At 51.9% G+C, this 70,317-nt stretch overlaps 1 protein-coding gene across 1 annotated transcript; it reads left to right on the top strand.

Annotated features, from left to right (window-relative positions):
* Nucleotides 1-17,918: 17,918 nt before the first annotated feature.
* PGBD5 (piggyBac transposable element derived 5) lies at nucleotides 17,919-51,343 on the top strand. Its single transcript, XM_077751654.1, has 6 exons — nucleotides 17,919-18,341; nucleotides 25,325-25,459; nucleotides 39,711-39,891; nucleotides 43,390-43,587; nucleotides 49,605-49,710; nucleotides 51,071-51,343. Exons 1-6 carry the CDS (start codon nucleotides 17,928-17,930, stop codon nucleotides 51,264-51,266), a joined length of 1,230 nt encoding a protein of 409 aa, XP_077607780.1. The 5' UTR covers nucleotides 17,919-17,927; the 3' UTR covers nucleotides 51,267-51,343.
* Nucleotides 51,344-70,317: the final 18,974 nt, after the last annotated feature.

Raw genomic sequence — 70,317 nt, 5'->3', positions numbered from 1 at the left:
CCCCTGGGACCGGACTGCACAGAAAGGAAGGAATGTGCGCGTTCCGGGTTGGACATCTCCTGGTGCTCTGCCCATGCCCTTCTCTGTTGATCATGTCAAACCACGAGGCCCTGGGTGACAAAAGCAACAACGGCAATAATAATAGCACCGTCAGGAGCAGGCGTAGCCTGTAGTTCCCGAACGCTTCCTGATGCATCCTGGCTCATGTAGGTAGGTAGCCTGAGGCTCCAGGTCCCATAGCTAACAAGCCTGAGGCTCAAGGTCACATGGCGAACGAGCAGCAGATTGACACTCAGTCTGTTGGGCTGGGATCTGCACTGTCCACACGAGCTGCCCTGGGAGGGTGGCAGGATTTAAACAAACACAGCATCTGACGTGGAAGTGCCCACAGCAACTCCCGACACTGGTTTGCGGAGGGAAGAGGGATGCTCTTTCTTGCTGTCTCCCCAGGTCCTCCTGGGTATTTCCCTACCTCATTGTGAGGTTCTTCCATCTACTGAGAGAGAGAGAGCGAGAGAGACAGCTCAGATGAGCTTGTGTCTTTGAAACTCAAAGTCTGGCCTGGCCATCTATTTATCTCCGACGTAAGGGATTAGGAAGATGGCGGATTATTTTCCTTGGCAACTCTCAAGCATCCGGGAGGAAATTTCAGCCTGCCTATCTGCTTTTTGGGTTCAGGACCAACTCGAGGTGGGAACATCGTGTGGGAGGAGCTTCCTTGCCTCTTTAGCATTTAGCTGCTCCCTCCCCTCTTCTGCTAGCTCATTAGTACCCGCACTCCTCCAGGCAGGGCTCTTGCATTTTGTCAACAGCTGCTAACAACTGTTTTTCCTTCCCAGAGCCTTGACAAACAATACCCTGGTCACCAAGAGGAATATTTATAACTGATGGAAAGCACAAACAAGTATAGGACTGCCATATTCCCATTTTGGGTATTCTTTTATTTTTTTCTGCAGCCTCATTAAAAATTCATCCCCTGAGATCTATACTGTTTTCAGTCTCCCTAAGTTGAGGGTGTGTTTGTCTGCTCTTATTCCTTCTTAGAAATTTAGGAAGGGGGAGGAAGAAATCCCAAAGAAGAGAAGGGAGCTGGAAGCCTCTGGAATTGTCTGGAGAGATTTCATTGCAGGCCCCTCATCACCGGGGTATGGACAGGGGGCACTCCAGGCATGGGGTTGGGGCTGCAGGTTCTGGAAGGGTGACCTGGGATTCGAGGTCCCTTCTGTTTCTCATGGACTCTTGTGGCCTCCTGTGTAAGGAATAGAGGCTGCTGCTTGACATAGACACAGTGCGCAGGGTATCACTGCTGGGTACGGATCTGGAAATCTCCTAATCCCTCTCTGGTTTTGCAAATGAAAATGACCCTTTACATTAAAGGGAAGGTTAGAAGAACATCAGGACCTCAAGTGCCCTCTTCTTTAAAATATCATCTGCTTTTCTTTTCTGCTTCTAAAGGCCATTCGTTTGGCTGTATCATTTATTTCCAGAAACCATATTCAGAAAAACATAACAAAAATGCAAATCACTTGTAATCCTGCCACTTAAAGATGATCATGGTGAACCCTTTGACTTAAATCTTTTCCATTGTTTCAGGTTTACAGGCACACTTTTTTAAATTTATATTTGTACTAAACCACTTGTACTGCTTTCTAGTCTTTTTAAAGATGGTCTCATGAATGTTTTCTTAGGCTCATCAAGAACATTTCCTTTTTAACGTATAGGGAATCCCACATCCTGAATGTTTCCTAGATGGGGACTTGTAGTTTATTTGGACTGTTTTTCTTCTACAAAATACATGGGCATCTCTGAATATTTCCTTAGAATAACATCAAAGCAGGGCACCTGGGTGGCTTAGTCAGTTAAGCATCCGACTTGGGCTCACGTCATGATCTCGTGGTTCATGAGTTCAAGCCCCATGTCAGGCTCTGTGCTGACAGCTCAGAGCCTGGAGCCTGCTTCCGATTCTGTGTGTGTCTCTCTCTCTGCCCCTCCCCTACTCACGCTGTCTCTCTCCCTCTCTCTCTCTCTCAAAAATAACATTAAAAAAAAGAAAAAACATGAAAGCTTGTGAACAATTTGTAAAGGCAAATTTCCCCTTAGAAATGTTATGTCCTTTTATACTTTGATAAACAGAGAGTATGTTTCTGTGAGCTCTAACTAATACTGGGAGCTGATCTTTTAAGTGTGCTCAAATGTCTGAGAGAGAGTACTGACTTGTTTCTCTCTTCCCCACTAAGTGTGGCAAATATGTGGCTCCTTGGTGCACCCTGGCCACCCTCACCCCCAGTAGCTGCCACTCATCAGTCACGGCGCCACCCTTCCCCCGGCCACAGACTTCAGACTTCTCCTTAACACGGGTATAGGCAGCGACTAGCTATGCGAATTGATATAAGAGCCCAAACCTATTTGTCATCTCTGGATCAAGGATTGACACCTATTCTGAAGAGGTGTGCAAAGACCTTCGCTTTATTTATTCTTGGAGAGAGGAGTGTGTGTGTATGGGCTGGGGGTGTAAAGCATCTGCACAGATTGGTTTCGGAAGCACCGTGTGCCTTGTTTCGATAGGCATCTGAGCAAGACCAAGATCTACAAATCTCGGGGCAGCTGGGTGGCTCGGTTGGTTGCACATCCAACTTTGGATCTAACGGTTTGTGAGTCTGAGCCCTGAATTGGGATCATGGCTGTCAGCACTGAGCCAACTTCAGATCCTCTGATCCCCTCTCTCTCTGCCCCTCCCCTGCTTGCTCTCTCCCTCCCTCTCTCTCTCTCCCTCAAAAATAAATAAAAACATAAAATCTACAAATCTTAGCCCCAGTTGCTATCATCCTCCGTTACCTGGCAGCCATTCTGTTCTCTACCACTGGAGTGATTTCGGGATTTGAAGCCTCTGATAGTCATTGAAGCCTTTATTAAAATGAAAACTCCCTTGGGATGGGTCATACCTGAAGGCATTACCTGCTGGTACTTAAGTTCTCAATCAAGAGCCTGGCAGTGCAGCAGGGTTTGGGTAAGAGGAGGTAGGGGGGGTGCCCCATGGAGAAATCCTGGGCCCACGGGAGGCTCCAGGGCCCTGAAACCTCCTTGCCTGCGCCTCTGTTCATACCTTGGTTGGCCACCGTGAAGCTTTCTGGAAGGGACCCACACATCATATATGGCGAATGGCATCCATCCAGCAAATGTGGTCTGCTGTCACAGCAGGAAGGAGTGGGGCAGTCATTTCCATCTCTGTCTCCATTACCACGTAGCTAGTAGTCTGTTGCAGAGACATCTCTCTTTAAAGAAGATGTGAAGGGCACCTGGGTGGCTCAGTGGGTTGAGCATCCGACTCCTTGATTTCAGCTCAGGTCATGATCTCACAGTTTGTGAGTTCGAGCCCCACATGGGACTCTGCACTGACAGCATGGAGCCTGCTTGGGATTCTGTCTCCTCCTCCTCCTCTTCCTGCTCCTCCTCATTCTCAAAATAAACTTAAAAAACAAAGGAAGATGTGAAACAATTAGGGTTTATATGGAAGTATGCCAGCCTTTCCATATCCACCCCGCTTTGAAGGATGTCAGTTGAGAGGTGCACTCTGTTCTTAGCGTTTCCATGGGTTACTCTCCAGAAGCAAGCTCTTTATCAAAGAAGAGAACATTCGTGGGCTGATGGTGGGCAAGACGTTTATGGCATTTGCCAGGTACGGTGTAGTGTTCTGTGTCCCCTTACAGCGTAAACTTTCGCTCACTCATGCCAGTTTCTTTGTCTTCACGCGTGGAGATTAGGAGTGGTCGTGTATGCGCTTTGCAATTGACCTTTCTAGCATGGCATCACCTGGCCCAGGAAAGAGAGCTAGAAAAAACCTGAGAGCTACAAAACTGCTGTCTGAACGTGGTCACAGAGCAATCTAGTGTGGGTAATTTGATTTGTTCAGAAGATGAGTGCTGAGCAGCAGAGGACCCTGCTTTTCCCTGGACTTACAGCACTTGCTATGAGACACCTAGACATGTACCTTGGTCACTGTGCTTTGGCTGTCTAGGGTTGCCTCCCAGTGGGAAGCGTTTATTCCCCCTCCTCACTCCCCCACCCGGTCCCCCTCCTCCTCGGTGCTTAGGTAGCCATTCCATGGCTTTGATTAGCCTTTAGGGCACTGCCCTTGGTCCTGTGCTTCCTTCCACAGTAAGGCAGCCACCTGGGGGATGGAAGCAGCTTGGGCTCCTTCTCAAGCTCTGACCTCGAACGGTTGGTCCAAGCTCTATGCCTCTGTTTACACATCTGGAAAGCTTCCCTTAGAAATGTGGTGTCTGCACTGTTGGTGGGAATGCAAACTGGTGCAGCCGCTCTGGAAAACAGTGTTAATTAAAAACAGAATCACCCTATGACCCAGCAATAGCACTACTGGGAATTTATCCAAAGGATGCAGGAGACATGCACCCCAAAGTTTATAGCAGCACTCTCAACAATAGCCAGATTATGGAAAGAGCCCAAATGTCCATCAACTGAAGAATGGATGAAAATGTGGCTTATATATACAATGGAATACTACTACTTGGTAACGAGAAAGAATGAAATCCTGCCATTTGCAGCAACGTGGATGGAACTGGATGGTATTATGCTGAGTGAAATGAGTCAGTCAGAGAAAGACATACCATGTTTTCACTCATCTGTGGAACTTGAGAAACTTAACAGAAGACCACGGGGGAAGGGAAGGGGAAAAATAGTTACAAACAGAGAGGGAGGGAGCAAACCATAAGAAAACTCTTAAATACAGAGAACAAACTGAGGGTGGATGGCGGGGTGTGGGGGAGAGAGGGGAAAATGGGTGATGGGCATTGAGGAGGGCACTTGTTGGGAGGAGCACTGGGTGTACATAAGTGATGAATCACAAGAATCTACCCCCCAAACCAAGAGCACAGTGTACACACTGTATGTTAGCCAACTTGGCAATAAATTATATTAAAGAAAAGAAAAGAAAGAGAAAGGAAGAAAGAAAAGGAAAAGAAAGGAAAAAAGAAAGAAGAAAAGGAAAGGAAAGGACAAGAAAGAAAGAAAGGAAAAAAGGAAAGGAAACAAGAAAGAAAGGAAAGAAAGAAGGAAAGGAAAGGAAAAAAGAAAGAAAGGAAAAAAGAAAAGGAAAAGAAAAAAAGAAGAAAAGGAAAGGAAAGAAAGAAGGAAAGAAAAAAAGGAAAGGAAAGGAAAAAAAGAAAGGAAAGGAAAGGAAAAGAAAGAAAAGAAAAGAAAGGTGGTTCCTGCCTGCCTAGGTACATCAGGATTCACCTCTGAATCAAGCTTAGTATCGCCTCCCCCACCAGATGCCCCAAACTTAGGTACCTCGTGAAATTAAAGAATGGACCTCAGAGGCTCCCTTCCTGAAGGAGTTAATCTGGCTTTTGTCCAAATTGAATGGATCTGTCCATGCTGTGGGTTTCCACTCTCAGGCTCTTTGATGTGGTGGCCAGGGGCTATGTGGCTGTCACCCCTGTGTCTTCCTCAAAGAGCAGATGTTTCTTAAACATCCCTGAATTCTTTGGAAATCAAGTCTCAGCTGCTTCTTTCCACTGGCCAGGAGCTGGCCCCCCAGGACTGATTCAGGGGGCAGCCTGAGTCTCCCAAATGAAAACTGCCTCTCTGGAGCTTGGTCCCATTCAAGGGTATTTTGTCTGATGACGACTGCATTTTCGTAAAAGCCTCATCCTGAAGTTGCGTAACTTGACGTTTAGGAAAAAATAATACTGCCATGAGATAGGGCAATTAGCACGGCTTTTGTGTTAGCAAGTCTAAATCCAGAGTAGAAATTGCACAGGCAAGTGTCAGAGTTTGCAGATAGCCGGGGGTTGGGGGGAGGGGGGGTCTCACTGATCTGAGCTGGGCTGTGACTCTGGACTGTGTCCGTGAGTGCCTGGCCCCATCCAAACTCAGAAGGGAAAAGGAGGTCCCGGCGACACCTCAGCAAATATTATTCAGCCACCCAGCTGTCACTGGGATCCAGTAACGGGATTCTGGAAATAAGCCAAATGAGCCCCTGCACCTGTGAGGCTTGTGGCCTAGCTAAATGCAGGGGGTCAGATCCCAGATGGGCAGTTGTGGGGAGGCTGCTGGCTTCCTCTCCCTCATCTCTGTAGAGGCTCCGCTGTTGTTAGCCATGTGTGTTGGGGCCATGAGGTTGTGTTGTTGTGGCGGGGGGGTGGGGNAGGGAGTGGAACTGGGAGACTCTTTCAGCCAGATTTACCACAGTGCGGTGGTCACGGGCGTGGCCTCAGGCTGGGCCATCAGGTGCAGATTCTGGTTCTGCCCTTTGCTAATTGTGTGACCTCAGGCAGGTCCCTTAACCTGTCTGTGACTCCGTTTCCTCATTGGACAAATGGAGGTTGATCGTGGTACAGATGTTGCAGAGTTACCATCAAGGAGTAAGTGAATCAAGTTATCATTTAGAAAGCAGAACACATATATAACATACGGAACACATATATAACATACATGATGTGTACATGGATGCTACACAAAATAAATAAATGTCCCTTTATGTTTATTGGGAAATAAATAAAAGACTCCCCTCAGCAATACTTGTGGAGCTGGGCTCCAGATGAGCGACCCTGAGAAAGGAAAGGCTCCAAGAAGAAGGGGATAGGAGCCTGGAGGCCAGAACTGCTCCAGCTCAGTAACCATGACATTGACCTTCTCTGGTCCTCGTTTCTTCTTGGGAAGGGGAGGCTGCAGGGTGGCTGATGGGACGGGGCCAGCCTCTCCCCACAGTCCACTGAACACGGAGGCCAGTGGCTCCCCCCACCGGCTTGACTCAGTGAGTCGTAGCACAAATGCGGACCCGCTCATGCTTCCCGGCCAGCTCTGTCCTTGACCTTGGCCCTGCCTGGCATCGGCCTCGCCTTCTTTTTCGGGTGAGGATGCCAAGGCCTGCTGCTGCTTCTGGCTTCCTCTCCTGGGGGCGGTCATTGCCAGGGGGCGCTTCTTCCCTGCCTTCACCCTGGTACCTTCTTCTGTACCCCAGCCCCGCTTTGTCTCCCTTCTCCTCTCATTTTGCATACCTTCCGCTGGGGCCTGGAGGGCTGTGCAGGGCATTGGAGGGTGTAGTTAGGGTGCAGGGATAAAGCTCCCCCAGCTTGCCTTCGTTCTTAGACCAGCTGTGCTGAGACAGCGCCTGATCCCCTCTTCCATGCACAGGGTGCTGTGGGTGTCCCAGAGGACTAGAAAGGGGGATGACAACTGCACGGAGGGGGGGGAGGGGTGTGGCCACCACCTGTGTCCTAATAGGTTTGTCTGGGGAGGGAGTCAGCCCACTTCCGTGCAGTCGCCTCTGATGTCCGTCGTTGACCTAACCACCATCATGTCAACACAGACACTGTCATTGCCACACGGGAGCTGCTTCTTGGGCAGGGCTCCTGAGCCCCAGAACAGAGGTCCGGGACCCCCTTCTGATGCCACCAGCGGGGTTCAGGCTGCAGTGTGACCTTCACCTCTCCTGGGTTGGAAAGGGCTGGACCCTTTCTGGGGCCTCACAGAGGCTTCTGGCCTCTCCACAGACTCTCTCATTCCCTCTGGCCTGTGGCGAAGGTATTGCAGAGGTCACGATGGGCCAGTGCCTGTTGCTTTTTGTCTGCTTCCTTGGGCTCATGGTACTTTTTAAATTGCTAAGACTGGATTGTACACATGGCACATTTCATGTGCCCAGCCCAGTCTGTGCATCTCTGTAACTCCGTGTTTAATCTCACTTGTAGATAGGCACAAAGGTCTAAATCCAGGGTCTTGAGGAACGTGAGGTGTAGACAAGTGGGTCCCACTCAAATCCCTACCCACTCTTCAGACACGCATGCGCATGCGTGCGCGCATGGGCTGTTTCTGCCCGTACCTCGGGCTGCCTGCACGGGGTCCCTGGCCCTACCTCCAGCGCAGACATTGTGGGCCCGACCCTTTGTTTTGTCTTCCCTCCCTCATCATATTCTAGTGAGCACCTCAGTGCCCTTGACCTTCTCTGTGAGCCGCAGGTGCTGCTGGTTACCCTGAAACCTGCAGGGTCATTAGCCTTTGAATACATTCCCTTTTCCTGCACTCACTCTAGCACCTCGATGGCCCAGACACTTCTCAGCGGCTAAGATCCAACAGGGAACCCAACAAACAAAATTCCCATCCACATGGACCTCCCACGCACCCCTTCTGGGCCTCTCCCGAGGGATTCTCCACTGTGATAAAATCCCTATGACTTCTTCCCAAATTATCCAGGATTTCCTGTTTGCGCTCCAGCAGCCGGACTCATTGGTGGTGCGTGTGCTCCGCTGGGCCCCCATTGTCCCCATCACTGCTCGTTTTGGGGGTGGGGGTGTTGTGCCTCAGCTCAGAGTTCTTTCTAAGACTTTAGTGCAGTCAGGGAAAGAAACTCCCAAGTCCAGTCCCAAGTTCAGCTCCTGTCCTGTCTGCCACAGCCATTGTCCTCCTTCCTGAGCTGGTCCTCTGCCCCCCCCCACCCTCTCCAGATCAGAACGTCATCACACGCATGGGAAATCAGAAGCAGTAACAAAGCTAGGAAGACTCAGCCACCTGGGGGGGGGGGGCGGTCCATGCCCGGGTGTGTGGAGTGTGCATCACAGGGGGAAGAGACCGTCAGCTCCATCATTCACCAGCTGGTGTGACCTGGTGCAGGATCTTGCTTCTGTGGCTGCAGAGCGGCCGTCCAGTGCCTCTGGGGTCGACCCTCGCAAGAATCAAGTGTGGTCAGGTAACTGTTCATTGTAGTGCTTGATGCAAAGAAGACCTTCCGTGAGGCACACCAGAGTTTTCTGTGCCAGCAGGTACATACTTGGAAGACACTTCTTGAAGCCCAGGGTGACTGCCCATCCTTTTTTTCGTTCGACTCGTCCAAAGTGCCTGGGACTTGGTCCCTTTCTCTGTTGCTCTCCTTGGAAGAGTGTGTACTGTGATGCCACGTGGGCCTGGCCAGGGCTGGCAGCAGGTTGGGGACACCAGTGGGCTTAGCTAATGCCCACTGCGCAAGAGGAAGAAGGTCTGGAGAAGGAGCCTGAGGAAGAAACAGCACCCAGGCGGGTGGAAATGGGCCATGAGCCTGGTCTGGTTAGGCATGAAGAATTGCAGTGCGTGTGCTTGGTGCAGCGAGAAGGGAAGCAAGAGAAAGTTGTGAGGTCATGGAGGAAATGAGCAAATTCTCCAGGTGGCCCCTCCCCACTTGTCACTGCGCATGAAACAGGGCCTTTGCAGTGGGCTGGTCCCAGACAGGCCTGATAGCTCCTCAGCTCCACGTCCCCTCCCCATCGTGTTCTTCCCGAGTAGGAAACACAGTCCTGCTGCCCTTTCTGGCTCTAAGCAGAGGCTTTAAAAATACAGCCTCCTGTGAAAACCAGACATGGCGTCTAAATGAAATATAAACTGTGGTTGCTAAGGCGTCTGCTCTGTAATAGCCATCTGGTAAGTCCACCCCAGGAAGTAGGACAGAAGCCTGGGGTAGGGGACTGGCGGGCGCTGTCAGGCATGTGATCTGATCCCACCACTGGAAGCCTCAGGCTCTTGCCGTGAATCGTCCTGCATCATCTGCACCCTGACTGTGAATCTCCTGGTGTTCTTTTCTTCGTTTTCACTCTACCAACGTGGAGACTGTGGGGCACCAAGCACTATAGACTGAACGTTTCTATGCCCCCCGGTATTCACATGCTCACACCTCATCCCCAAGGTGAGGGTCTTAGGAGGTGGGCCTTTGGGAGGTGCTTAGGTCTTGAGGGTGGGGTCTCATGATAGATTAGCATCTTAGAAAAGAGACCCCAGAGGGGCGCCTGGGTAGCTCAGTCGGTTGGGTGTCTGACTTCGGCTCAGATCCTGATCTCATGGTTCGTGGGTTCGAGCCCCACATCGGGCTCTGTGCTGGCAGCTCAGAGCCTGGAGCCTGCTTCAGATTCTGTGTCTCCCTCTCTCTCTGTCCCTCTCCCACTCATGCTCTGTCTCTCTCTGTCTCAAAAATAAATAAACATTAAAAAAAGTTTTTTTTAAAAAAAAAGAGACCCCAGAGATCTCCCTGGACCTTCCGGAACCTGCACAGAAACACAGTGAGAAGATGGCCCTTTGAGAAGCAGAGATTGGCCTTCACCAGACACCAAGTCTGTCAACACCCTGATCTTGGACTTCACCTCCAGAACCGTGGGAAAGAAATTTCTGCATTCAAGGCACCCAGCCTATAGCATTCCACAGGTGCTAAGGTGAAGAGATGAAGTGACTCGGCCAAGGTCACTTGCCTCGTGAGCCACAGAGCTGGAGATCAGTGCAGGTCTTCGACTCTGTTTCAGAATCATGATAGGAGACTTTTCAATAATTATTTACATTCCTCAGAATACTTCCATCGTTGTCTTTACCGTGTCGTCAGTCTTGGAAGGGAGGGGAGGAAATCTGCCAACGAGGAACTGAACCCCAGAGAAACTGCAGTTTCACAGTGAAAGAGCAGCGCACAGAAGCAGCTCCCACCCTCCCCCCCATCCCCAGCTGCAGGTAGCTCCGCCTCTCAGCCTCCTCAGGCCCGTCTCCCCACTGTGGTTTAGCTCAGCACTAAGGAAGAGTGAAATCTGTGGGTTTGGTGGGGAAGTGTCCTCGTGGATATACCTGGTCCAGGGCACAGGGGATGAGTGTGGTCCTGGGCGTGGGGCCTGAGCCCAGACCAGTCGTTCTCATGAGCCGCACAGACTGCTGAAGTCTATAGCACTCCTAGCCACGGGAGGACCCACAGACTCACGGATGCCACGGAATAGCCCTGTCACTTGGCCTGTAGGTGACTGCCACTAAGGGAGTCAGAGTCCCAATGAAGCTTCGTACCTGGTAGTGTCCATTCGTTCCTTTGACACCTGAGCTATTCATCTGTAGCCACGTCTATGCTGGGCACACAGCTCCTACCCCCCCTACCCTGTGTTGTCCCCTCACCACTTACACCGAAACCAGATCTGGTGGGAGGGATAGCAGTTCCCTGTTCTGTCCATACGTGCCTGTGTGACCTGATCTGTGTTTGCCAACCAAGTCCAGAGAATGGTTTGTGTGCATGACCTGGAATGTAGACCACCAGTGCCCCAGAGAGAGATGACGCCAAAGTGGGGGGGAGGTCATCAGGCCCAGGTGTGCGGCAGTGAGAGCTGATCCTTGCTGCTCCAGCTGCTCCCCACTAGCTGGGTGCATGTGGAGATGGTCGGGGCCCCCCCTGCCCAGCAGAACCCCACCCTCACTGCAGGTGGCAGGTACTTGAGCTGGCTGTCACCTATTGATGAAATTTCGTGTTTCGTGTAAGATTATTATCGGTGCCCTGTTTTTGAAGGTGCGCTGTCTTGAAAAGCCTTTATATGTCAGGCGTGGGTGCGTGCCACCCCTTCTCTGAAAAGCATCCCTTTGTCACGTGACATCCAGTTGGGGGTGTAGATTTAATGTCTGGAGTAGCCAGCACATGAGCCCTCCTCTGCCAGAACTATGTACCACTGTTCCGTGGCCCGTGTTTCCTGTGAACGGTGTCACCTCAGGTGTCACGTTCCAGAATCGTCATTGTACTGCCGGTTCTTTGCCCATCACATGCTGTGTCAGCTTGAGGGAGGCCACACACGCGCACACGCACAGTTTACTCTTACTGTTCCTGACAAGGAAGACTTGCAACCGATAAATTACGTGACTGAGGCTATACTTGGGTTTCCTGGCCAGGTTCCTGCACGTTCTCTAACGGCCTGGCGAGTGGCTGGAAGGTGGCTAGGAGCTTCACGTGTCCTCCAGTGGGAAAGCGCCATGTCAAGGACTGAGTTAATCTGAGCCCGTGTTGGTACGTCGTGGGTCAGCGTTGCAGGTCAGACCCAAGCAGAAAGGGGAGCTGGACGCAGCCCCAGCTGCCCAGTGAGACAGGTGCACGTGACCCCATTGGGCCACCCAGATGGGGAGGCTGAGCCCTGGGGAGGTCAGGAACACGGCCTGGACTCCTACCCGAGGCTCCCACCGCTGCATGGACGTTCCTTGGTCTGGCTACAAATGACATTTGTTACCAGTCATGTAGCCATGAGCCACGAGGTTGAACAAGGAACGAAGCCTTGTGGCTGGAATCTGCGGCTGAGACCTGGGCCCTCAGCAGCTCGTCAGATAGACAGCTTGTCCTGCACGTCAGCCATGGGCGGGGGGAGGAAAGAAACAAGTGGAGAGATGGACACAAGGATTAGTTTAGCCCAAGATAAAGGCCCAGCTGCAGCCGGCACTGAGCACAATGGCTCGGCTATTTCCTACGTTACCCTTTTACAGAATGTAATATCTCGATTGTTTTTTTTTTTTCACATCTCAGCTGAGAGGAATATTTTGGTGATAATGCAGGATGTTCTATTATATTTTTATATCTGCTTGATTTTGCCTGGAGATAATTATTTCGGTATTTTAAACCCTTAATTCAGAATATGAAGGGCCCCTTCTCTGTGGCACAGAGCTGCCGACAGTCGATGCCTCCCAAATGCCAGCTTATGCAAAATGCCCTTCTCATCTCGAATGCTTTTGTCTCTAGAAGGTTGGACTTTAGAAAACCTCACTTTTTGGGGCACCTGGGTGGCTCAAGTCAGTTAAGCGTCCGACTTCAGCTCAGGTCATGATCTCACGGTCTGTGGGTTCAAGCGTCAGGCCTGTGCTGACAGCTCAGAGCCTGGAGCTTACTTTGGATTCTCTGTCTCCCTCTCTCTGCCCCTCCCCTGTTCATGCACTATCTATTTCTCTCTCTCTCTCTCTCTCAAAAATAAACAAACATTAAAAAGAAATTAGAAAAAAAAAAACACACTTTTCTTCCAGAGTGTGAAGGAGGGGATCAGGGCCACATGCAGCTGTGGTCGTGAAGTGGGCACCGTGAAAGCTGATAGGGGTTGCTCCTACGGGACCCTCACAGCCAGTGGGGGTCATGGTGGACTGGCCGGGATGAGCCGTGGCCTGTGTGCAAAGTCCTGTGGCTTTCATTCACTCAATGCTGCTTCTTACCCCCACCGGATAGGTAAGGAAACCAGGGTGCAGAGATGTTATGTGGCCTGGACATGGTCATCTAACCAGCAGCCGTAGACAGGGAGGGCCGAGAAGAGTTCCGAGGTGTTTCCACCAGCTCAGAGAGGGAGGAAATTGAACAAAACAAGACAGGGAGCCAGCCCACGCCAGCTGGGGACGGGTAGCCATCAGTGATGCACCCCGACCCACGTTCTGCTCAGTGATCAAATGTTCCAAATTCCCAGGTGGTCTCCCATGCCAGGACTTAAGGCTGACCCTTCTTCTTAAACCTCACGGAGGTCCTCAGGGAGGCGTGTGCAGAGCTGTGCCCAGCCCCGGGCCCCCTGCCCAGCTAGTCGAGTTGAGCCCTGCTGACCTATATTGTACTCCTCGCTCCAACCAATCTGGCCATATAGCCTTCCTCCTGCACGCCGATGTGTCTGGCACTCCTTCCCTTTTTCTTTTTTAATTTCTTTTAATGTTTATTTATTTTTGAGAGACAGAGCACAAGCAGGGGAGGGGCAGACACACACACACACAGAATCCGAAGCAGGCTCCAGGCTCCGAGTTGTCAGCACAGAGCCGGACGCAGGGCTTGAACCCACGGACCGTGAGATCATGACCTGAGCTGAAGTTGGTTGCTTAAGCGACTGAGCCTCCCCCAGGCACCCCTCTCTTTCCCTTTTTATCAGACATCAACATGGGCTGTTGTCCAGGAAACTAGATCCTTTCCATGGGGCTCAGCAAAGATGCCCTTCCTCCTGAGTGGGCCGTGGCATCTGCCCTCCCCATCACCCACTCTATCCACCTTGTCAACAGGTGTGTCCAGCATACTATGGGCGGGGCTTAGAGCACCGCGACAGTCAGCCTTCACGTTGGCCGTCACACTGCAGCCAGGTCAGAGGGGGACAGCAGAGGCAGACCAAAACAGGTGTGTAAGCCCCTGACCAAACAACCGTAGGCTCTGATACATGCAGAAAGGAGGCATAGTCGGGCTGGACATGGACAGGACTGGCTCTCTGCTTGTGGCTGGGGCGCTTTGTCTGTCACAAGGAAGGCCTGCTTCCTGCAGATGGGCCTGCGTGGGGGCAGGCCGGGTGGTGGGAGGAGCTTGCCAGAGCCGGGGCCTGCCCCCAGCTCCATCTGCACACCTTGTGGTCGCCAGGACTTGGAGCGCAGCCTAAGATGGGGGTGGGTAGCTGTGACCAGGCCATGCAGGGCCCTGAGCACTTGGTAAGGAACGTGGATTTGCTTGAACGCAGTGGGGGCTCCCAGGGGTGTTCAAATGAAGCAGGGGACTGTAGTGACCTGGTTTATGTTCTTTTAGCAATTGTTCTCGTTGCTGTGAACCATTTGGGGGAGGCCATTTTTGTCTTCCGGGCCAGAGGTGGTGGCAGCCCAGGCTCGAGCAGGGGTTGGTGGATGACACACAGTAGTCCTGCGTGGAAGCAGCAGCACAGGACCCCACGGTGGTTTTGGTGTCTGAGGGACTGGCGGGGAGGGGCACCCAGGGAGAGGACAGTGAGGATCTGGAGTTTCAGCCTGGACACACGTGTTGTAAGATAACAGCATGTTGTAAGATAGTGTGTGTTCTGGTTCAAGTGGAAACGAGAAATTGATGAGGCCCCAGGGTTTGGGTCCCCTGCAGTACCCCGGCTCACTCGCAGCCTGCTCCCCCTGCCCAGCTTACCTGTATGGAGATTGAGCACCGTGCAGTGTGCAGAGCTGAGGGAGCCGGGAGAGGAAGCTGTGTGACCACCCCTCTGGTCCCCCCCAGGGCTCACTGGCCCTGGGAACAGCCTGAGGCCCTCCCCACACACCGCCTGCAGCAGCGCTTCCTCCTGAAGCTGGAGCGTGATCCGCGGAGCTCACAGTCCTTCTGGCCTTGCTTGGGCGGGGAGGGGGGCCGGTCCAGGCCCCTGCACCTCAGTGCTTGCAGCCAGTCTTCTCTCTTGCACAGTCTGCTAAATGCAGGGCCTTTGCGGGAGATGTTCTCACTGCCTGAGATCCTCTGTAACCTCCCTGCCCCCACCCCTTTGCAGCTGCCAGTCTTTAGAGCCGTCTCACCTGGCTCTTCCACCCCCTCTCCCCAGGATCTGAACTCAGCGTCCCTCCTGTGAGCACCGGCCTCTCCCCAGCCTGACATCACTGGATCACTGTCTGCTCCCTGCCCTTATCCCTGCACCGAGAACTCCTGGGGACAGCGCATTGGGTCTTACTCCTTTCTATTCCCAGGATCAATAAGACACTCACGAGTGTTCTCTCAATAAGCGGTTCCGCTAACTGCCCTTGCGTTGCAATCCACCCGCTGAACAGGACATGTGCTTTTGCAGATGCTGCTCCTGGAAAGAGGGGGTCGGTTTCTACCTTGGGGGAGTGGGGGAATCTCTTTGGGGGATCTGAGCATCACTGAACTGTTCTTGATGCTACGCTGTGGGCCTGCTGTGGCATGCTGGGATTGAGGGAGCAGGCGACCCCTGGGGGCCGAGGGAGCCAGCTGGGCAATGGTGGATGGGCCCTGGAGAGTGACATGGTGGGGTGTAGAGGGGAGAGAAGGGAGGCGATGGTATGAGTCTCTAGCCTGGCAATGCATCCTCAACACGCAGAGCCCCATCCCTGCTCTGCAGACATGAAGGTAAACCCAGGTACACTTGCTCTTCCTGCTGCAGCTCCTTCCTACCACCCGCCCCCATCCCCACCCCCAATTCCATGCTCCCTTGGCATTTTTCTCCCTTCAGAAGTCTTTCTGGCTGTGCACTGTAACCCTGCCTTGCCCGCTGTGAAATGTGTGCATGCCGGATGTAGATGGAGCTTGCGGGGTTTGGAGGCCGCACACCTGCTTAAGCTGTGTGTATGCACTGTGTATCAGACAGCCACATTCCTCTTGTCCACTCGCGAGAGCAGAAGTGGCGTGTCCCTGATGACAGCAGGCAAAGGTGCTCTCAGACCGGCTCTGGGCCAGGTGGGAAGAAGGTTGCCCCAAGTATAAGGCACGTATGAGTGAGTGACCTTGGGTGGGATCCCTGTACTTCCGGCCTTCTACTTCCGTACCTGCAGAAAGGGGTGATACTTCACAAGGATGCTGTGAGGATCACGTGGGGTAATATCTGGAAAAGCTCCTGTGAATGAGGCAAATGTAAGAGAGTCTTGTCTTGGCGGGCAGTGCTGCCCACCCCCAGGGCCATATTATTAAATAGGTTGGTGTGGTGATACGGGTTGAATCTACTGAATCGCGCTTTCTGCCTTCCGCCTTTCCCCCATTCCTTCCCAGTCTGTGCCTGCACTTTTGCATACGAGGAATCAGAACAGCTCAAACAGGCCGCAGGGGATGCCTGTAAATCCAAACTGAACAGATACGAGGGAGCCTGCAACTTGCCGGTTTCTTCATTAAACAGTTGGCCAGGTCCAAGTCTGCTGTGAGAATCCATTTTGAAATAGCCTGGGAGGCAAAATTACTTGAAAGGTAACTTTTGGAAGCGAAAATGTCATTCTGCTGACTCAGCATGATGTAGCAATTAAAATGCTGGTTTTCCTCCTCTTTGAGCGCTATCCCTGAATAATTTATGGCCTCACCCACCGGAGGCTGCAAGGCTTCGCTGAAATAAAATGATTTCCACTAAGAGCATGTGTGGGGCTGTGGGCCGCAGGCCGTGCTTGCTCACCAGGGCCCCTCAGCCAGGGCCGCCGCCTCCGAAAGCAGCTAGGCGCCAGCGGCACCAGGACCGCCTGGTGCCCTTCCAAAACCTGGTTGGTGACAGTGAATATAATGGTCACTTCACTCTCTAGGCTTCAGTTTTCTCTTCTGTAAAATGAGGGCAATGAGAGCATTCGAAAGCCCGGAGCCCAAGGCAGTGGATTTCTGCTGATCACATCTCAGTAAAGGTTTCCAAGTTTTCGTAAAATCCTTGCAAAGCAGGTGTTCCGCTTTCCACGTGGGAAAGAGGAAATTTATCTAAGACTGTGCATTTAGCTAGAAGTAAATTCAGGGTTTCACCTTCCCAATCGATCTGATCTGAAACCTGGGCTGTCGGGTGTACATGGCCAGGCTTATTTTGCTGTGGAAAAAACTTGTTTTTCAGAGACTGCCTAGCTCAGTAGTAGAGAAAGGTTGGGGGTGGTGGTGGTTAAAAATCTGAAACACGTGCATGGCTTTGATTAGAAATTGCAAAGCCGGTCTCCTCAAGGGGTACCTGGCTGGCCCGGTTGGTGCAGGTGTGACCCTCCGGTTGTGAGTTCAAGCCCCGAAGTTGGGTGTAAAGATTACTTTAAAAAGAAATTTTTTTTTTTTTAATAAAAAAAGCTGGTCTACAAACCTCTTCATCCTGTTAGCCTGGCTTAAGACACTATATATGGGACTGAAAGCCATATCTCTTAATGGTGGATGTGTGTGTGTTTATGTATTTCAAAAGGTTGTCCCTGCATTAGTCAGAAATGTGAGCTTTTTATTACATTGGTGAAATTATCTAAACAAGCCCCTTTAGATTCTTCTCCAGTAAATTCCAAATCGCCACGTGGAGAATACCAGGAAATAAACATTGCAGTCTCTCCCGGGTGGAAATTTTCAGGGCCCGAGGGGTGAAAGCATTCTTACTTACAGAAGTCAACTTACCAGAAAGCGAAAGCCAGAAAGTCACAGTGAAGCCGCTGTGTTAGGTTCAGTGTGTCCTTGCGTGCGTCTCCTCCCACCGCTGCGTCCCTGTGTCTGAATTTGCTGGACAGGGAAGAAGGCGGGGCCGGGATGCCCGGTGGAGGGAGGGCCTGCAGGTGCGGGGTCCGGGCTGCAGGGGGCGCGCGTGCCGCCGTCCAGGGTGGGGGACGGACGCTCCGTGGTGGGGGGAGGCGGGGGCGCGCAGGCCAGCCAGCTGCTCCGCAGAAGGGGGCGGGGGAAGGGTGCACCCCGCGGAGCCCCCTGCGGTGGTTGTCGCAGCCGTGAACCCCCTGCCTGCTGTGTTTTAGGTCCAACCCGAAAGATGCCCCCCAGCGCAAGTGCCATGGACTTCTTCCAGCTCTTTGTCCCCGACAACGTGCTCAAGAACATGGTGGTGCAGACGAACATGTACGCCAAGAAGTTCCAGGAGCGCTTCGGCAGCGACGGCGCCTGGGCCGAGGTGACGCTGACGGAGATGAAGGCGTTCCTGGGCTACATGATCTCCACCAGCATCTCCCACTGCGAGTCGGTCCTCAGCATCTGGAGCGGCGGCTTCTACAGCAACAGGAGCCTCGCCCTGGTCATGAGCCAGGCCCGCTTCGAGAAGATCCTCAAGTACTTCCACGTGGTGGCCTTCCGCTCCAGCCAGACCACGCACGGCCTCTACAAGGTCCAGCCCTTCCTTGACTCCCTGCAGAACGGCTTCGACGCTGCCTTCAGGCCTTCCCAAACCCAGGTGAGGCCTGTGGGGGGTGCCCCAGGCTCTCCCCTATCCTGCCTCTCCGGCCCACCTCGGAGTGCAGGGGGTGATGGACTCACGGGCCCATGCCACAGAGACCTCAGAAGGCGGGCTTCTGCAGCTGCCTCCCCCTTTCCTCCCCCCTCCCTCCCCTAAATGGCATTTTCTTTCCAAATGATCTGCTTTCCAGGCCTGTAAGTTTCTTATATATATATGTTTAAGTTTATTCATTTATTTTGCAAGAAAGAAAGCATGAGTTGGGGAAGAGCAGAGAGAGCGAGAGAGAGAGAGAGAGAGAGAGAGAGAGAGAGAGAGAGAGAATCCCAAGCAGGCTCCACACTGTCAGCACAGAGCCCCAGGCAGGGCTTGAACCTGCCAACTGTGAGATCATGGCCTGAGCAGTAATTGGATGTTTAACACCTGAGCCACCTGAGTGCCCAATTTTCTTAGATTGAGAAGAACCTTTGATGATAGCTTTCCCGTGTTTTCTGAGTATGTACGTACTCCTGGGCTGGTGGGAGGGGCTGAAGCCTTGTGGGTGACAGAGGGAAAGAAGCTAGATCTCAGCCGCCCTGCAGGTAACTGGGAGTTACTCGTCACTCAGGTCCAGGGGTGGGGAGATCCACCTGGCACGCTGTCACTGGCAGGGCCTTTGTACCAGGGTTCCATAGAGCCCCAGACCTAACTGTTAGGGCCCCCCCAACACCTCCCCAACTCCCTAACTGGTCCTAGAAGGCTCTGTGGGCCCTCGGCTCCTGAGTCGCTGCCTTCTGGTATTGACCTGTGGCAAGTACGCTTGGCTGTGGTGAGAGAGGGGTTCCAGAATCATCCCCCAAAGTGCTCTGCTGCTCTCGCAAACCAGCTTCTTTCCAAGATGCCCCTACCCAAAACTTTTGGAGGTTTTTGGCCCACGTGAGTCCGGTTCCTTTTGGCCTGTTCAGTGTGGAAACTGAAGTTCACATCATTTTTATTCATGCGTTTAAATAGCCATCCATCTACCCACTCTTCCTCGTGCCTTTCCTTTAAGGGCCTTCTTCATAACCTCAAATTCTTTTTGATATTTTTCTCTTTCCCTGACTCTGTATCTTGCCTTTTTTCTCTGCACAGCTGAAAATCACAGGACTTTTGTGGGGGAAGATCTCGCCCTATTTCAGGTCTGTGGGAGCCTTAAAACAATCTCTGGAAGCGCTTCCCCTGCTGTGCTGTGAATGTGCTGGGCTCATTATGATTTCCAGGTGTTTGCAGTGCTCTTTCTGGCGCCCAGAAAGCTTTTCCCTCTTCTCTCTGCCTTAGCCGACAAACGGAGTCTCCGGGGCCCAGTGCGGGGCCCGCAGGCCCGTGGCGGTTCCCCCTTCCCTGCATCTCCCTACTACTAATAGGGCAGCCACGTGCCATTCTTTCTTGTCCCCAGTTGTGTCTCTTACCTTCCAAATAGGAGGTGGGCTCTTTTGGGGACACAGGCCCCGCCTTCAGGCCCTGCAGGACCAAATAACAGGGCCAGGCACATTCGTTTTTGTTACCCTGAATATGTGCCTGGTTGAACATGAACCAAACCAGAGCCCTTCCGGCTGCGTGCAAGGGGTAGAATACAATATTCTGACCATCGTTGGGGCCAGACCTTTGAAGAGCCACTGGAGGAGGCTGCGGCCTGAGTAGCTCTAGAGAATATACCAACCAGCTGCTTGGATGATTGGTATTTAACAGCCTAAAGATAAGGTTGCCGAGGATCCTTCTAGCCCCAGGACCAGGCCAGCCTTATCCAGGGTTATAGTCATGTGTGTTGTGTGCTGCTGTGAGCCAGCCTCGTGCTGTCTCCCTTCTGAAACTGCAGTGTCCGATACCCTGAGACCTGTACCCAGGGCAGTTAGCATGTGTGCATGTGTCCCTGGAGCCCGGAGTAGCTTGTGGGGACGCTGGGGTGCCCACCAGCCAGTGCTGAGATCACAGGCCTGTCCCTTCCTGGCCCGGCCCATTCCCGAGCCAATAGTATCTGGACTGCGGCTTGCGTGGGCAGCTCTTCCCTCCTCCCCCTGCATGGCTCAGGTGCGCAGCGAGGAGCCCAGGACCCCTGAGAGCCCGGAGATGCGCTCATGTTCTCCTTGCCCCCACGCCCATTCTTTGTTTCCAGGTTGTCGAGGCTGAGAGGAAGAAGAGGGTCCTATGAGAAGTCTTTGTTTGGGGTCATGTTGGGGCTTTTTTCTTCTTTCCTTTTTTAAAAAATATACTCTGTATTTGATTTTTATGTTTACTGTGGTGTCTGTGAAGTTGTGTCTGCGGTTTGCTACTGTTCTGTATCCAGCGCCCTATGTGTTGGTCAGGATCCCAGCAGGAAGCGAATCCTGTGTTCTAGAAGGGCAGCTGAAGAGGACTGGAGGCGGGGACTGGATGGCGTGTGGTCAGGGTGAAGGGACATGGCTATGCTCGTGGCAACAGTGGGAAACTGGTCTCGGCCATGGGCCCAGGAGAGGGCGTGCGCCTTGAAGCCCGGAGGTGAGGGCGCGGGCAGGCGGGGGGCTGCCTCCTTCTCCTGCTCAGGCCTCCGAGTTGGCCTTGGGAACCCATGCTGGGAACAGAGGCCTGGATGGTGTGGTTTACAAGGCCACAGTGCAGGGCAGGAGGGGTGGAGAGTGGGTCTTGAGGGCAAACAGAATACCCACTGTGCTCCGCCCAACAGACAGGAACCCGAGGCAGAGGGAAAGTCCGAGTCCCTTGGACCGGTTTTCCAGCTGGCTGGTCATCAGATGCCATTGTTCTCTCTCGTCTTCTTCCATCTTCCTCCTGACTGTGGGCACCATTGAGCCAGCTCTGTGTCCGTAGGCGCCAGAGGGTCAGCCAAGGGAGATGAAATCATGAACCGCAGTGTGTGATTGATTTTGACCAGGGTCAGGTCTTGCCGCCAGCTGGGGGCTGCTACGCGTCCTTCTACCCTTCCTTTGCAGAGAGGCAGCCTGACCCCGCGTGCACTGGAGAGCACTGGGCTTTCTGTGCAGAGCCGGACCTTCCGTCCTTCGGGCCCGCGCCGGGGTGAGGGGCATCAGCCTCTGGCCTCCAGCATCAGCACATATGCTCCATTCCTGCCCTGCTTCTCTTCTCAGCGATGCGTCTGCCCCCTAGAAAGACTTCCTGTTCTGCTCCTTGACTAAAGAATCTAGAAGTTCTTTCTTTTGTAAAAACTTTTATTTAAATCCCGGTTAGTTAACATCTAGTGTAATAATGGTTTCAGGAGTAGATTTGGTGATTCATCCCTTACATGTAACACCCAGTGCGCATCCCTACAAGTGCCCTCCCTAGTGCCCATCCCCCATCTAGTCCATGCCCCCACCTCCCCCCCCAGCAGCCCTCGGTTTGTTCCCTGTATTTAAGAGTCTTTTATGGTTTGTCTCCCTCTCTGTTTTTATCTTATTTTTCCTTCTATTTCCCTATGTCCATCTGTCTGTTTCTTAAATTCCACATATGAGTGAAATCATATGGTTATTTGTCTTTCTCTTTATTGACTTATTTCACTTAGCATAATACCCTCTACGTCCATCCACGTTGCTGCAAATGGCCAGATTTCATTCGTTTTGATTGCCAAGTAATATTCCATCATTATGTCTACCACATCTTTTTCTTTTTTATGTTTATTCATTTTTGAGACACACACACAGAGAGAGAGAGAGACAGAGCATGAGTGGGGGAGGGGCAGAAAGAGAGGGAGACACAGAATCCAAAGCAGGCTCCAGGCTCTGAGCTGATAGCACAGAGCCCGATGCGGGGCTCGAACTTACAGACCGCAAGATCATGACCTGAGCCAAGTCGGATGCTTAACTGACTGAGCCACTCAGGTGCCCCTACCACATCTTCTTTATCCATTCATCAGTCGAAGGACATCTGGGCTCTTTCCGTACTTTGGCTGTTGTTGATAACACTGCTCTAAGGATTGGGGTGAGTGCCTGTGTCCCTTTGAATCAGCATTTTTTTACCCTTTGGGTAAACCTAGTAGTGTAATTGCTGGGTCATAGGGTAGTTTTGGAGGGACATCCATCCTGTTTTCTAGAGTGGCTGCACCAGTTTGCACTCCCACAAGCAGTGCAAGAGAGATCCTTTCTCTGCACCCTCGCCAACATCTGTTGTCGCCCGAGTTGTTGATGTTATCCATTCTGACAGGTGTGAGGTGGCATCTCACTGTGGTTTTTATTTGTATTTCCCCGATGATGAGTGACGTTGAGCATCTTTTCATGTGCCGTTAGCCATCAGGAGGTTTGAAGAAGCTAGGAATTGTAAAGGTTTCCTGGTTCTCCAGCTTTTCTGCTCGATGAAAGGTCCCCCCTTGGGCTCTGGAGCCATCGTCAGGGTAGAACGTGACAGAACAGTGAGTTTGGTTGAGTTCCCACCTGCCACCCCAGAGCCTCGGGGCCCCTCTGACGGGTCTACACTCTGCCTGCTGCGGGCAGTTGGAAGAGTTCTCTGGCATGTGGGGGTGGAAATGCTTGTGGCTCCCAGGCATCACCCTGCACTCTGCTCCCACACATGCCCCCAGCCCTGCCTTCCATGGAGCCTTTCCCTTCCATCAAACGTGACCCTCTCGGATGAGTTGGAGCTTTTGCAGAGCCTTCAGAAATCTGACGGTTCTCAGTCTAACAGCCACCCATGCAGCCACGTGTCACGCACATGTGGCCACACAGGGCTGTGCACACAAGTGCAAAACAGAGAGATGCTTCATTTCCTCAGAACCAGGGAGGGGTTCCATAGAATATTTTCAGGGAGGGAGCATACAAGTAACAAGTGGTTGCTTTGTCTTTCCACTCCCATAACCTCCCGCCGCACCCCGAAATGAGCTTGTCATCCACAGAAGGGGACTCGGGAAATATGTTTGGGGAGCAGAGGGATGCTGGCCAGTGGGGAGTGTGGAGGAGGGAGACGCGGTTTTCCCTGGGTAGTTTTCACGCAGAGTTTGCGTGGGCGAGGCACGTGATGAAATATAAATGCGTCCTGATTTTATGAAAATGCACATGGACTAGAGGTAAGCTGGCTTTCTGAAGAGGAGGAAGAGAGGGCTGTTTTACGGACTGTGGCTTTGGTGGGGGTGAATAGGTCACGTGTCTTCAGCAGAGCTGATTGAGCAGGGAATACGCAGCCAGCAGAAAGGCCTTCTTTCTGCCGTCTTTCCCCTTCCCCCTCTGTTCCATTTCCCCCGCTGTGTGTGTGTGTGTGTGTGTGTGTGTGTGTGTGTGTCTTGTCCGTTTTGCTCCCATGGTTCCAAATGGGGCTTTGAATGTTTTATGAGCCCACAGAGTCGGCAAGGTATGAGGGCCCGTGGCCTGCAGCCTCTTCAGCCCTCCCGTTCATAAGCGTAAGACGTGGGGGGGAGGCCAAGTTTAATGTCCACATGCTTTCAACAGCAGGTAAACTGAAGGGGGCCAGACTGAATGCTACAAGTCTGCTGTTGTTTTTAATGGATTTCAAGGTAGCCTTGACGGATGGGTGAGAAGGTACTGTCCAAATCACAGTTGCTGAGTGCTGTCCTCCAGTCTGCCCTCGTCAGCCTGCATTCTGACATCGCTAGAAACCTGTTGGAAATGCAGAAACTCTGGCCCTGCCCCACGCCTACTAAAAATCAGAATTCACCTGTTAGTAAGATCCCTGGTGACTAGTCTGTCCATTAAAGTTCCAAAAGCACTGATGGGGAGCGAGATGGTACACTTTTGCTGTCAGTGGCTGGACAGTTGGTACGTTAGACTTCATGAGCCACGTGGTCCCCGAGGCACTTGTCAGTTTTGCCATCGTAGGCCAGGAGCAGCCGCTGACAATATGTAAGTGAGTGTGCGTGGCAGGTCCCAATAAAACTTTATTTACAACAGGTGGTGGGCAGACTCCAGCACCGTTTACTGGCCCCTCGTCTAGGGCATTAGGGTTCTTGAAATCCTCCTGTTTCCCGCATTCTTCGTTTCGATGAAATCCAGACACACACGCCAGTTCATACTTGAGCTTGAAATAGGACTTGCGGGAGAGGGGTGGCAGTTTCCTAAATTTACCCAAAAGTCTCCTCGGAAAACCTTTAGCTTTTAGAGACATAAAACTTTGACCCCTCCATTTAGCCTGTTTATTATGCTATTTCTTTTTACTTTATAGCCTTGTCATTGAAAACATCTTAATAACCATGTTATAAAGAAACAAATAGGTGAAATAAGTTTAAAAATTGCTTCAGGAATCCAGAGTCTGGAAGGACATGATGATGCAGAGGAAAACCAGAGGCTGGGTGGTGGCCACAAGGTCACAGGCCCCGGGTTCATGTCAGGGGCTGATTTTAGAGAGAGATTGCTTGGCCCGGGATACAAAGAGGTTGTGGGCCAATGTGAGGGCCGTCTGGAATACCTACAGAAATAGTATATGCTTTTCTTTGTTTCTCACAGGGACAGAAGGCAGATCAATAGGCTCAGGTTAAATGTAGGTAAATTTTGAGTCCGTGAGGGAAAGAACTTTTGAGCAGTTGGGGTTGCCCATCAGTGGAAAGGTCTTTCCTGACAGGTGGCCATGTCCAGTGAGAGCGTGCCCTGGGAACCTTCAGCCCCTAATAATAATAATAATAATAAACAACAATAATAATAATCTGAATAATCTTATTATTGTATAAGATGATTATAAGTATATTTAAAATGTATATACTGTATAAATGTATAAAAATGTGTGTTTTATAAATACATAAAAATTAAGTTACTTTTTAAATTTCCATTTACTAAATACCTACCATATGTCAGGGCCTGTACTAAGTGCCTTGCCTATGGCTCCTTACTTAGTCCTCCCCAAAATGCTGGCGTAAATATTGATACTACCCTTTTATAGATGAGGAGAGCCAGGATCAGAGGGGAAATGTGGCTTAGCCAAGGTCGCACAGCTGGTCAAAGGCAGAGACTAGAATCGAGGCCACAGCTGATGACCCCCTGCACGCGCTGCCTCCCGAGAGCTGAGCCTCTCTGCTCTCTCTCTCTCATCCCTGGCAGGTGCTACATGAACCCCTGATTGACGAGGACCCTGTGTTCATCGCCACGTGCACAGAGCGGGAACTGCGAAAGAGGAAAAAGCGGAAATTCAGCCTCTGGGTCAGGCAGTGTTCTTCCACCGGCTTCATCATCCAGGTGAGCACTGGGATGGGCCCAGGAGGCCGAGGGGAGACCATCTGCGCGGTGACTGATGAGCAGCCGGCACCGCCCTGCGTGCTTCTCCTGTCCCGTCCGGCCCTTCTGGTTAAGTAGCAGCAGGAAACGCTGATCGAGGCTCAGGCCCCGACAGTGTTGGCCAGAGACTTTACCAGAAGAGTGGGGCCCAAGAGGTGACTGCTGTCTTTCTTGAGAACCCACTGTGCGGTGGTCCCGGAAGCCCCCTCCCACCCCCGATCGGCCAGCTGTCTGTCCATATTGAGGAAGTCCTTCTTCGCAAGCCATCAAGAGCCAGCTGCTTAAGTGAGCATTTGTCAGAAGCGCGGGCGGCCCCTGGCATTGCCACCTGCTCGCTGGCTCTGCTGTGGTCCAGGCGGGTGCTGACATGTGTCTCCGAAGCAGTGGCTGAGCTTTGCTACCGGGAGGGTATGAGGTGTTCAGCCGCTGGGATCGGCCAGGGTGCGGAGGGCACAAATGGAGAAGGTGGGGGCCGGCAAGCACAGAATGTGGCCCCCGAGGGACAGATCCTGATCCCGCCTGATTTTTCCCGCTGGGCTGCTCAGGCTACCTTCTCCCAGCTGTCAGGCCTGCCGGCCCTGCGGTCGGTCACAGCTGACCCCACCTCGCTGCCCCTGCCTGGCTGCAGCCCCAGGTCCCAGGCGCAGGGGATTTGCCCTCCCTCCTTTCCCTGAGCCAGAGGAGGATTCATGGGAAGATTCAGTGGAGCATCCCTTTGCCCCAGCAGGGAAGGTGCACGTGCTCTGGGCAAACGTGACTGCTCAGAGGGACCATCCCATTCTCCCCGGGGGCTTGGGGGACCCTCCGCTCAGCCTGGGGCCGGGATCTCCAGCTCGACCCCAGACTTGCGTCAGCTTGAGCACAGGCTTCAGGCAGTTGCTAGGATGGACCTGCCCCAAAGCAGGATTTACTCTGGATGGGCCCTCTGTCCCCACACAGCCCCCGGTGGCCCCTGCCACCTTAGTATGTCCTTCGCAGTGAAGCTCACTGGGGATGGGAGGGGGTTCGCTTTATGTAATGCCTCGTAGGGAACACTCAGTCCTTTGAATAAATGCTTCCCGAGTAGCCTGTTAGCTGGCGTGCCCGGCCCTGGGATGTGGGGGCATGGTCCTGCCTTCTCAGAGATCTGACACGTTCAGCACTGTGTCCCCCAGCTCGTCTCACGCCCCCTGGGCAGGTTGGCGCAGTGACCAGCTGCCCCAGTTACAGACAGCAGAGTGACCAGGGCGGTGGACGTGCTGCATGATCCTCGGCCCCACTGCCGTCTGTCTGCGTTCCATGCCGAAGTGACACTTTCTGGCACTTGTACGGTTCCCAGGACAGGCTGTCATCAGGCAGCTCTGCAGGGTGCCAGGTGCCTGGAGTGCCCGCCCAGCCTCACTTCCTTCCTGACTCCAGCCTTTCTGCTCTTACCCCCTGACCTCAGCGGGGCTCATAGGTTGTGATGATTAATTTCACGTGTTTGGCTGGGCCACAGTACCCAGATACTTGGCCAAACACTATTCTTGATGTTTCTGCGAAGGTGTGTTTTGGATGAGATTAACGAATCCATAGACTCTGAGTAAAGCAGACGACACTCTTTAGGGGGTGGGCCTCATCTAATCAGTCAAAGACCTTAATGAGGAGGGGGGAAAACCTGACCTACAGTAAAAACGAGGAAAATCTGCCGGAAAACTGCCTTTGGATTTGACCTACACATTTTTCCTGGGTCTCTGGCTCACCGGCCTGCTCTACTGGACTTACTGAGCCTCTATAATCATGTGAGCCAATTCTTAAAATAAATATCCATCTCTCTCACCAGAGAGAAGGGGGACACACACACACACACACAGACTCTCTCTCTCTCTCTCTCTCTCTCTCTCTCTCTCTCTCTCTCTCTCTCTCTCTCTCTCTCTCCCTCTCCCCCTACTGGTTCTGCTGCAGAGGGCTTTCCTGCAGTCCACCTGGTATAGAGGTCAATGTTCTAGTCGGAGAGATGGGCATATTAAAACCATTCATAAATACAGTGTGACAGGTGCAGTGTTAGAAACATGTGTACAATTTCTATACGGGGCTATAGCAGGGCACCTGGGAGCTAAGGAAGGCTCCCTGAGGCGGACGGGACAGGCCATGTGGTATGCCCGGCAGAAGGCATCGTGATGGCAGTGGGCAGAAGGGCCAACGTCACCCACCGCAGGCCCGGTGCTGAGGCGCACCCGCTGAGCCTGATGCAGCACACCAAGCAGTACACGGACCGGGACACATGGGAAAACGCGAGCTCCCAGGCAGCAAGTCGCTTACCCCAGGACTCCAGGCTGGGACGCGGCAGAGCGGGAACCGCAGCCACAGGGCTGGCGAGCCCCCGCGCTGCGGTCTGTCGGGAGCCCACGTCCTACCCACCGCCCCCCCCAGGGCCCTCTGAGCCAGGGAGGAAGAGAGAGCAGCCTAGCTCGGGGCGCTCTCTTCCCTCACACAGTGGGTGTCTCAATGGAAAGTATTCCCGTGACTCCCCTTGTTTCGAGTACCCGTTTCGGGAGAACCAGACGTATTCATCCCTGCGGTGGAAACCCTTGAGGCTAACGGAGGCCCGTCTTCTCCCTCGTGAGCCCGCACCCTGGCGCCTACTCCCAGCAGCCTCGTGGAGGGTCTGGAGGCCTTTTGACTACAGGTTTCAATAGCAGTCGAAGGAGTAGGCAGGGGATCGTTTATAAAGCGAGGCCCTGAAAATCCTGACATGTAGTTGCTCCTTGGGTTGCAGACCCTTTTTAAGAAAAAAAAATTTTTAATGTTTAATTATATTAGGGAGGGAGAGAGGGAGACACAGAAGGCTCCAGGCTCTGGGCTGTCAGCACAGAGCCCGACGCAGGGCTTGACGCAGGGCTTGAACCCATGAACTGTGAGATCATGACCTGAGCCGAAGTCAGCCACTGAACTGACTGAGCCACCCAGGCGCCCCTGGTTGCAGACATTTTGTACCACATGCGACCACAGCGAATGCCTTCTTTTTTGGCACAACCACCGCCATCTCCAGATGTGGTACGCTCAAGGGCGTGTACTCTGTGTCCTGTGTCACAGGCCAGCCAAGAACTGTCCCCAGCCCTAGCACACCCTCTAGCCGAGGCCATTGGCAGAGGGTCTCTAAGAAACGGCGCCAGCCAAGGAGACAGGCTCCACTTACCCCTCTGTGTGCACCCTCCCTGTGAGCGGGGGAGACCGAAGAGATTTGTACACAAGATGAGGCTTCCAGTTTCAGGGGGAAGTCCTGTCAGTGAGAGGCTGGAATTCTTTAGTCTGGGACGTCAGGTTAGCTCCTCTTGGAAGGCGTGTGGCCTTTCTGTGGGGTCACAAGGAGACTGTCCCTGCACAGTGTTGTTCTGTCTGTCCTCTGTCAGAAGGATCGAGAATCCAGTGGGGAAAAGTTGGCCAATGCTTTAGTTAATGTTATATTGAGCCATGGGATTCTTTGAGAAAAATGAGGGTCTACTAATTAAAAACAAAAGAACTGGGGTGGTCAAAACAAGCAGATTTCTACTATTTGAATGTGTCGATCTAGCCACCTGCCTCTGCAGTGTGAGACCGGATTCCCCGTGATGGGTGGTGGCGGGCAGGAGAGCCCCAAGAAGGGGGTGCAGGGCACCAAATGCCTGCCGAGTGCACCGTGCTTGATCTCTAAGGGACCTAGGGACGCTCTGCCCGGAAAGGAGTGGCTGGACAGTCCCCAGAGAGTTAGTGGCTGCCATGTTGAGCAGGGACAGAGCCATTGTAAATGGAAAGCCGTGCTCTCCTGCTCAGTGAACGATAACATTGACTGGAGGTGGGTGGGCTTTGGAAGCCAGAATTCAAGATGGAACTTCCCCAACGAGAGGACCCCCACTTCCCACCCCCATATGTCGTTAAATGTGTCCAGGCAGAGCCCAGATGCACATCGACGAGGGGTGCTCGGAATGAGGTCCTGCACCACTTAGTGCTGAGCAGCTGCTCTGAAAGTGTCTCTCCTCCCTTCAGCCCAATCTGTGGATTCATGACGGCCCCTCAGGGCTCAGGCTCTACGCTCAGGCCCTTGACCAGCATTGCTCACATTCTCTTCACCACAACCGTATGACGTAGGCAGTGTTCCCGCCCATTCCACGGTGAGGAACTGAGGCACGGGGGCTAAGCTACCTTGCCCAAGGGTCAGCCATAAAGCTCTAGACCTGGGATGAAACGCAGCCTTTCCGGCCCCAGACCCCACCCTCTTACCCACCAGGCTGCCTGAGGGAATTTTCCTCGCATTAGACAAAACCATGTCTCTCTCTCTTACCCAATTTGCTTGTTGTTCGATGGATGGTTTTAGCATCAGCTGTTACCGCATCTCCCTTATTTTTGAGACTTACTTTTTACATTGAAAGGAATTGAAGAACTTGTACCGCAGTGGTTTCTCTTCTTATTTGAGTTTTAGTCTTGGAACAGGATTAGCTCAAAATGCAAGGATCAGAGTGGGATTAATTAACTAGAGTGGCTTTTGCTTCTGGAGTCAAAAACTGGGCAGCACAGGGCCCTTGTCCATCTGTTTCCTTGTGCCTGCTGGGGACGTGCTCTTCCAGCCTGGCCACCTTGGATGTGCTTGTGTCACAGGATGGAATTGGCTGGGGTGCAGGACATCTGTCACTTTGTCTCTTGAGTGTCCTTGAGCAAGGAGCTGAGAATTCCTTTATCCCTCCGTCTTTTGGAGTGGGGTTACTTTGCCCAGCCCTCCTTACTGTGGAGGGGCTCAGAGGCGACGGTAAAGTATCAAGTGCCCATATACATGCGTCAGGCACCAACTGGACCCGACTGAACCCCGGCCTTCCCTGTGAGGGGCTTAGACTCTACAACCGCACAGATGTGAATGGATGCAGACCCGCAGAATGCTGGCCCCCATCCCCACTCCAAGCCTTACCAGGATTAGCGCTTCAGGAAGAGACGAAAGCGAGTTTCTTGTGAGGGTCAGTCATGCCAAAAGCGCAGTTAGAGAAGAGAGCAGCCTTGCACACGAGCCTTCCCCGGCCACAGTCAAGGTAGGAGGCAACGTGAGAGATGGGCAGCACAAGTCGGCGATATGGGGTGGTTTGCGGACTTCGCTGGAAAATAACCAGGCTAGTAAATCAAGGCTGGCCTAAGGCAGCACTATCCAGTAGAACTTTCCTTGACAGCTGCCAGCCCATGTGACTTGAGAACTTGAAGTGTGCCTGGTGTGACGGAGGAATCGAGTTTTTAATTTTATTTAATTTTGGTTAAATAAAAACAGCTACACATGCCCAGGGGCTGCATTGCGGGTATAGACCCTTGCTATTAAAAAAAAAAAAAAAAGATTTTTACATAGACAGCCTTTATCACTGGCAGTGGCCTTGCGAGGTACATAGCATATTATTATCCTTACAAATGAGGAAACCAAGTCTCAGTGCAATTAAGGAACTTGGCCCCAAACCACCAAGCCAGTAAACGGCAGAGCCTGTACCCGTTGAACCCAGCGCCGATGCCTTCACTGTCTGCGTGCAGCAGGCCCCGTTCCTCTCCTGGTGAGGGAATATGACATCCATGCTACAGCTCTCACCAGTGGCCACCCCCCCTCCGCGGGATGTCCCAGTCAGCAGCCTCCCACATCTCCAGGAGCTCATTCTGCATAATTTCAACCAGTGCACACCATGCCCTCCAGCATTGCTTCCCCCCTGCGAGGATTCCACCCTCCGCCCACTCCATGCACAGCTTGTGAATTACAGGCTCAAGCAGAAGATCACGGACCCGGATCCTGAGCGACTTCTCAGTCCCCAGAGATGCCCTGCTTCAGCAGATACACAACGGCAACAGGGAAGCCTGGTTCTCTTCTGTTAAGGAGAAGTAGGGCCAGGGGTCAAGGCCAGCGGAGCTGAACCAGGTTCTCCCCGAGACAGGGAAAGTGCCGGAATGCCAGTGACAGCTTCGTGGGTGCATCGTAATGAGCTCTGAATGCAACCGTCATTACAGCTGTCACCGTCACCAGTATTCTCCTGAGAAGGCGGGGTGGGGGTGGGGAAGGGGAGCCGGGCCCCACCTCTCAAAGTCTTGAGGCATTTCAGAAGCCGGCTGAGATAGTTAGGTGTTAGGTGTGCCCTCCACGGCATTACCATGATTCCTAAGGCCCTTTCTGTTGCGATGTCGATATATAATATATAGCGTGAGAGGTAACATCCTGGGGCAAAGCATAATGCTGTGTCTTCATACATTTTCTTTCCTTTTTTTCGCATATATATCTGAACGTTAGTAAGTCCTAAGAGCAAGAAAAACTTTTGTAGGGAAAAAATGAAAAGCTTGGCAATGAAAAAATACAGTTTTCAGACAAGCTGGTAGCTCAGATTGTAAAGTGTCTGCAGCAAATTCCCTATTCCCAGGGGAGGGCAGTGCCCGGTGCCTCTCCGGGCTGCCGGAACTGTTTCATTGTAATGATGCGCCCTCCACGTGTGTACAGGGGGAGCCAGGGCCTTTTGGGAGTCACAGGAGCCAGCACTTAACACATCTAAGCGAAGGGAGTTACCTCCGGCATTGGCCTTTGGAGGCTCTTACAGCAAGCGCCCAGCAGGTATAGGAGTGGGTGTGTGGCTCTCAGGCTATGCTGCCTTTCTCAGATTACTGATCTTTAGGGCGGGCTTCTGGTCCCGACACAATTCACGTGTGTGTCTTCAGCAGTTATAGCAACGGCGGAGTTGGAATAAGATTCCATAGGAGGTTCTGGGGTTTTTCATAGAATTCTAGATTTATTCGTTCTGCAAAAGAGTACAAATTGACATTTACGATGTCTTGGCTGGGACTTCTAGTTACAGTGTATTTATGTTATTATTTAAATGTAGATCCTATTTTATAATCACTTTAAAAGTAAACTCAGGCTGGAGGGGAGGTGGGGTGGAGTAGGAGATACAGGGGAGGGGGATTAAGAGGTATAAACTTTTGGGAGCCTGGGTGGCTCAGTCAGTTAAGTGCCAACTCTTGGCTTCGGCTCAGGTCATGATCTCATAGTTCGTGAATTCGAGTCCCACGTCTGGCTCCGTGCTGAGTGTGGAGATTCTGCTTGGGATTCTCCCTCCCTCTCTGCACTTCCCCCACTTATGTTTGTGCCTTCTCTCTCTCTCTCTCTCTCTCTCTCTCAAAATAAATTTAAAAAAAAAAAGAAGTACAAACTTCCAGTTATAAAATAAGTCACGGGGCATAGGCGATAGAGTCAGTAATAGATATAGTCAATAATAGTGTAATAACTTTGTATGGTGCCACGTGATTTCAGTTCTCATGCTCTGTATGGCTGAAACTAATGTTTGTATAATATTTTTCAATTTAAATTTTTGAGAAGTCACATGTAGCAAAACCATAAATAAACACACTCGTTATTTCATAGCAATGAGTGCCCCCAAATTTGGGACCATTCTTGGATGTTGGCTGCCACCCCGGTGGGCCTTGGTCTTCCTCCACATTTCCCAAGAGGAACATGAAAACCTCTGATCCGTGCCTCTCCCCCACCCCTGTGCGATGGAGCAGCCGAGGGGTTTGCTCCCTGGGAGGAGACTAGCCAGAAGGTGGGGAAATGCCAGCGTCCATTTGTGCCCGTGTGGGCAAACTCAGGTCAACAACTCCAAGATAGCCCTGTAAGAGGGACTGCGTGTCGCTGGCTTTTGGGGAAACGTGTATTTCCCAGGCCAGCATGGCCACCCGCTTCCTGAGTGTGCTGGACACAGTGTACATTAACAGCCACTAACTTAGATCTGGGGCTGCCTTAGGGAACAAATTCTATGAGTTCCAAATGTGCCTATGTGTGAGTAATCCTGATACAAAAGTTCTTCTGTGATTATATTTAGTCTTTTTGTGATGAAATTCTATTTTAGTCTCTAAAAACATAAACACTTCAGAATATCCATAATTCCAATGTATAGAGATAGCCACTTGAGGATATTGTCAACATATATATATAAACACACACACACCCCATTTTATAGTGTAGATACTTATAAGAACATCATGAACCTTTTTGCTATGTTATTAAATAATTTTTGTAGATCATGATTCTAAAAGAAATTGCACTGCATTCCATTATACCTACAGATAATAGTTTTAATCAGCCTCCTTTTCGTTTGAGTAATTAGGTTGTTGCTAATTTTTTTGCCGTTAATTAAAAAATTCTGAGATACATAGGTGTGTGTGTGTGTGTGTGTGTGTGTGTGTGTGTGTGTGTGTAGAGAGAGAGAGAAGGGGGGCAGGCCCTCGGTGCATTTCTGATTGTTACCTTAGATCTATTTGCGTTTCTGATTGTTATGTTAGAATTAATCTCTAAAGGTGGAACTCACCAGTAAAATAGCCATACGTATGTTTCAGATTTTTCTTTCATACTACAGAGTTTCCCTGCAGAAAGATTGTACCAGCTTCACATTCCCAGCACTGACAAGTGGTCTCTCACCAGTAACGTGGGGGGGGTGGGGTGAGGGGGGTGTTGGGAAGATGGCATTGACGTCGGTCCACATACATTGTGTGTTGAGATCAGTCTGTTTTCCAGGGAATAAAGCCGACATCATCTCCACTCTGCTGGTCTTTTTTTTTAATGTTTGTTTATTTTGAGAGACAGAGCAAGTGAGCAGGGGAGATGCAGAGAGAGAGAGACAGAGGGAGAGAATTCCAAGCAGGTTCCACGCTGTCAGTACAGAGCCTGATGCAGGGCTCAAACCTGTGAACCATGAGATCATGACTTGAGCTGAAGTCGGATGCTTAACCGACTGAGCCACCCAGGTGTCCCTCCATTCTGCTGGTCTTTTTTTTTTTTTTAATGTTTATTTTTGAGACACAGAGAAACAGAGCATGAGCAGGAGAGGGGCAGAGAGAGAGGGAGACATAGAATCTGAAACAGCTTCTGAGCTGTCAGCACAGAACCCGACGCGGGGCTCAAACCCACGAACTATGAGATCATGACCTGAGCCGAAGTCAGACGCTTAACCGACTGAGCCACCCAGGCGCCCCCCTGCCGGTCTTAATAAGATGGGCCAGCACTCCATCTATCAGCTATGGTGTTGGAGTTCTTCAGATCCATAGAAATGATGCTTTTAAAGTAAATATGTGGGTAGTAGGCACAACTCTTGAGACGCTCAAAAGATTCCTGCCCCTGGCATGCGCATACCTTCTCTACTCAAATGCTAATCCAGGCATTGCCCAGGGAATTTCGATTTTGTGGGTATAATTATGATCCCAAGTCAGTTGATCTGAAAAAGGCAATTATCCTGGGTGGGTCTGACATAATTAGGTGAGCCTCTTAAAGGAACGGGCTCTTCCTGGCAAAGAGATTTGCAGAGAGGGAGTCATCCGGAGGGAGGGTTTGCAAGGCAGGCTTTGCAGGTGAAGGGGACACGTGGTAAGGGACGCATGTGGCCTGGGGGAGCCGAGGGCAGTCCCCACTCACAGCTGGTGGGGAAATGGGGACCTCGGTCCTCCAGCCACACAGAAATGACCCGAGTGAGCCTGAAAGAGGATCCCGAGTGCCAGCCCGAGAACACAGCCGGCGGACACAGTGACTGCAGCCTTGCAATACCTGGAGCAGGAAACTTATGCCCGCATTTCCAACCCATAGAGCCGCGAGCTAATAAATGGGTATTGTTTAAGCCACGGTCACAGAAGCAGATGCTGGATTCTTTCAGCCACGTCATGTGACCTGCTGGATCATTTCCTCCTGAACACATTTTACCCCTTTACCTCTCTCTTCTCATTCTCCTTCTCTGACCCTTCCTTTCTGTGTTTCTCTGGGAGCCCCGTGTCCCTGGCCACCCCCCAAGAGCTGGTGATACCCAGGAGCGTGGCTCAGCCGCCCTCGGGACGTCATTGCACCTGCGCGCCGTGTCCTCCTCCTTGACCTCCTCCGTGTCTGTCCTCCTCAGTCTGGGGCTGCTGCTTGCACCCCGGACTCAGCGTGGTCACAGCTGGACTCGTCCCCACCTCCTCCCACTGCCACCACGTCACCTTTTCAGGTGCCTCTCTCTGGATTAGAACCAGGTCCTCACATCATTGCCTGGATCTGACCTCTCCTTAGAGCGGGAGCAGTGTCGAGGGCCCCCAGCCCATCTAGGCGAAATGTGAAGCTGTTTGTTTCCCTCCCATAAGAAGGGGGGAAAACAACCTTTCAGGTTGAAGAAAGGGCTTTCACGCATCGTATTAATGTGTTCATCTGTCTGGACGCCAATGCAGTTGTAAAACGTGGTTGTAAATATTTGCGTGTGGAGGAGAGAGGCCCGTGGAAGCTGAAGGGCCCACGAAGGCACAACACAGTCCTGATGCCACCTTATTTCTAGAGAAGCAGGCGTCTGCACGGGCAGTGGCCGGCATCACCCCGAAAGCAGGGAAGGTGTTTTTCGAGGTGGTCTCTATGGATAGATGTCTTCCAGCTTTCGTTACCGGGAGGGGTTGCACATTGCCGGTGATTTGGGGCTGCTGCTGTGGCCACCTCAGCCTCGGCCGGGGGTGGCTGGAGCTGGGAGGCCCCCCTTGCCTTCAGCTACTTGGTCCATGTGCTCCGGTACTTCCCTTGCGACGAGTGGGCGAGGCCAGTTTCTGGAGTGCGTGTGGCGGATTCTCTGGCACCCTGGCTCCGTTCTGAGCTGGAAGGCCACCCCAGCCGGACTGTGGCAGGTCCGTGCAACCCCTGCGTGCCACCCCACACCCATTCCCGAGGACGTCCATGCTTCCGGAGAGCAAAGAGGGAGGGAGAACACGCTGCTCTGAGCAACTGAATCTGGTCTGGAAATCAAAGAGGCGACATTTTGAAGGCGCACCATGCTTTGAGGCCCAGGTTAGCCAGGCGCCCGGGCAGTCTGCCTTCCAAAGGACCTGCGTTAGTGCTGAGAAGGAGTAGATGAGGCTCTGGGTCACCCAGTGCATCTGGCAGGAAGATGTGATTCTCTCTAGATTATGGTGAGATCCAGGAGACAACCAGGGTTCTCTGAAGCCTTTGCTGTAGGGACTCAAGCCGAGCAGTGTTCTTTTGTTTTTTTTTTTTTTTTTTTTTTTTTTTTACTTTCTTTTACTTATTTTGAGAGAGACAGTAGGTGAGGGGCAGAGAGAGGGAGGGAGAGAGAGAATGCCAAGCAGGTTCCACGCTGTCAGCGCAGAGCCTGACGCAGGGCTCGAACTCACAAACCGCAAGATCATGATCTGAGCCGAGATCAAGAGTTGGACACTTACCTGACAGAGCCACCCAGGCATCCCGGAGACAGTGTGATCCTAATGTAAGAGTCAGACCCGCTCCCGCCAGTCTCCCCTCCTGTGACAGAAGAAGGGCTGCATGTTTATCAGGGGAGATCGTTGTCTCCTGTGCAACTTTGCTGGGGTGTCTGAGGTAGGCTGGTGTGCATCTCTGTTCCACTCTTTGGTGCTGACGCATTTCCTCTGCATCTGAAGCTCAGACCCAGCTAAACACGAAAGGTGTGAAGGAAGGCTCACCATCTCAGCAGCTGTTGAGCCTGGCTTTCTCTAGGTGTTCAGACCCCCCACCTGGCTTGTCCTGGGGCCTCCCGGAGCCACCCGTTCAGCGTATGGGTCGCTCTCAGTGTTTGCGAGGGTCCTGATGCTTGACCAGAGTGTTTCCTAGCCGTTCGTGTTCAGGCATCCTGGTTCTGCCTTGGAAAGCTCTGAATTGCCATCCGCAGTACAGCCCTCTGGCCCAAAGAGGCGCTTCCGCGGTTCCTGATCCAGGTTTGGTGCCTCCCCCTCCCTTACGGGCTGAGTTGTGCCCCTCAGATGCATGTGTTTTAGTCCTTACCCCCCAGGACTGCAGAATATAACTATATTTGGAGATGGGACCTGTAAAGAGTTAATTAATTCATGTTAAAAAGATGTCATTGGCAGGGGCCCTGATCTCACATGACTGGTTTCCTCCAAGAAGAAGAGACAGGACCCAGGCACATGCAGAGGGACGACCATGTGAACATACAGTGAGCAGAGGCCTCAGGAGAAACCAGTGGACCTACAGTGTCCAAAACTGTGAGGAAGTACATTCTGTTGTTTAAGCCATTAGGTCTGGATTAGCGGATGGATCCATCAACCCCTCGCACCTCTCACCAGTCATAGAAAGAGTGGTATCAGAAGAACCGATTGTGGTTTGACCCGCGGAGAATGAGACAGTCCCCAGCCATGTTGTTAATAAGCCAGGATCCCCTTAACTTGGCTGGTCATGGCATCCAGTGACCGTCTCCAAAGGCTTTAGTGTTTGTCTTCTCCAACTATTCTTGCTAAGTCACGTTTCTTGTGTCCTATGCTAGAATGCCGTTATTTTTTGAACTTGGTTGTGGGATTTGACATTCAGTCCTGTTAAACTTGGCCTGCATTGACCGCCTCCATCCCTGGGGGCTGGGGGGAGGGGGCTTTAGAAACCATGCTGGGTGACATGGTGGGCCTGAGGGGTTCCGGTGACATTCTTCCCATTTCCTGGTGGAGGATTTACTTTTGGAGACACACGGGACAAAGCTAACTGTCCCTGTGGTGGATTTCAGGACACACCGGGCCCAGGCGTGGATGTCATGTAATTTCAGGCAGGGTATCTGGGAGAGGCGGGTCCGAATCCGAGCCCTGGGTTCAGAAGTCGTGGTAGTGGTCATAAGAGTGGGGCTTTGCTGAAGGAGAGAAGACAGGTTCCGAGAAGACGGCCTAGCTCTGCTGGAATCACATGTGACATGTAATAGGGATGGAGATTGGCTTCTCTGTCCCTGTGTTTTCCTCTCTATCAAAGGGATTCCTTCTGGGAATTGAGGTGGAAAAGGCAGAGAGGCCCCAAAGTGAAATGTCAGAGTTGTTGCCAAGTTATCTGCAAAGGTGTTCTGTATCATCGAGGCATTACCTGCCAGGCTGCAAGAAAGGAGGGTCCTCCCTGAGGACGTCTCGGGTGAGTGAGTGAGTGAGTGGGACAGGATTAACCCTCGGAAGATGAGCTGCTTTTAAAATTAGACTTACATGGGGTGCCTGGGGCGGCTCAGTCGGTTAGGCCTCTGACTCTTGGTTTGTGAGTTCAAACCCCACGTCAGGCTCTGTGCAGGTGGCATGGAGCCTGCTTAGGATTCTCTGTCTCCCCCTCCCTCTGTGCCCCTCCCCAGCACTCACTCTCTCTCTGTCTCTCTCTCTTTCTCTCTGTCTCTCTCTCCTTCTTTCTCTCAGAATAAATAAATAAACTTTAAATAAAATTAGGCTTTATTTCTAGAACATCAGACACTGTGTTTTGCAAGTGATCATAGTTCTCTGGCCAGACAGGTATCCCTCCCTGGGGCCATGTTGGTTTTTCATAGCAGAGTATCATTGGCTGTCTGCATGGGCAAGCCTGCCCTCAACAGTTCCGTGCCTCAGGACGAACAGGGCTAGCCTCATTGCCAACCAAGTGTCTGTTGTCTCTAGGCACTGGACAGGCACAAGTGAGCACTATTAGTTTGTGAATGCTGCCCGTAAAGGCACGTAGAACATTCCCCAAGAACTTTTCTCCCTCACGGAGATCACTAGGTAATACCCAGATGATAGATTCTTCATGACTCGGTCAATCATTGGGAGACCCATACTTTTCTTGCATCTATTCCCATTCCCTGTGATGACCGCTTGGGTGATGTTCATGGAAGATGTTCATGCCACCACAGAGAGTTGAAGAATTGCTTGCCAATTCCAGCACGTCCTCTTTGCTGGTCCTGGCACCTCAGGTGAGTTTTTAATCCCTGATCCTGTCTCCTCCTCTGCCGCATGAGGTGACTGCTACCTCTTCTGCCTCTGTGGTGGCTTCTGAAAAGAATAAGGAGTAATTGCAGATTCACTTTGTGAATTAAAATCTGTGTTCAAATGGAAAGGATGCAGATAAGTGTATCCCTTCCAGGTGAGGTAGCCGTTAGTTTATATTCATTGTATGCTCAAGTCCCTCCCGTGCTTCTGGACTGGGGGATGTTTGGATTGACCTCAGCTCCCAAATTCATCACGTGTGATCATTTGTCCCTTTTCTCCTCCTACCTTGACATTTCCAAACTGAAAAGTCTGGGCTGAGCCACCAGCTGCCTAGGTTACAGGGTGACCTTGGGAATGATCTGGGGCCTCTGCGGGCTGACGAGGTGATGGGGTCGTAGGGACTGTGGAACTGGTGGCTCAAGGAAGAGGTGGCTTTCCCACCCATTTTTGGCCCAGCGACAGCCACCTGTGCTTCCCCAAAGCCTTAGGTCCCAGGGCTGACACTGACTCCCGTGTGTTCCTGTTTAAGATTTACGTCCACTTGAAGGAAGGTGGGGGCCCAGATGGGCTGGATGCGCTCAAGAATAAGCCCCAGCTGCACAGCATGGTCGCCCGGAGCCTGTGCCGGAACGCGGCGGGCAAGAACTACATCATCTTCACGGGGCCCAGCATCACCAGCCTGAGCCTGTTTGAGGAGCTGGAAAAGCAAGGTTTGTCACAGGGCGGTCTGGTCCAAGAGTGGCCCCTCGCCCCTGGAAGGGTGGTGGGAGAGTCTGGAGGTGCACGTGCATAGCAACTGGCACAGACCATAGGCCACTGGGCCAGGAGGGGACACGGGGGTCTCAGCCTGCCGCATGCCTGCCTGGACCCTGCCGGGCGCTGGTGATCTACAGGGATACTGGCCACAGACTTGCAGTGTGTGGGGGGCGTGTCGGCCCAAAGCTCCACCCAGGGCACATTTCGTCCTGTCCTTTGTTGTGAGACTGTGGCCGTGGAGGGGTTCTTCTAGTGTCTTATTCCGTTTGGGCTGCTCTACCAAATTACCACAGACTGGGCAGCTTATAAACAGCACACATTCCTTGCAGTTCTGGAGGCTAGAAGTTCAAGATCAGGGCGCCAGTGTGATTGGGTCTCTTCTAGGTTGCTGATCTCATGTGACCAAAGGCACAAGGGAGTTCTCTGGGGTCCCTTTCCTTTTCATCTTTTTTTTTTTTTTTAATGTTTTTTATTCTTGAGAGAGAGGAAGACAGAGCATGAGCAGGGGAGGGCCAGAGAGAGAGGGAGGGAGAGCCAGAATCTAAAGCAGGCTCCAGGGTCCAAGTTGTCAGCACACAGCGGATGCGGGGCTCGAACTCACAAACCGCGAGATCATGATCCAAGTCGAAGTCAGATGCTTAGCCAACCAAGTCATCCAGGCACCCCATCTGGGGTCCCTTTTCTTAAGGTCACTGCTCCCTGTGCATGAGGGCTCCACCCTCGTGACTCAGGCACCTCCCAAGAGCCCTGCTGCTTAACACCATCACCTTGGGCACTAGGCTTTCAGCAGAAGAATTTGGGGGGGAACACACACATTTGATCTGTAGCTCCTACAAAGGTTCTGAAACCTGGACTCACCCGCATCTATAATGTGGTCCTTCCAGTTGACACAGATGTCACAGAGAATTATGTAGAATTAATACAGGCAGCAGTACAGGGGGCCTCAGAACATTCTTAGTGTGCCATGGTGCTGGCATATTTCATTCATCTGGTCAGAGATTAGGAGGCCTTCTGTGGCTGTGGCACCAACGGGGGTTGTAGAAAGAGATCTGGACCAAGTCAGGGAGCCTGACAGAAAGCTGTATATCCTTTGCTTTGTCCTACATTTGGGGGGATTTATGTCGAATCCACTCGAGAGAAACATAAAAAGCCTCTCCTCCACTATGGCAGCCACTGAAATTGCAGACCCATTGCTTAGCAACAGATCAGACATCTGACCTTAAAACAAAACCCTCACAAGTGATGGGGAGCCAGCAGCTTCTGACCTTGACCTCAGCCACTGTGACAAGGAAGCAGCCCCTGGACTGTGTGCCCCGCTGGCCCTGGCTGTGTCTGACTCACCGGCAAAGTCCAGTGCCCAACAGGGCTCAGTGTTTAATTGCTGGGAGAACTCAGGGTGGAGAGATCAGACCACGGGAAGAGGGGCTGTGGAAGCCACGTTGGAGAAAATGGGCTGTAATGAGTGTTAACCAGCCACGCTGGAAGAACGATGAGCTCCCATGTTAGAGCATGTGGTAAGAGCCAGGGTGCCATCCCTGCTCACCCGCTCGTTCAAGTCCAACTGTGGGTGCGTGGCCATGAACCCTGGGGCCCTGATAGCATTCGCGTGCCGTTGGGGCCACCACGCCTCACACAGTATGTGCTCCCATCACCTGGACTGAGAGTCAGGTGGTGCATGTTTTCCAGGTGGGGCTGGTGTGGGGCAGAGTGAGGGTGCCCAAGGACTGTCACGGGCCATCAGTGCTGCTGCATGGACAGCTGGCCATGCTGGTGTGTGATTCTGGGAAGAAAAGGATGCTCCCCAGCTCAGGGAATCAGGGAAAGGCTGGAGGAGAATCTTCTAGTGGGAAGAACATAATTAGACATGGAATTGGAGTTTTCCCAAGAATGGGCAAAGATTTCATTGCCCATCTTCTGGAAGCTTCTAGAGCTCCTGCATACTTCTTGCACGCCTCGACTGTGATGACAGACATCTGGGCTGGAAGTTCCCCATTGTCCCCTCACTGGTGGCTGCATGGGCCCCCAGGGAGTCTGGCTGCACTGGACGGGGCAGGTGCCCTCCAGGGCATTCTCACGGGCAGCCAGGATTGAAGAAGGGCATCGTAGCCGAGAGTCTGGCCGTCCCTCCGCGGGTGCACAGAAACCACTTTGTAGAAGACCCAGAAGAAGACGTTGATATAATAAACACTATTTTCATAAAGAGGCAGATTCATGAGACTTGGGTGCTGTTTGGATTTTCTTCCCCTCTTACCGAATTGTTTGGCTGATTGTGTACACGGCCTCAGCGGGAGGATTTAAAACATCAGTTTTCCTTGTTCATCGAATCCTCCCCACTGTTTTAAAAATAGTTTTTTCCTTTTAAGTATTAAGGCTAGGGTCGTTGGAGGAGTTCAGGGTACACAGGTGTGAGTGGCCAGCAGCCCCCTGCTTCAGAGCAGTGAGACTCGATCATGGCACCCAGGGGCTCTTCCTCTGTACCCACTGCTGCTCATAAGGCAGTGGGAACGGGGTGGTTCCTCTGGCCACACCCCTGCCCCAGGGCAGGCTGGAGACCCAGGGATGAGGGGAGCAGGCACACAGGTCATAGAACGTTTCAAGTTAGTGATGATGTCATGCCAGCCTTCAGTGAGCTTCAGTCTGTGATGGAAGAGCCCCGGGATGAGACCGTCCCCAGTAACTTCAGTCAAAAGTGCCGCTTCACGTCCCCTCCAGACTTCCAGACTGAGGATGCTGGCTGCGAGGAGAAGCTGACTCCTCTGGGCCCTCCGTGGCCACCTTGACCCGCTCAGTGGGGCAGGCCCGAGGGTGGGCCAGGCCAGGAAGGGCCTTGCGCCCAGGGCGGAATTTAGCAAAGCCTCTTTGTCCACGTTGACCTCTGCCCACAATCCCTCCTGCCTCTGTGGGACCTTCTGTGCATTAAAGGCCACACGGTAGCTCCTTCTCCCTCAGGGTGCAGAGGTTTCTAGAAGCAGATGAGCAGTTGGGAGGTTAGGTACACTGAGCCTGGCACATAGCACTTTAACGAGACTCCTTTTGTTACTGCTGATTCACTGCGATGGTCTCATGTGTGATCCTAAATGTTTATTTTTTTATTTTTTGAGGGGGGAGGGGCAGACGGGGGGTGAACAGAAGCTCCTTGCGGACAGCAGAGAGCCTGATGTGGGGCTTGAACTCAGGAGCCGTGAGATGGTGACCTGAGCCAAAGTCGGACACTTAAACCGATGGAGCCACCCAGGTGCTTGGTCTCACGTGTGATCTGAAACATACTTCTAGAAGTCCTGGGAGAGAGCCCCTCTGGGATAGAAGCCCCCAGACTGCAGCGGTCCTTCCTGCAGGGAGGGCCTGTCTCCCAAGCGTCAGCCCCAGAACAAGGCAGGCCCGTCCTTTCCACTGGTGTGCGTGAGCATCCCTGATCGTGTGGATGCGGTTTTGTGTTCGTCTCCTCCCTGCAGAGATCTACTGCTGCGGCCTGCTCAGCTCCAGGAAGAGCGACTGCACCGGCCTGCCCCCGTCCATGCTGAGCAACCCCGCCACGCCCCCGGCCCGGGGCCAGCACCGCATCAAGATGAAGGGGAACATGTCCCTGATCTGCTGGTACAACAAAGGGCACTTCCGCTTCCTGACCAATGCCTACTCGCCCGTGCAGCAAGGTGGGCCCCGGCGGGGGGTGGGGGTGGGTGCAGCCCAGGTGTCCGGTGACCCCCGTCACCGTGAGCTTCCCGGCCGCTGCACCTGACTGGGGGGCCGACACAGCTCCCATTGCTCGTCAGCAGCCGAGAGAAGCAGAAAGCGACCAGGATGGGGTCTGCAGGCCCCCCGGGTCGTCTGTGGTCACGCCAAGGGGCGTTATGTGTCCGGCACCCACGTGGTCACTTTGGCTTCAAGGATTCTGTGGAGGACATGTCTGAAGGGAGGGGAAGCATCAGCCAATTTTATTGGCTCGGTGCCTTCCTCTGAGGTTAACCGCTGGGGTTGGGGTGGTGAGGTGATTCTGTCATTCATTTTCCTTGGGGCTTAAAATCCATAAGGTGCCTGCAGTTAAAGTGACTACAGCTACCGCCTCTTTAACCCTCTGACGGGGGAACTCAGGTGACAGAGGTGCCTACCAGACATCGTCACGTCACGTCGTGTATTCAAAAATCCCTTGTAATTGTCTGAGTCAAGAAATGTTTCCTCTTTTCTGTGGAAGGAGCACTGCAGGGGGCTCAGTTGTGGGAGGGGTGTGTGTGTGGGGGATGTGTATGTACTTATGCACATGGTGTGTGTGTGTGTATCTGTGTGAGTGTATGTGTGTCTGGTGTGTATGTGGTGTATATCAATGTGATGTGTATATATGTGAGTACGTGTGTGTGTGTGGTGTGTATGGTGCATATCTATGTGATGTGTGTCTTGTGTCGGTGGGGGGATGTGTGTGTGCTTAATGTCCGTTCATTTATTCCCTACTCCCCCACCCACGCACCTAGGCCCTGTTCCATTCCAGTGGAGATTACAATCTGGGACGCAAGCCCATGGGACTTAGGCTTGGAGAGGTCTGGAGTGCTGCCTGTTACCGTGTCACTCTGTCAAGGTCACTCGGGGGAAATGTTTGGGCTTGACCTTGCAAGCAGAAGGGCGAGTTAGAATTGGACTTCCATACTCTGGTAATTGGGCAAGGGCCCTCCCAGGGAGAATGTTCGGGAATAGGGTATAGGAGCCGCCTCCCTCCACATTATGCATAACAAGTTGCAAATCATGCACTAGGATTTAAGACGAGGATTTAAGACAACAGAACCTTAAAAAACCTCAATCTCAAAGGCCGGGAGCCTTAAATCCATCATCAAGGGAAGCAGCAAGGAGGATGTTGATGTGGAAGAAGGGAAAATTGGTAGGGTTGATTTTTAAATATGCCGAAACTTACTGTGTTTCCTTCCATTATGGTTTCCATTTCTAAAGTGGTCTGTTATAAATCACAAAGTCCACAATCTTAGATGCCCTTAAAACTCCCAGGTAGTGTGCCCTTGGCATGGCCCTGGCCCCTCCCTAAGCACCTCTGGAAGCTTCCCAGGGTGGATGGCACGGGTGCCTGTGAGCCAGACCCACTCGGGAGCCGACAGAGCACTGCGGGGGTGCTCCCAGCCCGGGCGCCAGGAGGCAGGGAGGCGGCATGGAGAGTGATGGCTGGGTGGCCCGCTGCTCCTCCCCACAGGAAATCCTTTCACTAGTTTACATCTTAGAGTGTTTTAATGTTTATTTATTTAGAGAGAAAAGGAGAACACAAGCGGGGAAGGGGCAGAGAGAGAGAGACAGAGTGAGAGCAGGGGAGGGGCAGAGAGAGAGGGAGACACAGAATCCGAAGTCGGCTCCAGGCTCTGAGCTGTCAGCACAGAGCCCGATATGGGGCTTGAACTCACCAACAGTGAGACCATGACCTGAGCATAAGGCGGACGCTCAACAGACTAAGCCACCAAGGCGCCCCTACGGTTAGAATTTTTAACGTCAAAATGCTTTTCACTTTGCATGGGCAGATCTGTTGGTCACGTTCTTTGTTCTTATACGAACTTTAAAAGTCCCTGCTCTCTCCCAAGGCTGGAGGAAAGGGAGGTCATCTGGTGGTTTCATAGTGTGATTTTGTGCTCTTCACAGCAACCTGTTGGCATCAGTTGGGTTTTTACTACTTTTTCTTTTTAAGTGGCCCCACCTCTGTGCCTGAACCCTTTATTGAATAATTTTTTTCTTTTTCTACTTAGTTTAAATATTACCCAGAGGATGAAGTCTCAAATATTATAAAGACTGCCTTTCAGCTTTTTACTTTCTTCTGCTGTCTCTCTCTCTCTCTCACACACACACACACACACACACATACACACACACACGTCTTCTAAAAGTTGAGCAGAATTTCCAATTTTAGAAAATATCTGACTAGTTAGGAACATTTTAGGAGTTGGTTTATTGTTTCTTCTGGATCATAAGGAAAAGCATCCCTTCTTTCAGAGAGCACGAGCACGTACACAGGCTTCGAAAGTTATGCGCTGTCACATTTCCAGGGACATCCACGTGGGGAGCCAGACCCTTCTGCTCCTGTTCTGAAATCCACTTCGGATCTGTCATCTCCTTGCCAGAGTCTTTGCCCACTGGGGGTTCAGGAGACTAACACGCATGCAGAATGTGCTCATTGGACCGTGAGTCAGGTCTGGACTCATGCGCTCAGACTCCGAATGTCAGAAAGACTGCCCGCCTTACCGCAAGTGGCCTAAGGGAGGCGGTAGACACGCCGCCACTGCCGCGTGAACTCGCGCGTTTCTCTCACGGGGTCAGACAGACCTGCGTGGTGTCACAGACACATACGCCAAGTGCGCACGCCAATATCCAAGTGCGTATAACTGCAAGCGTGCAGGGTCCACCCAGGGTGCCCGTGGGCTACGTGTAAGACCTCCCTGGTTGTGAAGTCCACAATGCCTGGTACATATCAGACAGTCTCTTGTCAACATGTCCAATGTCAGAGCCTTTTAGTCCTCTGAAAGGGACATTACACCAGGGAGGAAGGTGATCTGTTTATTTTGTTGGTGTTTTTTAATTTATGTATTTCAAGTGAGAGAGAGAGAATGAGCACAAGCAGGCAGAGAGAGAGAAGAGCCAGAATCCTAAGCAGGCTTCTAGCTGTCAGTGCAGAGCCCGACGTGGGGCTCAATCTCACAAACCATAAGATCATGACCTAAGCTGCAGTCAGCCGCTTAACCAGCTGAGCCACCTGGGCATCCCTGAAGATGATCTGGTTTATAAAATGGGGGATGTGCTCAAGCAGACTAGTGCCGGCCCAGGTTTGGAAGCCACCCTGCTGAGATTTCAAGCAGAAAGCGCTGTAAATTCAAAAGTATGAGGGGGTAGGAAGGATCCAAAGGGCCGGAGCAGATCACCTCTGGCTGGGGAGACTTGGGCCACTGCAGTCCAGGAGCTGTTTCCCTGCTGGTGCTGAAAGCCAGGAGCCCAGAGGTGCGGGCTGTGGGGTGCCCAGCGACAGGGCGGCCCCCAAAGTCCTCCGCAGCGTGGGAGCCCAGCTCACTGGAAACCTGGTGACTCACAGTGAGTCCCCTCATCTGGGGAAAGAACAGAGAGACTCTCTGTACAGGGATGATCTGATGGATGTGCCCATATCCAGGAGGGCTCCGTGGAGCCACTTTAGACCCAGAATGAAACTGTAATTTGGGACAAATTAAAATGGAGCTGGGAAACCTGCCAAGGCCTGGGCTCGAGTGTGAGGGCTGGGGTGGGGTGGGGTGGAGTGGCTGAGATGAGGGACCCGGAATAGGCCTGCTGGGGGAGGGTGTTGGATTGGAATTGCCCACCCTGTGCCCACCCTGCCTGGGTGGCTGGATCACCAGACAGTAGAACATCTGTCAGTGGAGAGGGGGTTCATAACCAAGCAGAGTCCCAGAACCCCCCCTGGACAGGAAGAAGCCCCTGGCATCAGCATTGAGGTCCTCCGACTCCCAAAGAGCTTTAGGAAATGTGTTGCCTGGGCCCCCTGCCCAACACCACATCTCTAGAGGCAGGGCCCCAGCATCTCCGTTTCTCCCAAGTCCTCCAGGGATTTCTTTGTGTGAGAAGCCAGTATCGGAGGGATGGGTGGAGGACGGGCACCCGAAGAAAAAGCGTTCCCAGCTCAGGGCTCCATCTGCAAATGGATCCGTGCAGTCCTGTCTCCTGCGGGGCCCCCGGGGAGAGGGCGGAAGCCCCTCTAGATGAAGTCCCTTGTGCTTGAAGGGACCTGCCACTTGTGTTCCAACAGTATTCGTTCGAGTACACTCTCACAGTCCTTCAGACTGATCCCTTATTTATTTTTTCTTTTTTAAACTTTTATTTAAAATTTCGTTAGTTGAGGGCGCCTGGGCAGCTCGGTCCGTTAAGCGACCGACTTCGGCTCAGGTCGTGATCTCACAGTTCCTAAGTTCAAGCCCTGCATCAGGCTCTGGGCTGATAGCTTGGAACCTGGAGGCAGCTTTGGATTCTGTGTCTCCCTCTCTCTCTGCCCCTCCCCTGTTCACGCTGTGTCTCTCTCTCTCTTTCAAAAATAAATAAGCATTAAAAAAATTTTTTAAATAAAATACTAGTTATTTCACATACAGTGTAGTCTTTTCAGGGGTAGAATTCAGTGATTAACCACTTATGTATAACATACATCACATGCGCCACCCTCAGTGCCCATCCCCCATCTACCCACTTCCCTCCATCAACCTTCAGTTTCTTCTCTGTTGCAGAGACTCTCTTATGGCTGGCTTCCCTCTCTTTTATTTCCCCTTCCCCTATGTTCATCCGCTTTGCTTCTTAAGTTCCACATAGGAATGAAATCATACGGTATTTGTTTGCCTCTGCCTAATTTTGCTTAGCATTCGCTAGCTCCGTCCACATCGTTGCAGCCGGAAAGATTTCATTCCTTCTGATGGCTGAGTAGGACTCCATTGCAGACACACACCGCCTCTTTACCATTCATCTTACCATTCATCTAGGCTGATCCCTTTAAAAAAAAAAAACAACAACCACACCAGAAGATGACGCTGTTCTCATAGTCCCGTCAGTGCTGGGGGAAGGCGGTGGTCAGAGGAGCCGGTAGTAAATCCTGCCCACGCTTGAGTTGCACGCAGCCCTTTGGAAGAATGTGTTCTTTCATGTCTTCTGTGTTCTCTCTGGAGGGCAGTCGTTGGCCCCGGGGGCAGGTCCTGGGAACTAGGTGGTCCCACAGGAGGGTGAGGAGGGCTCGCTGGTCTTTCCTTGCTCCTCACACCCGTCAGGGGGTCAGTGGGATGTAGGCATGTTGCTGAGAACTGAGCGGTGCCCGGGATGCATGTATTAGAGGAAAGGCATTTGAAGACATGTGGGGAGGGGAGGTAGAGTTTCCCGAGTGGCCGGGTGCAAAAGGTGCTTGCCATCCCTGAGTCCGCAGGGACCCCCACAAGTCCTGGGGTGCATGAAAGGAGGAGCCTCGGGTGTGGAGGGCAGCCTGTAACTTCTGCCGTGATAGAGGCGGGAAGAGGCAGAAAGGACTCCGGCTTCTTGTAGGGAGGAGGAAGGAAGGAAGAGTGAGTGCTGTGTCTCCCCTCTGCTCTCCCAAGGCAGGCGCACCCCTCCCTGGGACCCCTTAAAGCCACCTTCAGTCCCTCTTCGCTCCGTGTGCCTGCAGGGCTCCTGTGCCGTGCACGCTGTGTCTGGCTGGAAGACCTTTGTGCTCCCCTGACTTCAATGTTCTCCATTCCTCTGAGGCTTTCCGGGACTGGTGTCCACCTTTCCCTCCTCCTCCCCCTCCTCCCCTACCCCTCCACTCCCTGTTGCTTTTTGTTTTTTTGTTTTTTTGTGTGTGTGGTAGTGTTGTTTTTTAGTTTTTTTTTAATGTTTATTTATTTTTGAGAGAAAGAAACAGCGTCAACAGGGGAGGGGCAGAGAGAGAGAGAGACATGGAATCTGAAGCAGCTCCAGGCTCTGAGCTGTGAGCACAGAACCCCACGCGGGGCTCGAACTTGTGAACCAAAACATCATGACCTGAGCCAAAGTTGGGCGCTTAACCAGTGAGCCACCAGGCATCCCTCTGCTCCCTGTCTCATGTCGGGATGGCCAGGCAGCGGGGAGAGAAGCACATCTGTCATGGGGCTCGCAGGAGATGCTTCGGATGGCCGTTTCTCATCTCTGTGCTCCGCAGGCGTCATCATCAAGAGGAAGAGCGTGGAGATCCCCTGCCCCTTGGCCGTGGAGGCGTTCGCCGCCCACCTCAGCTACATCTGCAGATACGACGACAAGTATAGCAAGTAAGTGGCGCGGCCTGGAGGCTGCAGGGTGCCCAGTGGCCCCCACGTCACAGTGGACACGTGAAGCCTCCGTGAGGCAAAATCCTGAGTCCCGGCCTGTCTCCCAGGCTCGCCCGCACAGCCCCCTCCCTTCTGGGCGCCCTGCCTCCTTCCCCGCCACCCATGCCGCCCCTGTGCCCTTCCCTCTGCTCCCTGGGTCTTGCCGTCTCTCAGCACTCGGCCCAGAGCCTGCACCCGCTGTCCCCTGCCCAGACTGCCCTCCTCCTCCCCCCGCACCCCTGCGCCGCGGCGGGGGGAGAGGGGCTCTCATCTGACGCAGGCACGTAGGGTAGATGGGATGCGTTCGCCGCACGCCCGCGGCACTGTAACAGGGGCTCAGGGAGTGACTGCCGGGGGTCCTGAGCGTGACTGCGACATTGCCAGGGTTGGGCCTCACCACCTAGAACGAGGGCGGAGTCACCCAGAAGCCAGTGGCACCCTCTTGGAGGGTAATGTGCTGGGCTGCTCCCTGGCGGAGAAAACTGAGGCCCCAGGGGCCCCCAGAAAGCTCAGCCGCGGCTGGAAAGGCGGCCGCACTCCCCAGGGAGTCAGGGAACAGATGTTTCCTGAACTGTGTGCTCAGCACCTGCTCATCTCATGAGGTCATTGCAAAGAAATCTGCGTTGATATTGCAGACACGCTGGGTCCGCTCTGCGCTGGTGGTGGTGAGGGTGCTGACCCTCGGGCACTTCTCGGGGGGGGGCAGGGACAAAGTGCAGAACGAAGGGCACAATGCAGGCCTGAGCCCCAAGCCGGCTCCCGGCCCTGGAGGGGCACCACCCTCCGTCTCAGGGCAGAGGCCTCCCTGACTTGACGTCTGTCCTTGATCTGAAGGGAAAGCGGGGGTGGCAAAGAGACATGCACTCCACAGGACAGGGACGCACCGCAGAGGCCTGCAGCTGAGGGTGAACTTGACCTTGGGAAATGGAAGCAGTTCAGTGTGCATGGGACACAGCGTCTGAGAAGGGCCCATAGCAAAGAGGGAAGTCCCCCAGGCCCTCTTCCCTTGGGGCTTCTGAGCCATAGAAGGCTGGGCTCCCGGGTCCAGGATCTCTTCCAGTGACTCCCCCCACCCCCGCCCCACCTAATTCTCTGATAGAAATTGTCTTATCTTCTTTGTCTTAAGAAAGTTTACTGTGACAGAGCCTCAGTGAGAGCTGACCCCCGGCCTGCTTTCTTTGAACCCTCCCAGCCGGGTTCCCGCCCCCAAGGCCCCTCTGTGGCAGCACGGACCGCTATGTGGCCTTTCGGGAATATCTCCCCTGACCTGAGCCCCCACGAACCATCGGGCTCAACCTTTCCTATCCCCCTGCGCCCGCAGGTATTTCATTTCTCATAAACCGAACAAGACCTGGCAACAGGTGTTCTGGTTCGCCATCAGCATCGCGATCAACAACGCCTACATCCTGTACAAGATGTCAGACGCCTACCACGTGAAGAGGTACAGCCGGGCACAGTTTGGCGAGAGACTGGTGAGGGAGCTGCTGGGTCTGGAGGAGGCCTCCCCAGCCCACTGATGCGGGGCGGCCGGGCCTGGTGAGGACCGGGCCCGGGAAGCCGGAGGAGGGACAGAGCCTGCCGTTCTGACCTGCCCAGCCGGAGCCCTGCGGGCACCCCTCTCCCGTGCCTGGGGAGTGGCCCCAGCCCGGAGGGGTGCCCACGGCTTCCACGGGGACCAGGGTGGGCCTGGTCAGAGGACGGCCGCCGTCCAGGTTCCCATTCAAAGAAGAGCATGTCCTCCCTCCAGAAGAAGCCTCCCACCCAGGGCCAGGGCGGGCGCCTCACCCAGACCCCACATGCTGGCCGGGGCGCTGCATCCTCGGGACACCTGTGGAGCTCAGCTCGGCACAGGGGACCTGGGGAGGCCGTTGCCCGCGGTGGTGCCAGGGATGGGATGAGCCGTAGCCTGTCCTGCTAGAAATGCCTGCTGTGCAAAGATGTGAAAACATTATGACACGGTTCCGTTTCCTGCCGCGTCCGATGGTGACCAAGGCAGGCAGAGGCAGGCTCTGCACCGCTGAGGCCATGCAGGCGTGTGCAGGCGTCCAGAGCGCCCTCCGGCACCTGCCTCCTGCAGGCGGCTGGGAACGGGAAACGCAAACTGGGTGCCATTAAAACATAGGGGTGGAGTGGAGGAGCAGTCGCCTGTCCCGATGCGTAAATGAGGCGTTCCTAACTCATTTCATCTCCCTGGCTGGCGGGCGGGGGAGAAAGGGAAGATGCCAATGGAATCGCAGTGATGTGTGATGCTGTTTTTTATTTTTAAATATATCTTCAGGTTATTTTCTTACTGTTGCTTAAGATCTTCTGTAAAAGGAAAACGTCCCCCTTCTTTTCTGCCCCCTCCCCTCACCCTAGCTGTGATTGTTTGCAGGGTCACGGTTCGGTTTTCTGGGCCCCGTGACCGTGTCAGGACCAGAAAGGGCAGCCTGCTTCCAGAACAGACGTCGCTCCCCTCCATCAGGGAGCACGGGGCGGTGGGGAGCCTGTGGCCCTTAAGCTTTGCCACAGACCTGATCGTTGGCAGAATTACTTGTTTGGGAAAACATGGAGCATGGCTGAAACACACACCAAAATGTCTGCGGGTAACACGGGCTCATTCTCTTGCCCCGTGTGTGGTAACCTGGCTGGGTTGGCCATCTGACACCATTGCCCCAGAGCCCCGCGGCTGGCCTGGGCAGAGCCCGGAAGGCGGCCGGGTGACCAGCTTCAATGGGTGCGATCTCCCCGTGGGACCGAGAGAAGCACACACCGGGCCGCTGGCACCAAGGGCTCCTCTACTTCCCAGGACATCTGGGGCTCCTTCTGAGCCCAGGCCCACGTGTCCCTGGGGGAGACCTCGGCCAGCGCGTCCCCTGTCTGACCGTCCCCCGTAGAGAAGAAGCGAGTGATTCTTGGAGTTACACGATCCGTGTCAGCCCCGGTTTACGTAGCCCCCTCATTTTGTTTTTGTTTTTACAAATGCAAAATCTATTCTACTCAGGCTTTGGGACTTTTTTCCTTGTTCACACTCAGTTCATTAAACGTGTTGCTGGCAGCATGCTCCCGAACCCCACGCCATTCCTGTAGCCTGCATTCGTGACGACATCCCCTCACCCTGTGGTTTGAATTCGATGCCACGGATTGTAGGCCAAATTGTAAATTGTGTTTAAAAACACCTTCGCCGTGTCCTTTAATTGGATGGAAAGCACTTTTACCACATGGAGAAATATATTTTTAATTTGTGATGCTTTTCTACAAGGTCCACTATTTCTGAGTTTAATGTGTTTCCGACACTTAGGGAGACTAATGAAAGCTGATGAATTTTCTTTTCTGTCCAAATAAGTAAAGGAAAAAAATAAAAGTCTATTTAGATGCTGATTCTTTGTGAAGACGTGAATTTGTTTAACAGGGCAGGGATAAGGAGCACCTGGCTGGCGCAGCTGGTAGAGCACGCGGCTCTTGAACTTGGGGCTGTGAGTTCAAGCCCCATGTTGGGGGTCGCGTATACTTAAAAATAAATAAATAAAAGGTCAAGGACAAAAATACGGGCTAATCGACTTCTTGTTGTATAAGCTAGGGTGTATGATCTTAAACTGCTTGTAGTATCAAGCACCCCCGAGAGGCTTAAAAAAGAAATGCAATTAGGTCTTGACTTGTAGAAATAGGCCTCGATACCCTGGTTGTGTGAGTACCGCTGTATCTTAGGTGCCCGTGCGACTGAAGAAAATTCCCGCCTGCCTTCCCAATGGGGGATTCCTCCTCTGTTCTTCTAGTTTGTGTTGTCGTCCACATTCACACAGAGAGGCACTCTTGTGACAGGCAGGTGGGCGACTTTGCGTCACCGAGGAACCAGAGGGGACTTACACCAGGTTAGCGCTCTGGTTTTTAAACGGTAACCATCTGTTTTCAGATAAATCCTTGAAGCGGTCATCAGTTCCGCTGGGTGCGTCGGAGCCCCCGAAAGGCTGGGAAGGGTTTCTGTTCTTCCGGAAGGACAGAGTGACATGTAGCCCATCTCCCGTCCCACAACCCCTCCAGCCACCCTCTGTTTGTTCCCCATATTTAAGAGTCTCTTATGTTTTTGACCCCTCCCTGTTTTTATATTATTCTTGCTTCCCTTCCCTTATGTTCATCTGTTTTGTATCTTCAAGTCCTCATACGAGTGAAGTCATATGATATTAGTCTTTCTCTGATTTCACTTAGTGTAATACCCTCTAGTTTCATCCATGTAGTTGCGAATGGCAAGATTTCATTCTTTTTGATCATTGAGTAATACTCCATTATATATATATGTACCCTATCTTCTTTATCCGTTCATCCATCGATGGACATTTGCAGTTACAAAATTCTTATTCCTTGCATTCCCCCGGTGGCTTATACTTGGTTCTAATTTTCTCCAGCCTGACACCTGGTGTGAGGATTTGCCTGTCTCTGGTTAACTCTTAATGTCCCACACTCCTCCGCTAGGAAAGGGCCACAGCTTCAGCACAAAGCAGCTAGGAAGATGAGATGTTAGCTATTTTAATTAGCTCTCTCATTAGCCTTGGCTGTCTTTCTAAAAATGCATCTATTCCTCAAAAACATTAGGAATAGTGCTTACTACCAGGTGTGCCTGTCTGGCTCAGTCAGTAGAGCATGTGACTCTTGATCTCAGGGTCATGAGTTCAAGCCCCACCTTGGGCATAAAGATTACTTAAGGAAAAAAAAAAAGAATTACTGTATGATCTAGTGATATTTTTAATTTTTTTATTATTATTTCTAATGTTTATCTTTGAGAGACACAAAGCGAGACCAGTGAAGGGACAGAGAGATTGGGAGACACAGAATCCGAAGCAGGCTCCAGGCTCTGAGCTGTCAGCACAGAGCCCAAGTTGGGTCTTGATTTCACGAACCGCAAGATCATGACCTGAGCTGAAGTCAGACGCTTAACCGACTGAGCCACCCAGGCATCCCAATCTTATTATTTTTTAATGTTTATTTATTTTTGAGAGAGACAGAGCGTGAGTGGGGGAGGGGCAGAGAGAGAGAGAGGGAGACACAGAATCTGAAACAGGCTCTAGGCTCTGAGCTGTCAGCATAGAGCCTGACGTGGGGCTCGAACTCACAGACTACGAGATCATGACCTGAGGTGAAGTCAGACACTTAACCGACTAAGCCGCCCAGGTGTCCCTAGCAATTCTTTTTTAAATTTGTGTGTGTGTGTGTGTGCGCGCGCGCGCATGCGCGCGCGTGTCTGCCCCTCCCCTGATTATGCTGTCTTTCTCTCAGAAATGAACAAATATTGAAAGAAATTTTTTTAAAAAAATCTGGAACTGTAGGATTATGAGTTTTTTGTTTTTGTTTTAATGGAGGCATTTTGGAGTCATTAATGCCATACACAGTCTATTGCGGCTTTTTAAAGTGTGTCCCCTTATCAATACTTATCAGTGCTAATCGATAGGAGTATAGTGTCCAAAGTGGGATAAATGCTGTACAAGATCCTGTACCCGTTAGGCCATGAGTCCAGCCCTGGCCACTGTCCTACAAGACTTTGACCAGTGATGGGGTCCCAGAGGACGGTGGGTCCACATAGAAACCAAACGGTTGGGAAAACAGGGCGATTAGCTTGGTTGGTGACGCACTGACTCAGGAGGGAACGTGACATGTATCTCTGGACTGCCTCGTCCCCTTCTCCGTGCGGCGCACGTCACCAGGAGGCGCTCGGTGGGGAAGCCATTTCCAAGGTGCCAAGCTGCCCAGCCCTGGGGCAGGACACCCCAGAGAGCAGGGGACACTGTCAGTTCCTGAATGTCTCCAGCCAGAGGCAGCTCGCCACACAGGAAGTTCCCAGAGGACATCCTGTGGGCAGGAGGTGGCCTTAACTCCGGGCTGCGGGCTCGAGTGGGACATCTTAACTGTCATCATAACTGACCATTGTCCTCTTAACTGAGGAGGAGCGGAAAATGGCCATGAAGCAAAGCCCTGACTCCTGGGCTCCTGCGCAGAGTCTATTTGGGGCGAAGAAGGAACCGAATTACGAAGACGATTGCCTCTCTCCGGAGGATGCCCGCGGCCAGCTCCCAGCTGCTCACCGTCTTCCTCTTCCTCAGATGAAGGTGCCCACTTGTCCCGAGTTCAGGGGCGCCAGCCGTCAGCGGCAGGGATATCCGTGTCAAAGAATCTGGAAAGATTGCCATTTTATCTGAAAATGCCCTTGCACCATTACGTTATCTTGTTTTTCCTTACAGTTTTCAGTTATGACTCTTTAGGAGGGGGGGCGCCTGGGTGGCTCAGTCAGTTAAGTGGCAGACTTCAGCTCAGCTCATAATCTGGCGGTCTGGGTTCGAGTCCCACGTCAGGCTCTGTGCTGACAGCTCAGAGCCTGGAGCCTGCTTCAGATTCTGTGTCTCCTCTCTCTCTGCCCCTCCCCTGCTCATGCTCTGTCTCTCAATAAATAAACATTAAAAAATTTAAAAATCTTTAGGAGGAAATTTGTAATCTTCTCATGAACTACACATATCTAGCCCTCAGGGGACGTCACACAACTCTGTCCCCATCCCTTTTCTGAAGATACAGCCTCCCCTTTTGTCATGACTTTGACTTCACACTAAGACATGCTTGCAATACATTTTTACCAGTTTTGTAGCCCCCGAGCTCAGTGCTGAGTTCTAAAAGGTGAAGGATGGCATTTACGTATGTACATACACATACGTGTGTGTGTACATATACAATTTAATTCTGACATCTCACGTGATTTTTACTTCTTCAGGCTGTCTCCGGTCAGCAGCTTTGAAATACAATCGAATATATTATATTTGCTTCTCTCTGGTGGTTTCTTCTGGGGGAGGGGAGGGTTTGATGAAGGAAATTCGTGCAAAGCATCACAGGATCTGTGGCCCGAACGAATAATAGTGGAGGCTGGGCAGAGCCTGGTGAAGCCACCCTAGGGATGCTCCTGAAGGTAAAGAGGGATGGCAGGTAGGGGACCCCAGGGGCCGCAGGCATGTCTGGACACCTGAGCCTTCTCAACTCTGCTGCTAATCCTCGGGGAGTCCGGGGGTTCCCGTGGGGTGCCGCCTCCATCTCTCCTTCCCATCTTGTTCTTGGGGGGGGGGCAGGTGGGAACAAAGGGTCTGCACTAGCAGAGGCTGGAGTGCGTCAGCTGCTGCCATCACCACAGCCTGTCATTCTCCACATTTTCAGAAGGTTCTAGAATTGGGAGCATGAAACTGGGGTGAGAATCTGCTGTCAGCAGTTGGGTCCTTGTGAACAAAGTGAGAAATGGAAGGTGATATGTGTGGGGACATCAACAACACAAAGGGGCCGTGACTTTGGCTTTGGTGGTCATATCCTAAAAGGCCATAAGGTGGGAATTGCCATTAACACAGAAAATATTTACGGGGGACGAAATGCCAGATCCCAGCTTCCGGTGTTCTTTTTACACTTCATCACAGAAGAATAAAAAGATTTGGAGAAGCACTTGCTTTTCAACTTAAAATCAGAATTCAGACATCTTCACAGCACATCCTCGCAATGTTTTAGGTTCTTCTGCAAGCCAAAAATAATTTCCAAACACTTGTTTAAAGTTTTAAAGTTTTCAGATCTCTGCTTGCCAAATTTTTTATTTTTAAAATATTTTTTGATATTTATTTTTGAGAGAGAAAGAGAATGACGGGAGAGGGGCAGAAAGGGGGACAGAGGATCTGAAGCAGGCTCCGAGCTGACTGCACAGAGCCCAACGCGGGGCTCGAACTCACAAACCTAGAGATCGTGACCTGAGCCAAAGTCAGACGCTTAACCGACGGAGCCACCCAGGTGCCCTGCTTGCAAAACGTTTTAGTAAGTGATGAATTTGTCCTTATTTCATTACGTCTTGTTGATCCCCACCACCATCTTTATATCTCTCCCTCCATTTTTCCTTTCTATGTCTCTCTGCTTCTTCCCCTCTACTTTCTCCACCCTCCTCTACTCTCCCCTTCTCCCCTCTCCCTTCCCTCCTCCCTTTTCCTCATGTAACTTTGGTGAGCCCTGAAGTCGTTCCCTGCCTGTCCTCTCTGAACAGAGGGGACATTATGGGACATTCCAGCTGCTCTCTGGGTCCTTCCTTTCTGTTCTCTCGTGTCCTGGTTCGACTCCCATCTCCTCTCAATTAGGGGTGGGGGACGTGTATCAAAGACCTCCTGAGGGCAGAGACACCCTGGGAAGAAGACTTCAACAAGGAGACGGAAGACCCTCTATAGCCGGGAATGAATGACGAAGTTAATTTTCCTGATACTAGGGTCCCAGCCTTCCCTGCTTTCTCCTGGGCCTCGTGGGAATACTCAGAAAGTCAAACGACTGCTCTCCGGTTTGAGAGCAAAGACAGTGGAATAGAAGCCATTCATTAAATGCACTTTCATTGAACTCTTCTAAACCACTGGGATACTGGGGACAAACAAGAACAGTCTTCTTCCATCACGGACTGTCAAGTAGTGAGAGACACACGCACACCTCATGTGACGAGAGTAATAATGGTATGTTTAAGAAATCAAGGAATGAGGTACCCGGGTGGCTCAGTCAGTTAAGCATCTGACTCTTTTTTCTTTTTATGTTTATTCATTTCGAGAGCGAGCGAGCGGGGGAAGGGTAAAGAGAGAGGGAGAGAGAATCCCAAGCAGGCCCCACACTGTCAGCACAGACCCAGCGCAGGGCTCGAACTCATGAAATGTGAGACCATGACCTGAGCTGAAGTCAGACACTTAACTGACTGAGCCACCCAGGAGCCCCAAGCATCTGACTCTTGATTTCGGTTCAGGTCATGACCTCATGGTTCGTGGGTTCGGGTCCCACATTGGGTTCCATGTTGATAGTGCGGTGCCTGCTGAGATTTCTCTCTCACTCTCTATCTGCTCCTCCCTCCCACCGAAATATGTAAGCATATTTTTAAAGTTAAGGAACAATGACTCTATTTTCTCACTCACAAATGGGGATACATTGGCTGAACCATGTTCTATCACTGGGGTCGAATGTTCTTAAGGAATTGTTGCAGGAGATCTGTACGGGCCAGAGAGAGGTCAGGTGTGAATGTTACTTCACAAGATGAATGTGCTTGTTTCCTAGAGTGAAACTGTGTGATAATGGTTCATTTTGGGCCAAAGGCTCTGGGATTTGCCATGGGGAGAGTCTTGGACTTATAGGTACAAGCCCAACAATTGTGCCCCAGTTTAATCACCCTGATGCTACAGGGCGAGAGAATATGAGGTCCGTCCATGTTAAAATGTCTGCTTAGAGAAGAACTATTCCATCTGGAGGGAGAAACCTTCAAAGTCAATCGAACGCAGGCTTCTCTGCACCAGGCGCACCCTGACTAGGGGACAGTGACCGACTCACCCTTCCTGTCCCGTCTCCACCTTGTCTCCAGTCCCAGAAACTAGAAAAAGATAGAGTAAGACTTGTCATCAGGGACGCGTTCACCCCGCTGCCCCAGCCCTTAGCAGCAACGTGACCTTGGGCAGCCTGTGTTAAGCCTTGTGGTAGAAGTCGCTTTTTAGTCACCTTCGCCATTCAACAGTCTAGAGACCATGCGTAATTAAACCCCAGAATTGACACCCATGACCCGCAAGTGTATTCATGGAGGTAACAGGATGGGATGTTTAAAAATCCAGGATTGTTGCCCAGGATTGAAGGTCTGGAAGAATGAAATGAAGGCGGCTTTGTCGGATTTCAAGTGTTAGCATGAGAAAAGAGGAATATTTCAGAACCTGGTCTGACCTTGATCCGTTCACCTTCCAGACCAAATTTTTGGTCCGCTGCCCCTCCCCACTCCACCCCCCAACCATGCTCCTTCCACTGCCTTCCAGAAATGTGTCCACGGCCTTTGAGATGACGCCTTTCCCATGTCTTCCCAGCAGAGGGCAGCAGAGTACACCTTATGGGCCTCGATGAAGGTGAACCGTACAGAGCCTTCATTCAACAAACATGTTCTGAGTTTGGGGTCGAGGGTATTCCAGGCACTGTGAATACACAGTAAATAGGACACACAAAGTCTACATTGATCCAGAGCAAGGAGAGAGGCAATAAGCAAGTCATCAAGACCATAAACCTTCATGTCATGAGGCCAGGAGTGGGAAAGCCCTGGCGGCTTGCATTCATTGGGATTCATTCAACCAGCAAATATGTACTGGGTGCTGATTAGGCCCCAGGCACTCGTGGAGACAGCTGACAAATCTCTACCTTCCTGGGGCTTATGTTGTAGCATTTTAAAAGATACCAGGTATTTGGAAAAAGAAGAAATCGGTTTTGCAGGATGCTGGGGCATGAGGCAGAGGGGAGGGTCAGGTTACGTTCCGAGGCACAGATGAGAGCAAGTTCCAAGGAGGGAGTCCGCCCGGCAGCATCAGGGACCCACTGAGGCCCATCCTCAGCCTTGTGCGCTGGGATCAGGTGCGGATGCCCAGCCCACCCCAGGCCAAGTTGGGGACCGCTGGCCTAGAGCAGGTGCCTGGGACAGAGCAGGGCTGTGCAGCGCTGTCGTGGGCGGGGGGAGGGGTTATGGTCAGAGATGCTCCAGGCAGCCCAGGGGGATAAAGAGGTTGACACTGCGCTGCGGGAAACCCAAGAACAAAANGGGAAGGGATGGGGGTGGGGGAGAGACAGAGAGGGAGAGGAAGGGGTGGGGTGGGAGCAGCCTCAAGCCCATCGTGCAGGGGGGCCCCAGGAATACCTAGCCCCACATCTTTCTCCCTGCACCCTCACGTCCAGGACCGGGGGGCTCCCCAAATCTGGGAGGAGAGGGAGGGATTCGCAGAGGGTTGTGCAGCCCCCAGCACAGGCCGCATGCCGCCCTGGGGGCGCGCCGGGTGGGGGGAGGGGAGGCGGAAGGAAAGCGGACCTGCAGTGTGTATGGACCCGGCTCTGGACTGGCTGAGTGAGCTTCCAGGGCTTTCCTGGAGTACTGCCTGGAAGAGGCCAAAGGGCCCTGGCTTCTGATGTGAAAATGAGGCTCTATCTGCTTCCGTTTGAGAAGCAGTCCCGAACAGCCAAGGGGAACGCGGAGTTGGTGGGTAGGCCCGGGGCCGGAACACCCCTGGAGGTTTCCAGAGGGCTGCGCAGGGTTCGCTGCTGCGCGTCCCCGCGAGTCCCTGCCGCTCGGCCGCGCAGTACCTGCGCTTCCCGGGAGAGGGCAGTCTAGAGCAGCAGGACGGCCCTCCAGCCGAAGGAAAGCGCTCGGACACCGGGACACCGCGCTGTGTAGACCTGACTCCAGGTGTCAGCCTCTCCAGGTCCGGGCTCTCCACTCGCTAGCTGAGGCAGCTGCCCCCATGGGCCTCGGCTGCTTGCCTGGCTTCCTTCCCCAGGCGCGCTGATGACTTAGGGGATGTGAACATCCAGGCAGGCACTGCTGTCCTCAACAGCACATGGACTCAGCCTGCTGAGTGACAAACCCAGGGCACGCGGGAGATCAGCACTATTGCAGGCCACCTGCTCTCTGTCACCCAGTTCCTAGTACACAAGCGGGAGGTGGGTGCTCACACATCCCAGCCAGCGAAGCCCTGCTTCTCACCTCACCAGGCCACCCGTGTCTGCAGGGACATTCCAGCCCTGTCTGGTGCACCTGTCGCCCCACTGGCCAAGGAAAGGCTAGCAAATAAGACATTAAATCCTAATAAAACTGCTGTAATTACATATGTAGATGGATGATGACAGATAAATAGATGACAGATGATAGGCAGATAGATACATAGATAGATGGTAGGTGATAGATGACAGAAAGCTGTCTTTTTGCTACTATAAACTGTGCCAGAAGTCGGCCTGGGCATCCCATTCTGAATCTTTTCTATTTCTGAGATTTCATCCTTAGCTTTCTGGGATCCTGTGGATCCAAAGCAACCAAGATCCAGTCGGGGAGAGCCATCTGCACAGGGAAGACCTCAGGCGTTCACATGATGCCCTCCATTCCTGCTGCCTGCTGCTGGTCTGCGATGCCCTGGGGGAGATGGGCCATGTTGGCCGTATGTGCCAGGAGGCCCACCCTCACCCCTCTGGCAACGGACCTCCCTGCCCCTTTGACTGTGTTTCACAAGCAACCCTGGCTCTTTCATTCAGAGGACTCCAGAACAATCCCAGATGGGACGTGTGTGGTGGCAAGAAGACCCGTTGTGACTAGATCTATCTTTCCAAAGAAAAGAGATGAGTCACGTGGCCTGTGGTGTGTAATACATCCAAAAGGTAAGTTCTGGGTTCAGTTTCTGTGTTTTGTTTTCATTTTTGCTTTTGCTTTTTGTTGTTATTTGGTTTTTTGTTTGTTTTGCTTTTGTTTTCTACTTAGCAATCTATTAGCCTGTTTGCGCTTCTCTATTCTCACTTATAAAAAGGAAATAATAATATTGGTTTACAGAGTGTCGGTATGGGAAGACAGGGCCCACTCCCCGTTTCCCCCTGTCCTGGGGCCTGGCATACGCGGGTCCCTCTAGTACCAGAGGGCCAAGCAAAAGGGGAAATATTCTTTACCAGGGAACATGCAGGACACGTGTAATGTGTTCTGGGGAGAGGCCAGTCTTTCTGGGGTGAAAGTTAGACCCTTTAAACGATGAGGTCCCAGAGGGGGCCTCTCCCATGTTCCCTGTTCCTGCCACCTCACCCTCAAGCAGCAGCAGAACCCAATGGGGAAGAAAAGGGGGGAAAAAGAACCCAATGAAGATAGACAGTCCAGCTTAAATTGGGGTGGATATGGGGTGAACAAAGGGATTACAGGCCCAGAGAAATGGGAAGGAGGTGACAGAGAAGGGCAGGTGGCCTTGTAGAAAGCGCTCCCTGCCTGGATCTGAGGAGCTGGGAGGGGCAAACAGCTCTAAGATCTCCCCCACCTCCTCCCCACCTCCCTACTGAGCACATCCTTGACCCCTAAGAAACTACCTTCTTCTGAAATCTGTGTGTTTTACCAGCCACGCCTGTTGGTGGAGGGCCTGCGCTCCTTTGTTTCGTAATCAGGGACGCCTTCCACTTAAAGATCTGCTAACTCTGCAGATGTCCCAGTGCAAGTCCAGGTGCTCCAAATAAGGTAGACTTTGCAGAGATGGACGGAAAACAGCCAGGGGGCCCAAAGCGGACTGTAGTTATCCAGGAGCTTTAGAAAAGGGACTGCCAAGTCAAACCAAAAGGTTTTAACAGATGTTAGGATTGCAGCTATGTTGACCCACAAAAGGCAGAGGAGCCTCCGGGCTGTTTCCACAGCAGCTGCGCCATTTTGCATTCTCATGGAAGGTACGCAGGGTTCCAATCTCTGCGCATGCCCCACGCCCCTTGCTGTCTTGTCGTTTTGTGATAATCCTAGCAGATGTGAAAGACATCAATTGTGGTTTTGAGTCCCGCTGCCCTGACGATTAGTGCTGTTGGCATTTTTCCGTATACCAGTTGGTTACTTGTGTGTCTTCTTTGGAAAAGTTAAAAACAGAACAACCATATGATCCAGCGATCGCTTCTGGGCATTCATTCGAAAGAACCAAATCTAGGTCTTCAAGGATTCACGTTCACATTTCACGGCAGCATTATTCATAGTAGCCAAGAGGTGGAAACAACCCAAATATCCATCAACAGGTGCATGAATAAAGAAAATGGGGAACAGACATAAGATGGAATATTAGCCAATCTGTAAAATAAGAAAAGTCTGCAATCTGTGACAATGTGGAGGTACCTTGAGGACATTGTACTGAGTGAAATAAGCCAGATGCAGAAAAAGCACATTATTTCGGGACCCCACTTCTAAAGGCATACCTCGGAGATATTCAGGGGTCTCTTCCAGGAGCCTGCAATCAAGCAAATATCATAACCGAGTCAAATAAATTTTTTGGTTGTCCCAGTGCATAGAAAAGTTATTAAGTGTACTATAGAATTAAGTGTAATCTATTAAGTGTGTAATAGTATTATGTCTTAAAAAACAATGTACAGGAGCACCTGGGTGGCTCAGTCGGTTAAGTGGCTGACTTCACCTCAGGTCGTGATCTCACGGTTCAGGAGTTCGAGCCCAGTGTTGGACTCTGTGCTGACAGCTCAGAGCCTGGAGCCTGCTTTGGATTCTGTGTCTCCCTCTCTCTCTGACCCTCCCTCCCCCATCTCTCTCTCTCTCTCTCAAAAATACATAAACATTTAAAAAACAATATGCAGACCTTAATTTTAAAATAGTTTATTTCTAAAAATGCCATCATCTGAGCTTTCGGCGAGTCGTAATCTTTTTTGCTGGTGAAGGGTCCCGCCTCAATGTTGTTGGGTGCTGACTGATCAGGGTGGTGGCTGTTGAAGGCTGGCATGGCTGTGGCCATTTCTTAAGACAACAATGACATTTGTCACATCGACTGACTCTTCCTCTCAAGGATGATTTCTCTGTGGCTGCGATGCTGTTCGATGCATTTTACCCACAGTAGAACTTCTAGGAAAATCAGGGTCGATCCTCTCCAAACCTGCCGCCGAGTTCTCAACTACGCTTACATGATGCTCTAAATCCCTTATTGTCATTTCAACAACTTCACAGCTTCTTCACCAGGAGTAGATTCCAGCTCAAGAAGCCACACTCTTTGCTCGTTGTTCAAGTCTGATTGTGAGAGGCAGCCCTTCAGTCCCAACTCCGGGCTCCGCTTCTGATTCTAGTTCTCTTGCTGTTTCCACGTCGGCAGTGACTTCCTCCCCTGAAATCTTTTTTTTGTTTAATATTTTTTTATTTATTTCTAGGAGAGAGAGAAACAGCGTGAGCAGGGGAGGGTCAGAGAGAGAGGGAGACACAGACTCTGAAATAGGCTCCAGGCTCTGAGCTAGCAGTGAGCACAGAGCCCAACGCGGGGCTCGAACCCACGGACCGCGAGATCATGACCTAAGCGAAAGTCGGATGCTTAACCAACTAAGCCACCCAGGTGCCCCCTTCCCCTGAAATCTTAAATCTTCAATCTGAAAAACAAAACAAAACAAAACAAAAAACCCGAAAACAAAAGCCCAATATCTGCAAAGCACAACAAGGCTAATCATAATAAAACGAGGCAACCCCGTATAAGGTACGTACGTACAGCAGTCACGTCCACAGAATCAGAGTGGCCTGGTGGTCACCAGGGGCTGGGTGAGCAGAATGGGGAGTTACTAATCAATAATCATAAGGTCTCAGTCAAGCAGGATGAACACGTGCTAGAGATCTATATAACGTGGTGCCTAAAATCAATAATACCACACTGTGCCTTTAAAATGTGTTAAGGGGGGCACCTGCGTGGCTCAGTCAGTTAAGCTTCCGACTTCAGCTCAGGTTATGATCTTGCAGTCCATGAGTTCGAGCCCCGTGTCAGGCTCTTTGCTGACGGCTTAGAGCCTGGAGTCTGCTTCAGATTCTGTGTCTCCCTCTCTCTTTCTCTCTCTCTTTCTCTCTCTCTCTCTCTCTCTCTCTGCCCCTCCACCACTCATGCTCTGTCTCCATCTCTCAAAAACGAATAAATGTTAAAAAAATAAAATAATAAATAAAAATGTGTTAAAAGGGTAGCTCTCCTGTTGTGTTCTTACCGCAAATAAAATAAAATTGAAAAAAAAGGATCATGAACCATGAGGGCTGTAGCCTGAGCAGCCAGAATGGACGGTGGGGGACAGCGAAGGCACCTTCCTGGCCCTCAGGCCTGAGGGGTCCAGCGCAGCCTCACCAGAGAGATCCTCAAGTGTTTTGAGCAAAATGGATTCCGCCTCATTGCTCTGAAATTAACATCTTCTGGAGACCTTCTCAGGGAACACTACGTTGACCCAAAGGGCCATCCATTCCTTGGCAGCCTGGGGAAGCCATGTCATTAGGGCATGCAGAGTGACTGGATGTGGTAAAGACCGAGCGGTGCTCCGGGAGACCAACCCTGCAGACTCAAAGCCCGGGACCATCCGTGGCGGCGATTCCGTGGAGAGCACGGGGAAGGAGACCAGCTTGTGGGTTTAGGCTGAGGAGCCGGGAGATGAGAAGAGCTGGGCTCCGAACCACATCTACAAGTGACATGAGAGATCCCAGTGCCTCGCCCACTCTGCCCCCTCTCCCTCGCAGGGGCAGCGGCCAGGGTTTAGCAAACCCATTCCTTTTTGAGAACTTCCTTATGATCCAGAGGGGGACGTGGAGCTCCCTCTACAGTATTCTGTGCTACTCTCAGATTAAAATGTTTCATCTCAATGGGGAAAAGAAGAAAAAGAAAAAAAGAAAACAGAACCATGAGCTGGTCACGAAGTTAGATTCTGCCCTTCGATGTCTGTGTGACTTAGTGATCATTCGGGGGTCTCACCTGTCCACAGGTGTCCTGAGCCAGGAACTCTGTTTCTGGACATCTTTGGTACGAGGATGAACAAACAACAGTCTTTCCAGAATGGTCCACATTACTNTTTTTTTTTTTTTTAATTTTTTCCCCTTATAGTCTTTAAAACAAATTTTTTTTATGTCTTTATTTTGAGAGACAGAGACAGAGAGCAAGCAGGGGAGGGGCAGAGAGAGAGGGAGACACAGAATCCGAAGCAGGCTCCAGGCTCTGAGCTCTCAGCACAGGGCTCGACCCCACGGACTGTGAGATCATGACCTGAGCCAAAGTTGGACGCTTAACCCACTGAGCCACCCAGGCGCCCCATTAACCCATTATAGTCTTATGAATGTGGTGGTCTGGATAAATCTGTAGAACTGTGGATTACTTTTTTTATTATTTTGTTTGAATTAAATCCAAGTTAGTTAACATATAGTATAATAATGACTTCAGAAATAGAATTTAGTGATTTATCAGTTACCAATAACACCCAATGCTCATCCCAACAAGTGACCTCCGGAATGCCCCTCACCCCTTTAGCCCATCCCTCCACCTGACACCCAGCCAGGAACCCTCAGTTTGTTTTCTGTATTTAAGAGTCTCTTATGANACACAGAATCTGAAACAGGCTCCAGGCTCTGAGCTGTCAGCACAGAACCCGACACGGGGCTCGAACCCACAAGCCGTGAGATCATGACGTGAGCCGAAGTCGGACGCTTAACCCACTGAGCCACCCAGGAGCCCCATATGGTGTTTGTTTCTGACTGACTTATTTCACTTAGCATAATGCACTCTACTTCCATTCATGTAGTTGCAAATGGCAAGATTTCATTCTTTTTGATCGGCGAGTAGTATTCCATTGTGTATATAAGCCACATCTTCTTTATCCATCCATCAGTCGATGGACATTTGGGCTCTTTCTATACTTTGGCTATTGTCAATAGTGCTGCTATATACACTGTGGTGCATGTGCCCCTTCAAATCAGTGCTCCTGTATCCTTTGAAAAAATACCTCCTAGTGCAATTGCTGGGTCATAGGGTGGTTCTAGTTTATTTTTTAATTTTTTAAAGTGTTTATTTATGAGAGAGAGAGAGTGTGAGCAGGGGAGGGGCAGAGAGAGAGAGGGGGACACAGAAGAGGGGGACAGAGCTGTCAGCACAGAGCCCAACATGGGGCTCGAACTCATGAGCCGTGAGATCATGACCTGAGCTGAAGTCTGATGCTTAACTGACTGAGCCACCCAGGCGCCCCAAACTGTTTTTAATTTGTTGAGGAACCTGGTCCAAATTAATCCTGCCAAGAGCTGGCGGTGAGATGTAGGGCCCCCTCAGGGTCTCTCTGTGATCTGATGATTGGCATCCGGTCCATGTGAGTATCCTTTCTCTGCTCCTGCTGGCAGCGACCCCGGGGGTGAGGGCTGCTGGCCCCTGTGATCTGGAAGACTCGGCGGAAAGTCCTCTCTTCCCACCATCACTCACACCTTAGAAAATTACTGCTTTTGTCTTCGGAGCTTCTCTGATGTAAGATCCAAATCCCCCACCACTCCGAGGATAAGAGCTAACCTGCCCTCCATTAACAGTTTAATGTGATTAGTTAATTGCTATCATTCATTTTAATTCATTCAGCCAGTCTTTCAGGAAGACTCTTGCATACATCGAGGGGGTGGGTTTTAACTGTTTCCAGGATGCCAGCTTGCAAAGACCAGTGAGACCAGGTCCCGACCTCCCCAGCAGCCAGGAGGAGGGGGCCGCAGACACCGTGAGCCACCGTACACCCAGGGGACAGTTCTGTGCAAAGCGCCATGGAAACCTGAAAGAACATTCCAGGAAGCTGGGCGGTTGAAAGCTGGGACTTCAGGGAAGCTGAGCAGAGGCCCTGAAAACAGAGCACACATTCCAGGGAGGGCCCAGCAATGAATGGGCCAGAAGTGGTTAGAAACGGGTCCAGGAGGTTGATGAAGACCTGTGATGGCAAGTGAGGGCAGGAGCAGATTCCCCACTGTTTGTGGCTACAGGGCAGGCGTAGAGGCTCCGACTGTCAGGACAAGATTGTTCTGAGAGCGGATATGTGAGTTTTCTTTTTCTGGGAAGAAGGTACGTAGAATTCCTCAGATTTATAAAGCACATATGGAGGTTGCCTGGGTGGCTCAGTCGGCTGAACGTCCAACTTCGGCTCAGGTGATGATCTCACCGTTTGTGGATTCGAGCCCTGCGTCAGGCTCTGCTGCCAGCTCAGAGCCTGGGGCTGTTTCAGATTCTGTGTCTCCCTCTCTCTCTTCTCCTTCCCCACTCACACTCCGTGTCTCTGCCTCTCTCTCTCAAAAATAAACAGTGGGGAGCCTGGGTGGCTCAGTCAGTTGGGCATCCTACTTGGGCTCGGGTCATGATCTCGCAGTCTGTGAGTTCAAGCCCCATGTCAGGCTCTGTGGTGACAGCTCAGAGCCTGGAGCCTGTTTCAGATTCTGTCTCCCTCTCTCTCTCTATCCCTCTCCTGCTCACACTGTCTCTCTCTCTCTCTCTTGAAAATAAAGTAAAAACATAAAATTTTTTTAAAAAAGAAACATTAAAAAAATTATAAAGCGAATATAATCTGAATAGTTGGGCCCCCTACCCTCCTCAATGGCAAGACTGTGAGAACTTTTTTAAATTTATTAAACTTAAAATGCTCTAGAAAGTTGTGCTGTGCTCTAGAAAGTTCCGGGAGGCAGCTGTGCAGCCAGAAGCAGGAAGGCAGGCTGACCATGCAGAATCTGTGTGGTCGGTGGCCAGACCGAGAGAACCTGGGCACAGAAACCTTCCTCCCTGACCACAGAAACCACTGGGCACATACTTTCTCTACTTGAGAGGAGCCAACATTGAACTGGATTTTTTTTTTTTTTTATAAAGTTGTTGCTCCCACAGTATCAATGGAACCAGCACCTTCATAAAGGGAGACATTCAGCGGAGCGTCTGGCTGGCTCAGTCACTAGAGATGCGACTCTTGATCTCAAGGTTGTGAGTTCAAGCCCCACATTTGGCATAGAGCTTACATAGAGAGAGAGGGAGAGGGAGAAACATTTATTCTTCAAGTAGTTACATGTGCATCTTCGATAGAGCTGACACTGTTCTGGGTATCGGATGCCCCTGTTCTGAAGGATCTCATGTCCTGGGAGAGAGACATACATTGAACATCACGCAGAAACAAGAACATTTCAGAAAGGGCCATGGAAACATGAGTGGGGGTGTGGCAGCCGTGAGAGCCATCATAGGAGGCATTTCTGAGGAGGGGGCATTTGAGCTGAGGCTTCTTTGCCCTTGAGTGGAAGGCAGATCCTTAAGATTTGGGGGCGGAGCATTCTAGGCAGTGGGCGTGGCCAGAGCAGTAGAAGTCAGCTTTGTAGCTTAAAGGGGCAAAAAACAAGGCGGAGGGGGTGCTGGAAGGGCCAGGGTGACTGCAGGCAGTGGGGAGGTGTCAGGGCCGGACGCAGGGGACACGGGGTGCAGGGACAAAGGCCAGACTGAGCGGCCCCTGGGTGGGAGGGATGGTTGCACACTAACAGTATTTTGAAGCAATTGGGGTGTTTTCTTTTTGTTTTTTTTTAAATGTGGAAGCTGGGCTGCCAGGGTGGCTCAGCTGGTTGAGCCTCTGACTCTTGAGTTTGGCTCAGGTCACAATCCCAGAGTCGTAGGATCGAGCCCCGCATCAGCACGAAGCCCACTTAAGATTCTCTCTCTCTCCCTCTGCCCCTCTCCCCTGGCTCATGCTCTCATCTCTCTAAAATAAAAATAGTAACAAAATAAAATGTAGAAGTGACCTCACCTGATGTCTTTTTTAAAATAATTTTTTATTTCGGGGTGCCTGGGTGGCTCAGTCAGTTAAGTGTCTTACTCCTGCTTTCGGTTCAGGTCATGATCTCACGGTTTGTGAGTTTGAGCCCCACATCAGGCTCCACGCGGATAGTGCAGAGCCTGCTTGGGATTCTCGGTCTCCCTCTCTCTCTGGCCCTCCCCTGCTTGCTATTTCAAAATAAACAAATAAACTTTACCAAAAATTTAAATAATTTTTATTTTGAAATAGCTCAAGACTCACAAGAAGTGGCAGAAAGTAGTAGAGAGATTTCCCACTTACCTTTCACAGGTTCTCATGTGGACAGAGATTTTGCTTTCTCTTGGGCAGGTGCCTAGGAGTGGAATCGTGGGGTCCTATGGAAACTCTGTCGCTCAGCTCTGAGGAACTGCCAGACTGTTTTCCAAAGCAACTGCACCATTTTACATTCCCACCAGCCACATATGAGCATTCTGGGTTTTCTATACCTTTGCCAACACTTATTATTGTCTGCCCTTTCCAGGACNTAGA

This window comes from Crocuta crocuta, unplaced genomic scaffold (assembly GCF_008692635.1).
Source record: "Crocuta crocuta isolate KB4526 unplaced genomic scaffold, BGI_CrCroc_1.0 scaffold59, whole genome shotgun sequence".
Lineage (NCBI taxonomy): Eukaryota > Metazoa > Chordata > Mammalia > Carnivora > Hyaenidae > Crocuta > Crocuta crocuta.
This window is presented reverse-complemented; position numbering and strand designations above follow the sequence as displayed.

Bases quoted from the DNA above. Each gene is read 5' to 3' on its own strand.
- PGBD5 (XM_077751654.1), top strand. From the start codon at position 17,928: ATGCCCCCCAGCGCAAGTGCCATGGACTTCTTCCAGCTCTTTGTCCCC. The intron at 39,892-43,389 runs GTTTGTCACAGG...TCCTCCCTGCAG, and splicing joins TGAGGAGCTGGAAAAGCAAG to AGATCTACTGCTGCGGCCTG. The intron at 43,588-49,604 runs GTGGGCCCCGGC...TGTGCTCCGCAG, and splicing joins CTACTCGCCCGTGCAGCAAG to GCGTCATCATCAAGAGGAAG.